Raw genomic sequence first — 72,089 nt, forward strand, 5'->3', positions numbered from 1 at the left:
ACTGTAGGCTCCTGAGCCAGCCAGCCCAGGTCTACTTAACCAAAATCTCTGGGAAGTTCCCAGGAAGTCACAGAAGACACATATTCTAAATCTGTCCACCCACTAGCACTTAGTACTCACTGGGAACCTTGGAAACATTCTGAAGTCATTTTTATCCTTGGAAGCTAGAAACAGACAACATTGTCTCAAACATTATTATTAATGTCCCTTGTTTTGAGATTGTATAGGATCCTTTAGGATGCATATGACAAAAACCTTACCAATAAAGAAAAAATACTGGCTCAAATAACGCAAAAATTGAAATGAGGAGCTGAATTCAAGCATGATTCCAAGAGCATGACGTGTTCAATGTCCTGTTTCTTATTCCTTTCTTGTGTGCTTGTTTCACTCTGCTTGGCTCCTTTTTCCAATTGGCTCTCTTCATGTAGCCATAAGATGGCCACATTCGTGGCTACCAGCATCCTTACAGCTCTAACACATGGATAAATAGTGCAGATGTTTGAGTAAGAGCTCAGAGAAATCCTGGGGAGGATTCTGATTGACCTGACTTGGATCACATGCCCACTCCTGGAGACACTGGGCTTGGGGTAGCAGTCCCATTGTGACCATATGGGCTAGCAGAATTATTATAGAAGGATGGCTAGGCAACTATATGCTCACTAAAAAGGATAATAAACCGAGCTAAAAAATGGAAGGAAACCACAATAGTTTTCTATTTTATTCTGCAACAAAGTGGTCTTTTTCATGATAACACTTAATAGCAACTGACCCCAGCTATGGGGTTATACTATAAATTTATAATCTCTGCCAGAAACCATCACAATGCATTAGAAAAAACTCATAACTCTGTGAATATAATCCAGTTGGCTCCTATGGATTTGTATTATAAATATGTGACTGTACATTATATATAGCTCATCTGTATATTATACTACCTATTACCCTAGCTTGGAAAGTTCCTGATAGGAATGTCTCTTCATCTTGCACTATTCTGGGCTCTCCTCCAAGTGGCTCATTAATATAGTTGAGTTGCTGATCTAGATTAAAATGTTCTTTCCCTAAAATACAACAATAAAAGTCTACAGACAATACAAATATCAAGGTATAAATCACACATAATTGAGGTGAAAAGGACTTTTTCTAACCCCTAAGGTTTGGAATTTGGCTTGCTGGTTTAAAGCCAACAGCAGCTGAGCACATAATTCTTTATTATAAAATCCTCAAAAACTAAGGTCAAGATTTAATTCAAATGAAATTATCACTTCTTAGAAGTTCAGTAGATTTTAGTTAACTCACTTTCTTGATTTTCACATAACTGATTAATTCCCTTTTCAGTTGCTTTTCTAGTTCCCCCATGCCTGCCACCTTTTTATAAATTCCTTTGATAGGTTCATTAAGTTAACTGCTAGTTCTTGCCCTGAACATCCGGCTCTTAGGAGAACCCTGGTTAGCTTCTCCCCCAACAACTTAATTGGAGACAAGGGAATTCTGAGCCGCTCTCATTTCAGGGACCTTTAAAAACCCCAAAGAAAAGAGATTTTAATAGGCTTAACTACCTGCTATCAAAGAGAAGTTAGGTAACTCTGTCCTCCATAAGAGAAATATCACAAATATGTTTCAACTTCTACACATCCACTCCAAAACTGTGTAGTCATTAACAAACTAGACAGTAGAAAGATATATATTTTCTGCAGAGGAAACCAGAAGTGAAGAGAAAAAGACAGATGGAAGGAAATTTTCAAAGTGGAGTAATGAATATTTTCAAGATAAATGCTCAAAAATGGAATATTTGGCAATATGATTATCATCAGCAGAAATAATTAGCTGGAGAATTTATACTCTTATATGCTGTATAATCAGAAAATCTTCCATTGGATTTTTATGGAATACCTTACCATTATCACTTAAATAGAAAGTAAAAACTGATCTCACCATATAACTTAATAAATGCTATTCATCCTTTTGATATCACTTAATGTATTTGCCAGACAATTACTCTTCCTAGGTAATTGGTGTTGCAAAATCTTGGGGTTGCCAAGGGAAATGGTTTCCTGTGTATGTGGAATGAAATACTAATATATTTTCCCTGCTGCCACCTGCAATTCCCAAGGGATCAGGCTTCCAAAGAGAATTCCTTTATGCAGGTGGTCAATATTTTTTTCTTTAATTTATTAGGAAAGGGTCAAAGTCAAGGAGGGGGACTTTTTTTCATTGATCCATTTTCTGTATTTAATTATTTGACTCATGGCTGTGTAATTATCTTTTGGAGTGTTTAACATTAATGTCAAATGGTACTGTATTTCTAAGCCAAATGGAATTTTTATGGGGCCATACAACCCTTCTTGGCTTTACTTTTTGTTTAATGGTCATGCTGTAGCAAACAGCAATGTGCAATATGAACAGTTAAACTATTCTCTTAATTATTGCATCTGGTTTACCATATCCTGCCCAGTTAGTATGTTTTAATTGAAGGGCAGAAAAGATCTCTAGTTGATCATTGATGGTTTTAAATTGGCACATAATGATAATACTGAGTTCTGGAGGGAGTTCTTCCTAAATCTCAGCATATGTCTTTATGTTAAACAATTAAACCACATCTGGAAAGAGAAAGCAGATCAGTACATTCCTCAGCGGAATCTATGAGAAAACTGATTCAGTGGACTGAATACTTGTTACCAGACAGAGAGAGAGAAAGAGAGAGAGAGGAGGAAAGATAACCTTGAACTAAAGAGAATTTGCAGATTCTTTTAAAAGGAACAGGTGTTTGAAGGAAAATTCCCACAATGAAATAAATAGTTTTATATCGGCAAGGGCATTTAAGCAATAATGAGGAGATTTCATGCATTTTATGCAAAAGCACCAGGGGGAATTTGTAACAGAAGAATATAAAGAACTTATTTCAAGAAAGTATATTATTATTAGGATTTGCCAAGTCCCATGTATAAGTTAGCTGAATGAGAACCCACTTAGCATTTAAAAGAGAATCTAGATTATGTTTAGAAAGGGTTAATGTGCTCTTCACATTGCCTGAGGCAAATCAAACTAAAAGTTACACTTCGGTACAAATTTCTAGGCAGAATTAAGGTGAACTTTTATAGGCACAACGTTGGTTCAGACCCCAATCTCTTCCTCGGTAGACTACCACCAACTCTGCCCATCACCCGCCTCCAGTATTTCACCTGAAGTCTTCTAACACAAGCCACTGGATGCCAAGAGAAGTCTCCCTAAAATAGGCTTTTATCACATCACTTGCCTGCGAAAAATCATCAATGGCTTCCCCTGCCCTTTTTATTTTTATTTTTATTTTTTTTTTGCCTTTAAGAAAAAGTCCAAATTAATGCATCTGACAGTTAAACTCTCCATAATCTGCTTCAACACTATTTTCCCAGGCTTCTTTTTCCACTATTCCCCATAGGAATCCTCTATCGTTGTCTAATCTGTTTATTCAGTCTTATTCCCCAGACACCTTTTGTACTTTCCTCTTTTAGGGATATTTTCCTTCTCCAGAAGTCATTTATTTATTTATTTATTTATTTATTTATTTATTTATTTATCTATCTATCTTTTGAGACCGAGTCTCACCCTGTCACCCAGGCTGGAGTGCAGTGGCACAATCTCAGCTCACTGCAACTTCCTCCTCCCAGGCTCAAGCAATTCTCTCGCCTCAGCCTCCTGAGCAGCTAGGATTACAGGCACGTGCCACCACACCCAACTAATTTTTTTATTTTTAGTAGAAGCCGGGTTTCACCATGTTGGTCTGGCTGGTCTCAAACTCCTGACCTCAGTGATCCGCCCGCCTTGGCCTTCCAAAGTACTGGGATTACAGGTGTGAGTCACTGCGCCTGGCCTTCTCTTCACTCTTAACTGATATATTTTCCAATTTTAAGGCCCAACTGAGATGGCATCTTTCTAACAAAAAGGTTTCCAACAATTCCAGTTCAAAGTGACAACCCCTTCTTCCTGGGCATCCCCAGAACACCCATGTTTGTTACATTCATTTCATATTTCTTGATTTGTTTCCATCTTTTGTTTCATGTGCAGATGGCTTAATACTTAATACTAAATGGACTGCATACTTCATGAAGTCCAGAATTTTGTCTGGGATAGGGTTGTATCCACTTTTCCACAACCATTTTGTATTATTTCATATAATAGATACACTTTTTTAAGTAACTGACAGTTTCAAAAAGTTGCATTTACTCTTGAAATTAAAGCCCACTTCTGTGGTGAACAATAAATGCGAAATATATTCTGTATTAGTTTGCTAGGGCTGCCGTAACAAAATACCGTGGACTGGTGGCTTAAACTATAGCATTTTTTTTTTCCTCACCCTTCTGAAGGCCAGAAGTCCAAGACCAAGGTGTCCAAAGATTTGGTTTCTTCTGAGGTCTCTCTCTTAGCTTGCACATGGCCATCTCCTCGCTGAGTCCTTACATGGCCTTTCCTCTGTGAACATACATCTATAGTGTCTCTCTCATCTATTGGGGGAGACAGAGACTTTTTCTTAAAGGAAAAAAAAAAGGGCAGGGGAAGCCATTGATGATCTTCAGTAGACAAGTGATGTGATAAAAGCCTATTTTAGGGAAACTTCTCTTTTGGCATCTAGTCGCTTGTGTTAGAAGAATTCAAGTGAGATACTAATATCCTCTTTTTATAATGACACCAATCACTGGATTAGAGCCCACCCCAATGGCCTCATTTTAATTGTATTACCTATTTAAAAGCCCTATCACCAATTATAATCACATTCTGAGGTACTGAGGATTAGGGCTTCAATAGTGGGGGTTACATAATTCAGCTCTTAACATAAACTATACAACAGTCTTAATTGTTTATTCTATTGTACCTTCTGCTGCATTTCCAAATACTTGTACTTGTCAAAAGTTATGAGTAGAGAGACTAAATTTAATGGGCCCCAACACAAAATCAAAAGTTTTGGCCTTTGAATTATACATCTAAACCTCTAGAATTTTCATTCTCTCCCCTTTTCTCCTCATTGGACTTATTTTCATGTTTTCTCAGACAACCATTGCTTTCATGCTTCCACTTCAATTCCCCAGTATCAAATCTTATTTCTAGAAAATAAAACAATGAAAATGAGAATGTAAATAGTCAACGTGTCAACAGTCCTTTAGTTGCAACCAACAGTAACCCAAACTCCACTTTTTTAAATACAAAGGGAATGTTTTGACTCGCATAACGTAAAAATAAAAATGACAGTGGAATCTAGAAGTTCCTGTGATGGCACTAGGGCCTGGTTTCTGTCTTTCCTTCTCAAAGCCTTGCTTCCTTTCACGTGGTTGCATTCTCTGACATCACTCATCTTGTCATGAAAAAGATAAGTGGCTCTGATACCCTAGCATATGTCTCTCCATATTCAATACTAGTGAAAAAATGAGTCACTATTTCCTGGAAGCAATTCTCCACATCTGAAAAGTTTTTGTATTTTTGTTTGTTTATATGTTTGTATGTTTGTGTGTTTTACTACAACAGTTCAGGATATGTTCTCATTCCTAAACCAATCCCTGAGGCGAAGGTGACATGAAGTGTTAAGTGTCCAGATTTGGATCACACCTGCTGACCCCTCAATGTGGGTATGGAGCTCCCTCTAAGGCAGAAAGATTGAGAATGGAAAAAGAAATGATTCTCCAAAAGAAAATTAGCATTTTGTTAACAAAATGAGGGGGAACAGAGACATGGCAGTCAAAACTTAGCAAAATCCCACAGCAACGGCAATGTGTAAGCTTAAATCTACTTCCCCCCTTGATAATGGTGGTGAGGTAGCAGCAGGGCAGCAAGAACTCATTAACTATCATGGCAAAGAACACTCAACAAAGGTCTTGCCTCATATCCTGGAAATTATACCACATAGAAGTCAGCTGTGTTTAACTGCCCCTGATTTGCCCCACTTGTAAGAACAAATTCACTCAACTTTCTGGTGCCCCAATTTTCTCAATGTCTCTCTAAAAGCCAGAGTCAGGATTAGGGCTGGAATTCAAGTTATTGAGGATGCCTAGTAAAAGGAAAAAGCAATTTGAAAAATAGAAAGCCACATTCAAATTCTTATTAATAATTGTGTCTCTGCTGAGCACATGTAGAGACAGATAATTAGAATCCCATAAAGAGTGATCTCTAATTGGATCCAGATGTGAAGGAGTCGGCAGACATCCGCTGAAGGGAAACTGTACAAAATAACGAAGAAACAAATGGAACTGCAATGCGGAAGTTTATGAAGAATGATGGGCTGAATGAGTATAAAGTCTTTCAGGCAGCTTTTAGTGACACAGTTGAAGAAATTTATTGTTTCATTGAGCATTATTACAGATCAGCATTGTCAAGAACCAATGGTGTTCCCTGAAGAAAGAATACAACATGGGACACAGGACTCTCAGAAAGGTCATTTTAAAGATTTTAACTGGACTGGGCACAGTGGCTCATGCCTGTAATCCCAGCACTTTGAGAGGCTGAGGTGGGTGGATCACCTGAGGTCAGGAGTTCTCTACTAAAAATTCCAAATTAGCTGGGCATGGTGGTGTATACCTGTAGTCACAGCTACACAGGAGGCTGAGGCAGGAGAATCACCTGAACCTGGGAGGCGGAGGTCGCAGTGAGCTGAGATCATGCCATTGCACTCCAGCCTGGGGAACAAGAGTGAAACTCCATCTAAAAGATATATATATATATATGATATATATATATGATATATATGTGTGTGTATATATATATGATATGTATATATATACACACACACACATATATACACATGTATTTTTTAACTGTTCTGGAGATTCCCCCCTGTTATTTATCAGCTCTGTTTAATTTGAATTCCATAGCATTAAAAACTGAATCCCATCATTTTTGATCTCCAGTTTATGCCTGCACTAAGTGGGGAGATTCTATAAGCATGCTAAAAGCTTACCTTGTCACCATTTCATAGAGAAGATCTAACTCAATGTTTGTCTAACATAGTCCCAAACAAGTGTCCTCAATTCATATGTAACCATGGCCAGGTTTTACAAGGAGACAGCAGTCACATCAAAACTACCTACATATGGCATCAGAATCAATAAATGCAAATACATATACTACTTGAGGCAAAGGGGAATTATATAGATCCTGCGGAGAATTTTAAATCTAAAATCTATCTTTTTCATGGCCATTCAATAGTCATTTTGTGAGTAGGAGAAAGAATATCCTAAGTGAGAAAGAGTATATGCCAAGTTCCCTGTAAAGACTGTTTTGAGTTTGAGGAACTGGAAAAACCTAGGGTGACTGGATTGTAAAGAGAAAGAAGGGGAGTAATAGACTGGGAATCACACAAAAGCATAATTATGGAATTATGAATTACTTATAGATTTTTAGATTTCTGGCTTGAATAAGTGAACTATAGTATAGTTTTCTAAGGTAGAGATGAGTGGGAGAGAGAGAGATGGCACAGATTTTAGGAGAGAAAAGGGTTCTGTTTTAGGTATGTCAAGTTTGAGATGTCTGTGAACTACCCAGCTGAAAATGTCAAGTAGGGTATGGAGGTGTGGATATTAGGAAAAAAGTCTCAGCTAAAAACATACATTTAGAAGTTGTCAGTATAATGATGGCCTTAACATGCGGGGAAAGGAATGAAGTCATCCCTGAGAGAGTGCGTAGATAGAGAGAACAACAAGAGATGGGGGCAATTACAAAGGAGGCTGGAAAGAAGCAGCCTTTGGGGTGATCAGAAGGGCAGAAAAATGGTGACAGAAGCCAAAAGAGAGGAAGCAAAAAAGGAAGTTGAAAAAATGCTATCCACATGATGACAAAGATGAGGACAAAGAGTTGTCCTATGGATTTAGCAACATGTCAATCACTGACTAGAGCAATTATGATGAAACAATAAACCCTACTTCAGTAAGCCAATGAGTAAATTGGATGTAAAGAAAAGAGAATAGTGATACTCTAAAATGCAAGCTCCATAAGTGAGAGGGATTGCATGTCTGGTGCTTCTTGTGATTCTCCAGTGTCTAAAATATTTCCTGACTCATAAATAAAGTAGGTGCCAAATGAATCATTGTTAATTGGTTGAAAAAATGTTATAAATGTCAACTAAAGTATTCAGTTCAGTTGTGAGAATTTTCTGGCCAAATTAACCTTCTCATATGTTGGCATTGAGGCAGTTGATAGAAGAGTTCATCTTGTGTTGGGCTTTGCCAGGAGAATGACAGAGAAAGAGGATGGCAAGTCTATGTAAGATATTTTCAATGAGCAACCATAGCAATGCTCTATGGAAACTGGGCGGACTAAAAGGAGAAAAAAATGGTAGGGGACAATAGATTACAGGTCTCAATGCTGTTGAAGAATCCTGGAATTGAGGGAAGTTGTATAAGGGATATGGAAAATGAAAGGTTTTATCAGAGAGTAGAGTTTTTTTAAAGTTAACATTTCAAAAGTGGTATATTTTCTCAGGTGTGGTCCTGGGTGGCTGAGGTGAGATCACATGTGATCAGATCAGAGAATAGAGGGTATGAGGCAGTTTCTCTGTATGGATGTTCAAGTCGTCCAGAATAATCATAGGATCTGGGAAAGAGAAAATTCTTTGGAATCAAGAAATAAGGCCTTTGATAAACAAAATGAACAAGGGGTCAATAGATGAAAGCAGTGGGCTGAGGAACAGGATGGCATAACTAAATGCCATGCATCTCAATGGAGTAAAGTGTACGTGTGTGTGTGTGTGTGCGTGCGTGTGAAAGAGAGAGAGAAAGCAATGACAGTGGAGAGTACACAACTCACATATCTCAGAGATATGTGAGTAATAATGGATAAAATTAGACTAGCCCTGAGTAGGCTACAGAGCAGTGGCCTCCAGAGAAATCCAGGCTTCAGTTGGAACAAAGTGATACAGAAAGGATGGTTTCAAGAAAAGGCAGAGGATAGAGAAGAGTTGAGCAAAGAGCAGGGGTCCCAGAGGGCACCCTGCTCCTAGGAGGGTTCAGAAAAGAGGGACAAGCCAGGTGGCTGGGGCAGAATGAGATAGAAGTATGATTCTGCTGATGATGAGTGACCAGGGAGAACAGACACCTAGCAGGAACTGAGAGAATCAGGATGCATGGCGATATCAGAATCATCTCTGAAAGGAAGTGTGAGCTGTGGTCCCAATTATTTTTTTTCTAACTATGATATGGGTAAAATGCTGTGTGGGGGCTGGCAGGTTCTTCTGAGAAAGTTACATGCAGTGGCACGGTATTTCAGGACCACAAAATTTTTAAGTGTTTCTTTGGAGTAATGTTTTGACAACAGTTTCTGAAGTTTTGTTGCACCATTTCTGTAGGTAGAGAATCCAAGGTGGTTCTGTTCTGGATCAGGGCTTCTTCTGAGAATGTAATCAAGGCACAGGTCAGGGATGTAGTCTTCTGAAGACCAGACTGAAGGAGGACCACTTCTGAACTCATGCACTGGGTTATTGGCAGGTATCAGTTCCTTGCGGGCTGTTGGCCATCTGCTTCAGTTCCTCACCATGTGGGCCTCTCCATAGGCCACCTGACTGTCCCAATAATGGTAGATGATATCTCTCAGAGTGATCCAAGAGACAGAGATCAAGACAAAAGGCATCATCTTTTATAACCTAATCTTGAAAGTGACATGCCATTACTTCTATCATATTCTGTTGGTCATACAAATCAACTCCAGTACAATGTGGGAGGGGAACACACAAGGACATGTGTACCAGGATGCAGAAATTATTGGATACTTTTCTGGAGACCAGCTACCCTAGTATACCCTCTCTCTGGTCCTTAATGATTAACGTTTTTCCCTTGTGCAAAATATACTCACCAACTCTAAAACCCCCAAAATCTTATCTCATTATAATATCAGGTCAAAGTCTGGAATTTTTTCATCTAAGTCAGACATGGGAAATAATGAGGCTTGACAGATTCAGTTCCCCCAAGTATCTTTCCCCTTATCTATAGATTTGAAACGCCTATTCCATAACAGGAAGACAGGAACAAGGTAACTACAGTAGGCATTCCCATTCAAAAAGGGGAAAAATGAGAGACACACAGAAGTCACTAATCCATAGATGTTCTGAAATCAGACAAGAAAATATTAGAAGTTCCTTCATCAGGACTCAGTATTATCTGCCCAGGAATCATTCTCCATGGCTTTTGGTTCTGCTTTCAGAGCCCCTGGTATAGCCAGACAATTTCCTGCTGTTTCCCAGGTACAATGAAGCTCACAGCCTAGAACATTAGAGAATTAAAAAAAAAAAAAAAAAAAAAAAAAATCCTCCTGATGAGTTTTCCTCTACTCCTCAGCCACCTCTCTTTCTTTAGTTCCCTTCCCTTCTCCCCTACTGATATGTTACTATAGGTGCTTACCTTGTTTGGAGAAAAAAGTAAAACTGATGGAAGGAGATTTGGAGTATTGTTTTAATTTCTTAGCTCCTTAATTTTTGTGAAAACTTTTCTTGGATTAAGATTTAGCCTGAGACACTGCCTGACTCCCATGGTATAGAGAATGCCATAAAGACAAGAACATCTTCTAACAGTCTAACAACCAATGCTTTCCATCCTAACTTAGAATAACCCAAGAGCTGCCACTACACGGTGGGAGAATGGGTCCATTTGTCTGCTGTAAGAAGAAAAAAATCCTCATTGGACAGCCTGAGATGAAGCAATCAAATGACAATTCATGAATGCACCTCCACTGACTTGCATGGGCATTCTTTAGAGAGTGCTTACCCAACACTACAGTTTCACACTTCCAGGACACATCATAATCTATTGTAAAAATAAATAAAAGTAACAAACAAAAGCAATGTAACAAAAGAGAAAAGAAGGCAGAGATTATATTACATTACCCAAAAGTAGTTGCTACTATCAGGGCCTCAGGCAAAATCACAGAGTCAATCTTCATCAGACACATCAGAGATCTTTGATCCTCAAATAACTGTGATCCTTTCTCCTAAGTCTGGGCTCTTCTCCTCTGCTCATGAAAATAAGTTTTTCTTTCCTCGCTCTGGGTGTCCAAGCTTTCCCTCCCCTATGTCATTGCTTCAACGCATCCACTGATCTTTCTTAATTTGTCCCATATTTGTCACCTTCAATAGATTTCTTGTGTATATTTGTTTAATGTTGAATAAACTCATTTATCTAGTGAACACAATTTTGAATCACATCTTTCTCAAGCATTTAAACAACTATTACAAATTTAGTAAATAATTTACCTTGATTTTAACTGCTCTTATATATGCGGCATGGTTACTTTTCAATATTGCTAATGTTTGAAATAACAAAGCATATACAAATATAAAAGTTATAAACTCAATTAATTATTTTAAATGTCAACATCATAGGTCTAACTCATTTATTTATTATTTCTTTACTTTTATTATTATACCTTTCTAGCGTAACTACTAATTTTCATTTATTTCCAGGGTTGCAGACCCCAAAACAGAAAGATTATCATCTTTGACCAGTCAAGTTAAGGTCCTTTGATTATAGATGAATTCATTGTTGGCCAGGGCTGGATTTAGATTACTGTTCCCAAAGCAAATCAAACCCAGGCCACTGGTCACCCAATTTAGTTTGTTTTTATTAGTAAATCACATTTGCTACATACATCAATAAGAGTAGAAAGTTCACACACTTTGTATAGGCTTCAGTTTCTTGCAACTTTGATACTCTACCTAAAATGATACATTTATAAGTCTTGTTTGGTTAACATTACATAACCTATCTTTTTCTGTTTTAATGAAATATTTATTTAGACTTGTCATTATGAAGTAGTGACTTGATCTGTTAGAATAATAAAAAATTTATGTTTACCTTATAATATTTCTTGAAATTAGCAGGGCCACATTGAAATTTTATCTCCAAGAAATGAGGGATTGAATCTTTAAGATCAGATCTTTTCTTAAAAATATTTGGTTAACGTATTATCCAGTAACATACTGTTGATCTTCTTCCTCTTCTTTCTCCCTCTATATATGCTTTTTTTCTTTTCAAATCAATTTTTTAAATTTATGAGAGTAAGATTTACTCTTTTCCATTTTTAGACTTCTATTACCCAAAAATTACTTCATATTGCCCCTTTGTAGCCAACCTCTTCTCTGACTCCCAAGTCCCAGGAAATTGCTGCTCTGTTTTCTTACCCAGTATGCCACATAAATGGACTAACACAGTATTTAGCTTTTGAATTCTGGCTTTTTCTCACACAATACAATGCACTAGAGCTCCATCCATGGCATTGCATCTATCAGTAATGTGTTCCTTTATATCACTCAGCAGCATCCAATCTATGGAGGTACCATAGCTTGTTTATCCATTTACCAATTGAAAGACATTTGAATAGTTTCCAGTTTTGGTGATTTTGAATAAAACCACTATAATTGTTTTCATATGCTTTGTGCAAATTTGAGTGTTCATTTTTCTTGGGTAAATACCTGACATTGGTCTAGATGTATCACATGTCAATTGTATGTTTAACTTTAGAAGAAACTGCTAAGCTATTTTCCAAATGCTATGCTATCTGCATTCTCTCCAGCAATTTATGAGAGCTCCAGTTGCCTCAGAACTTTAGATAAGGAATAGTATACCTTTCCCATGTAATTTTCTTTTCCTAATGACTAATTACATTTAGTATCTCTTCACATGAACCTTCTTTTGATTTTAAGCTCCATTAATACAAGGCTTCCATGTTAATACTAAACACTGAATCTTCAACACTTAGTGATTTTCAATAAATACTTGTTGAATGCAGGAATGACAGAAACATTATATTCAAGAAGAAGTTACTGAACCGGTCTTTAATTCAGGTCTTTCTAGTGAAGACTTCACAAAAATTGCAGAAATAAAAAAACAGGAAATGAAAAGAATGCCTAAACTACAAAGGTTCCTTGCTTCAAGGTAGATAGAGTAAGGGGAAAAAAGCAGAACCTTGAAGCCAGGACATGGTCACTGCAACCACACCAGAAGACTGGGATGGAGATGAGCAATCACACTCAGCAATGTGAAGCTGCCAAAACAAGGAGGTGCACAGTGGCAACCAATCTTGCTTCAGCAATATAAATCTAAACTCCTCAAAGGCCAGTCCAGTGCAAGTCTTCCCTCTCCTCCTCCTCTTTCATTTCCTCCTTCTTGTCTTTTTCACTATCATCCCAAACACTTATTGAACAATGATGATATGCCAGCACTGCCCTATCAGTACTTTGCATAGAGTAAGTGACAGAGTCTTCACAACTCTAAAAGGTATGTACTATTATTTTCATTGTGCAAATAAATAATTAAGGCTTACATCATGCTGAATGTCATAGCTGGCATTCACAACTGATTTCAAAACTAAATCTCAAAGTCTGCTCTGTCAAACACTGAAGGCCATGCTACTCTACTTTATACAGCCATCTGCTCAGTGAGATCTCTTTGCTAGTCTCCTAATCATCTTTCACTCTGTAGTAATTCACTTCTGGTTTTCCCATTTCCTTCCACACAAGGATCCAAGGCCAGCCTACTGCACAGATCAATTAGGTAATGTGATTTCAAGGAGACTGGGAAGACACAGATGTCCTAAATTCTCCCTGACCCAATGGTTGATACATACTTCATTCTTTTCACTCAAGATTTGGATCTATGTTTAACTGCAAGTTTGCCAGAAAAAGGTAATAACTTAGGTGCTTATAAAGTTATTATAGGTGAAAAAGTCTGAGAGGAGGTTTTGATTACAGTGAAAGAAACATGAGAGCAGTGAGTACTTGAGAGAAAAAAGATGTAGGAGAAAAGATGCCAAATAGGAAGACTAGTTTCACCAACAACACAGAATTTGATATGCATTTAGTAAATAAATGAATACGTAAAAGATAACCTTGATGCACCTCTCGAATTTAGCCCCCTGGGAACTCTAGCTCTTCTTGTGCTCACACTCTTTCTGGCAAAGTGACAGGCTAAGGAGCCTCCCTGCCATCAGTACTCCCCTGCATCTTAACCAATTAGGAAACACTGACAAATGATGATTCTTATCCAGTATGAAAGCTGAAAAAGTAATTGCCCGGTGATCCACTATTTGCATCATCTTTGATTCCCCTGAATTGAATATAGTGCTGTTCAAAGAGATCATCAAATGATTTTGAGTAGTTGAGATTCAATGAAGTCCAACATATTTTTCCTCCAGCACTTTCCTCTTAGTTTATGTGATCAAATATGCCAAAGTAAAACAAATTAGTGGAATTTGTTTAAACAGAGGGTTGAAAATACAGAGCAACTAGCTGGATCAAGTCCTTTACCCATCCCAACCCCAAGGGTTTAAGGATCAAGCCAGCTCACAGGAGGGGCAGACATACAGTCCATACTGATGTGGAGACTGTGATGTTAGTGGGTCATGGCTGTGGGACCAGAAACCAAAACTGGAAAGCTTGGGCGTGAACTGGAGCCAAACTAGGCACATCCACATCTTTTACAACATCTAACTGCTTGTACACTAGAATTCAGAAGTCACTCATCCAGACCCTTTTCACAATATTATCCTTTCTGTATAATATTGACAGGGACAAATAGAATAACCAGGGAATAGTAATGTAATCAACCAAAAGCAGGCACTAGAGAGTGAAGTTTGAAGAAGAAAATGAGTTTTGTACATGTTTAATAGGAAATTTTGGTTGAGTAGTCACACGAAGATGTCTAGTAGAGAAATTAGTGCAGAGATGTTTTTAAAAAGTGATTGGACCTGGACGTTTAGGAGTTATCAGCATATACGTTGTAATTAAAACCACTCTAGACCAGTTCTGTCTTACCCAGGGACTAATTACCCTTGCTGAATTCATCAAACAGTAGACTCGTTTATTCTCCAGTCCTTGCATTGGATCCCTGATCCGTTTATGATACCTCAGCTCCTCTATTGGTCCCTTATTGCCTTCATTATTCTAAGACTGGGTTACCTTCTTTTGCTCTTTCTGGTCCCTTCCTAACTTCGGCTAACTCTGCCCTATGTGGGATGAAGACTAGTCTTTATACTTGTTCCTTGTATATTTGATCATCAGTATGATGTGGCCATTGTTTGACCCTTGCTGCTACAAAGAATTTTATTGATTGCCACGCCTCATGTAAGGGTCACACTGATCATCTGGGCATCCTTGCTAGAGCTTCTTTTGAAGCCCTCTCTAGGGCCTATAGCTGTCTGATCTCTGATTCTATGTTCACCAAGCTGCCACACCAGAAATATATTGGTTATCATATAAAGACCTAACTGATAATATCTCACCCAGCTATGATCATCATATACAAAATACTAAGGTATTTTGTTTACACAGGCTCAGCCTCCCTCTGTTTATCCAGGATGGGTTTTTTGTTTGTTTGTTTGTTTGTTTCTGCCTCTCTGTGATACTCAATGCTTACTCCAATTCCCCTTCTCATTTCTTTTTATCTGACTCTGTCTCCCACTTCTCCTATAACAATAAAGCTGATTCTCCTCCTTGTAGCATCTGATAAGTCCCCTTAGCTCTGTGATAGCCATCTACAACTTTAGGTTGGGATTACCAGGAAAAAACCTCCCAGATGGAGACCTTCATGCTGGAGGTTTATTGGGAGCACTCTGTGGAACAACACTCGTAAGGAAGTAAACGAAGTAAGACTGGCTGCGCTACCCCAGAGGGAGAAATTGAACTGTGAAGCTCTTATAACAGGGATCTCAGCCAATCATGCAGGAGCCCTGAAGTTGGAATGGCACTTCTGAGTTATCCAAACTGGGACAGGGCAGGGCCTGTGAGACGCGTATCAACCAGTCATTGGATGTAGGCTACTTCCAGGAAGAGGAAAACACCTTGGGCAAAGGAGGCCCTTTCAGCTAACAGCCATTGCAGGGAGAAGAACTCACCCATGAGTACGGGCAGCTGGGGGAATGAGTGCTCACTATTGGAAAGAAATTTGGTGCAACACTGCCTTCACCACATCTGCACTAATGTGATGAATGCAGCCTAAGTTCTCCTTTGTTTCAAATAAATACAGATTCACTTCATATAAAAGCCTTCCTTGACTCTCCTTCTTCCTCAAGTATTGCCCTACTCAAATATATATGTGTATACATGGCAGCCATAATGATCATTGTGTGCAGGAATAGGACCTACCAAGTGAAGTCCATGGATACAGAAATCAATAAGCTGTTTAATCGCTATGGCTGTTTCATTCTAAGCCTTTCTAGTCTACTGGGAAAACCCAGCTGCTATTAACAGACTATAACAGATACATCAAATCTATTACAGATAATTTTAGTAAAAGTTAATATACTTCAATTTAAAAAAGAAACCTTCAAGGACCCCAAAAGTCCATCTAGTAAACATGGTCATCCTTATACATTAAAAATTTTTTTTTTTTTTTTTGAGACGGAGTCTCGCTGTGCTCCCAGGCTGGAGTGCAGTGGCGTGATCTCGGCTCACTGCAAGCTCCGCCTCCCGGGTTCACGCCATTCTCCCGCCTCAGCTTCCCAAGTAGCTGGGACTACAGGCGCCCACCACCACGCCCGGCTAGTTTTTTGTATTTTTAGTAGAGACGGGGTTTCACCATGTTAGCCAGGATAGTCTCGATCTCCTGACCTCGTGATCCACCCGCCTCGGCCTCCCAAAGTGCTGGGATTACAGGCTTGAGCCACCGCGCCCGGCCACATTAAAATTTTTAACTAACTTTTTCAATATAAAAATGTTTATGTTCTCTATAAAATGTCCACTTATCCCACTTTTTGAGTAAGAAACAATCTTCCTCAAATTGACATTCTGGTTACCATAAGAAAAAAGTACTAAGAAAAAAAAGAAAAAAGAAAAAAAGTACTAGGATGACTGTCAGGAAACCTAGGTTTGAGACCAAGCTAAACATAGTTATTAACTGTGTGATCTCACACAAGTTAAAATCCATTTTGAACCTAAATTTTTCTCATATGTAAAATGGTAATAATAATGAAATCTACTTCATAAAATTAACCAGAAAATTGAGCATCATTAATAATACCAAAAAGTAATATTGATTAATTATAGCTTTCTAGTTATTCTATGAATTGCATTACAAATATTTTGTCATTTTAAGCCGTACAAGGACCTAAATAAGTATGTATTATTATTATCTCTACTTTGAAGAAAAAGCAAGATGAAACTTGCGACGATTAAGTAGCTTCCCCAAGGCCACAGAGCTAATAATCATCACTTCTGTGAAATGCCAAAGACCGTGATTTAATTCTCTTGCATTCCTTTTGTAAAAATATACCTGAAAGTGTTGTAAAACCACAAAGCTCCATTTTAAATGTTACTTCATTTTGTCATTTGTTGTTGTTGAACTTTTTATCGCTGGGCCTGTCTCTGAAGTGAGAAGGTTATTTGTGCAGAGTGCATCTGGTCAATCAAACTATTTGTATAACTCATCCCTGGAGCTGTGCCCTGGTAAGTGAGAGGAGGTGGAGACAGAATTCTCTGGTACCTGAAAAGAATATGTAAGTCTAATTACGTTTGCTGGCACTCTATGACGGCAAAGTCATTCCCAAAGTCCAATAAATCAACTGCAAACAGAAGTTTTAGCATCTTAGTAATTCTTCTAAGATTGAGGGCATATCATGTGTTTTAACTACTTCTCAGTGATGTATTTGTAGATTAGTGAACGTCCAATGATATTAAAGTCTTAGTGCTTTTTGTAAATTCAGACAGGCTCCACTCTCTAAAGATATGTTGTTATTCCAGTGATGTAACAGGGTAAGCTCAGCCTAGTTCCTTTCTTAATTACTCTATTTCACTGTGCCAAAAGAAAAAAAAAAAATCTGTTTCAAAATATATCAGAACTCAGTCCAAAATATAAGCTATTCACCTGTAAAAATAGGGTTGAAAGGATTTTGGAGAAATGTAATTGCATTTTTTTAAGACACACAAAAAACTTTAATTGCTGACTTTATTTTTCCAAGGTCTCTGAGAACTCAAAAGAGGGGCTAAACAGATTCTGTACTTTATAAAAGAAATTAACTTCCCAGATTAATATATTGTTTGCCAAGTTTCAGTTTAGAGTGAATTTTTACAACCAAGTTATAAAACTCCTGAAAATACCATGGGGACTTAGAGTGGAAAAGCTCAGAGAACTCCAATATATCTGATGATAACCTAAGAGCCAAAAACACATGGTGAGATTGCTATCCCAAATGGTGGAAAAGGGACAGAGTCAGTTCATATGGTAAAATAAATGATATATTTTACGGTGTTCATATATTTTGAAAGGCATGCCATAGGGTATTGTGTAAAACTTTATTTGGATCTGTGGGAGACTGAATGACTCATTGCTGGTAATGGGATACAGAGCTCTCTGCTTCAGGGCCACCAGTACAAATCTTCCCTGGGAAGAAAGCGATATAAAATTGTTACAATGGATCAACTTTTGTTTAATCCCCCTTGCCATTTACCCCTGCACTCCACACTCTCCATGCCTTCCACAGGCCTCCGGTCTTGGGGATAAAAGATGCATTGATAATTGAACATAGAGATATTTTTAATGAAGTAAAAATTAATGCTTCTCATTTATTTCCTCTCTAAATCAGTTAATAAATAAGTTGGAAACTTTAACAAAGACCTTAGGAAACCAATGTCATATATCGCAACCAATTAGCAAATGTTCAGTGGATCTCCTTAGTGCTTTAAAAAATCAGCATAAAATACAAGGACGGTGTCCATCTAATGAAACCTTGTATAAAGAATGAGATGGAATGTTTTTCCGTTTGTTTGTGTCCTCTCTGATTTCCTTGGGCAGTGGTTTGTAGTTCTCTTTGAAGAGGTCCTTCACTTTCCTTGTTAGTTGTATTCCTAGGTATTTTACTCTTTTTGTAGCAATTGTGAAGGGGAATTCATTCATGATTTGGCTCTCTGCTTGCCTGTTGTTGGTGTATAGGAATGCTAGTGATTTTTGCACATTGATTTTCTAGCCTGAGACTTAGCTGAAGTTGCTTATCAGCTTAAGAAGCTTTTGGCTGAGACATTGGGGTTTTCTAGATATAGGATCGTGTCATCTACAAACAAAGATAATTTGACTTCCTCCTCCCTATTTGAACGTGCTTTCTTTCTGTTGCCTGATTGCTCTGGTCAGAACTTCCAATACTATGTTGAGTAAGAGTGATGAGAGAAGGCATCCTTGTCCTGTGCCAGTTTTCAGGGGGAATGCTTCCAGCTTTTGCCCATTCCGTATGATATTGGCTATGAGTTTTTCATATGTGGCTCTTACTAGTTTGAGGTATGTTCCTTCGATACCTAGTTTATTGAGAGTTTTTAACATGAAGGGATGTTGAATTTTATCTAAGGCCTTTTCTGCATCTATTGAAATAATCATGCAGTTTTTGTCTTTAGTTCTGTTTATGTGATGAATTATATTCATTGATTTGTGTATGTTGAACCAACCTTGCATCCCAGGGATGATGCTAACTTGATCATGGCAGATAAGCTTTTTGATGTGTTGCTGAATTTGGTTTGCCAGTATGTTATGGAGGATTTTTGCATCGATGTTCATCAGGGATATTGGCCTGAAGATTTTTTTGTTGTTACTGTATCTCTGGCAGGTTTTGGTATCGGTATGATACTGGCCTCATAAAACGAGTTAGGGAGGAGTCCCTCTTATTCGGTTTTTGGAATAGTTTCAGTAGAAATAGTACCAGCTCTTCCACAACCTACAGAATAAGAGAAAAAATTTGCAATCTATCCATCTGACAAAGGTCTAATGTCCTCAGTCTGCAAGGAACTTAAACAAATTTACAAGAAAAAACAAACAAGCCCATTAAAAAGTGTGCAAAGGACATGAACAGACACTTTTCAAAAGAAGACATTCATGTGGCCAATAAACATATTTTAAAAAGCTCAACATCATTGATCATTAGAGAAATGCAAATCAAAGCCAGATGAGATGCCATCTCAGGCCAATCAGTATGGTGATTATTAAAAAGTCCAGAAACAACAGATGCTGGCGAGATTGCAGAGATAAAGGAATGCTTTTACACTGTTGGTGGGAGTGTAAATTAGTTCAACCATTGGAGACAGTGTGGCCATTCTCAAAGACCTAGAAGCAGAAATATCATTTGACTCAGTAATCCCATTGCTGGGTATATCCCCAGAGGAATCTAAATCATCCTATTATAAAGATACATACATACACATGTTCACGGCAGCACTATTCACAATAGCAAAGACATGGAATCACACCAAATGCCCATTAATGATAGACTGGATAAAAAAATGTGATGCGTATACACCATGAAATACTCCGCAGCCATAAAAAGGAACAAGATCATGCCCTTTGCAGGGACAAGGATGGAGCTGGAAGTCATTTTCCTCAGCAAAATAACACAAGAATAGAAAACCAAGCACTGCATGTCCTCACTTATAACTGGGAGCTGAACAATGAGACCACATGGACACAGGGAGGGGACTACGCACACTGGGCCTGTCAGGGGTAAGGGTGAGCATCAGGAAGAACAGTGAATGGATGCTGGGCTTAACACCCGGGTGATGGGTTGATCTGTTCAGCAACCATCATTGCACACATTTACCTATATAACAAACCTGTACATCCTGCACATGTACCCTAGAACTTAAAAGTTGAAGAAAAGAAAAAGAACGAGGTAATAACTAAACTGAGTTTGTAAAAGCAATAGGAACAAAGAAAATACATTCACTGGGCGGATTCTATGGATTGAGTATTCCTACTTACATAACATTGAAATCTCACCACAACCCTCTGAGATACAGGTATTTTTCTTACATGTTGGCAGATGGAGAAACTGGAGCTTAAAGAGGTTGAGTTGCTCAGGCTTCACAGATAATAAGAGATAGGGCTGAGAATCAAACACAGATCTGTATTATTCTAAATCTTGTCTCTGTTTTCACCTTCAGCCGTTGAGGGTGTGCTGAAGACATAAAATAACAGCAATATGTTCCCAGCAAATTAAAAGAATTATGCTGCCAATGAATGTCCATGCTCGTTTTTCAAATACAGGTATTCTACCCTTACGGGTCATCTCTCTACCAAAAATTTGAAGTGCTTTAAGAATCTGATTCTGGATGTTCCATGGGAGCATACCCCCATAATGATGAAACCATGCATCCTATTCTAGTAATGGGAAAGCGTTAGCAGCAAATCTAGCATAGGTGACACCTGAAGAAGATCATTTTTAATACTCCCTGCTCCATATGATCAAATTTTCTTATTGAAAATCATAAATGTATACAACCAGTAACTAATAAGTAAAGTTTAGGGAAACTGAAACATCGGCAAAAGGTAAAATTTAGGTAACTATTAATTTTTACCACTGATGCACATTTTATGTTTTGATTTGTTCTTTGGTTTTAAAACAACTGATAATTTATAATTAAATTTTACAGATGTTTTATCTCAATAAAATATTTCATATATGAACTAAAACTTGTACTTGCCAACCAAAAACTTTGTATTTAATGTTTCAAATTTTAAACACAGATTTAAAACTCAAATTGGTCACATAAGATGATAGAATTGAAATAACTCAGATTCCAATCCTCCATTATTACATTTTCTCACTGTTTATTTCAAATCTACTGTTTAAAACACAGGAATATGTAGTACCATAGGGATTGGAGACACAAATAATGCCTAAAGAAAATTCAACATTCTAATCTCTAACAAACTTCATCTCAAAACATGTATAGTTAAGACCATATGTGTTATGGAACTAGTTGAATAACTGGGAGTTCTCCAAATTAACTTCCATGTAAAAAACAATGCTCATTAGAGGATAATAAAAATGTGCTAATTTGAAGCTTACATACATATTATTAAAATTTACAATTATGATTGCTTAGAACTTAGACAAACAAAAAGTTTTTGAGGAAGAATTATTTTGTTACCAGCTTTGTTTAGAATTGCCAGCACATGGTTATAATGAAAACCACTCTACTTTTAGCAAGCTTTATTATTCTTTCCAAGTTCTCTCCAGGCGCTGCACCCAGGACAGATGGTGCTCATTGCCCCCACCTTTAGTGTGCCACTAGCTCAGTCACTTTTTCAATATTGACGTACCAAAAATATCTGGAATGGAATGACATCTCCTCTGAGGCAGGGGATAATTAACTCGTCCCCACAAAGTATAAATAATCTCTTTCTTCACAAAATAAATATGTTTTTCTGACACTATCTGACATTTCCATCCAGTGTGCTTTTGAAACTGTATGCTCTTGTTTTTGTTTTTTGTTTTTTTTTTGTTGTTGTTGAGACAGTCTCACTCTGTCACTCGGGCAGGAGTGCAGTGGTGCAATCTCAGCTCACTGCAACCTCCACCTCCTGGGTTCGAGCAATTCTCATGCCTCAGCCTCCCGAGCAGCTGGGACTATGGATGTGTACCACCAAGTCAAGCTAATTTTTTTTTTTTTTTTTTGGATTTTTTGGTAGAGATGGGGTTTCACCATGTTGGCCAGGCGGGTCTCAAACTCCTGACCTTGAGTGATCTGCCCTCCTTGGGCCTCCCAGAGTTCTGGGATGACAGGTGTGAGCCACTGTGCCCAGCCAGAAACTACATGCTCTTAATCACCACTCCCAAGAACAAATGATGGAAACAAGTGGCTGCTTGTTGGTTGTTTGTTTGCTTGTTTGCTTGTTTTTGTCATCTTAGTGACATACCCGAATTGCAACAGAGACAACATGCCTACATAACAGCAAGAGTAGGATAATAAAGAGCAGATCACATGCCAGCCATGGGATATAAGGACATCTCAAGCAATTGCCCATCCAGGAAGGGTTGAGGAAAGTCCAAGCCTTAGGGTCATATTAACATTTCACTTTAAGTAAAATTTGTACCTCAATGTGAACATATTTGCTAGCTATTTTGCTGGAAATCATGCCCAGCACAATAAAAAAATAAGGGGTAACATGCAAGGTATGTTATATAACCAACAAATGAACAAAGATTCTATTATCTATAAAACACAGCCATGTATCTATCACCAGGGTCAATACTGACCATGTCTGAAAGGTACCAAAAGGCAAGAAAGATGGCATAGAAAACTATCATACCAAATGAAAACCTATTATTAGAAACAGGAAACTAACAATAGTTATTCAGAAAGGAAGCCCACCGACATTTGTCCAACACTGACATTCTCGCAGTCAGCTTTTACGCCCCACACATGAATTGACTCCTGTTCTACAGCACATGAAAAACACACCTTTGTATCCAACCTTGTCTAAAAAAATTATCTTACATAACATACTACCTGCAATACACACACACACAAGCAGCAACTAAAACAACAGGACTTTAAAAGTAGCTAGAGTCCGTCTAAAAACTTCTTCTCTGTAGTAAATATTGTCTCTGTAGGTGATATTGTAACAATAACTTTTAAATTAAGCTAATTAGTCAGGACTTTCTAACTGCCCTCAGCTCAATGCCTTAAAAGTTCTTTATTCTGGACATGGATTTTTATTTGGTTTCCATATCTCACTATGTTATCTGAAAAGATTCCACTTAATCATTTCTTTGAATGTTGCCTTCATCTTCACCATCTTGCATTAACTGAAATCAGCCACCACTTGAGGATATTATTACCTCTGCAGGGCATCCAAGGGGTATTTATTTTTTATACTTCACCCCACTTACCATTAAGCCTGTTTAAAAGAACCATATATACTTCTTGCTCTTAATTGCTTTTTCCAATGAACTATATTATTTTAACTTTTATTTTAAGTTCTGGGTTACATGTGCAGGTTTGTTACATAGGTAAACTTGTGTCATGGGAGTTTGTTGTACAGATTATTTCATCAGCCAGGTATTAAGCCTAGTACCTACTAGTTATTCTTCCTGATCCTCTCCCTCCTCCCACCCTCCAACAGGCCCCAGTGTGTGTTGTTCCCCTCTATGTGTCCATGTGTTCTCATCATTTAGCTTCCAGTTATAAGTGAGAACATGTAGTATTTGGTTTTCCATTCCTGTGTTAGTTTGCTAAGAATAATGGCTTCCAGTTTCATCCATGTCCCTGCAAAAAAAAAATATATATATATATATATATATATATCATTATTTTTTATGGCTGCATAGTATTCCATGGTGTATATATACCATATTTTCTTTATCCAGTCTATCACTGATGGGAATTTAGGTTGATTCCATGTCTTTACTATTGTGAGTGTTGGATGTGGTTTTAAAATAGAATGGTTTCTATTTCTGTGGGTCCAATAAAGTATTTTTTATTGCTTTTTCCATTGCTTTTCATTGTTTTCAATGAGTGTTTTGTCCATTGCATTTTCTTTTGTTCTTCTACATCCCTAAAAATGTCCTGTTCCATTGAAACATTTGCCACTGGACTCTACTCCTGTGCCATGTTGCAGTCATCTACCATCCTTCTGGAGCCAGTCTTGTCATGATCTTCTGCTGATTTTCTTGTCACTCTTTCTCCTTCCCTGAATACTGGAGCATCTGGCCTACTGTACTTCTCGCTGCTGCCTCCCTTGTCATCTTTGTCCAATAACCACAAATCAATGGAAATTCAATTCCTAGAAATTCCTTTACCTCCTCATCTCCAGTGACCTTGTCTTCTTCCTATACCAAGCCCACCACTCCGTGTTTATACCAGTAATAACTACCTCTCCTCAAAAATGTCAATACTATGTTTATGAAATTTTTTGACTCCACCAGAACCTTAAAAATATTGACCAAATCACCATGTCTCTGTTTATTATCCTGTCATATTTTCACTTACTTCTTTACCCACTTGTATTCTACTCAATGGACCATCATTATATCTATTCTCTTATATATACCTGAGCTCCTCCAACTGTCTTTTATTCTGTTGTAATTACTTACCAAATTTCTATTACTGGTTAAATAGGACTCTCCATCAAATCTCTGCTTTCATCCAGGTATCTGAAGAGGCAGAATAATATCACCATATGTTTATGTTCACAAACTCAAAGCTTCAGCACTGCTTAGCAATCCAACTGTATTGCTCTAATTAATTTACTTTCCTACTTCTGAGACAACTCATCCATACCTTCACTTTCATTCTCAAAATGCTAACATCCTGTATCCCCCTTATCACTCTCAGCTGTTGATCTTCCTTCTCAGTTCAAGCAGCAACCAGAAAAATGAACCAGTGCCTTAAAAAACACAATCTGCCAAAACTCAAGAAGAAATAGGTAATCTGAATAGGTCTATATCTATTTTAAAAATCAAATCAATATTTAATAATCTTTTAGAACAGAAAGTACTATTCACTGGTGAATTCTACCAAAAACCTAAGGAAGAATGTTTTTTGGTTTTGTTTGTTTGTTTGTTTTTGTTTGTTTGTTTTAGATGGAGTCTCGCTCTGTCAGGCTGCAGTGCAGTGACACGATCTTGTCTCACTGCAACCTCCACTTCCTGGGTTGAAGCAATTCTCCTGTCTCAGCCTCCCAAGTAGCTGTGACTATAGGTGCACACCACCACGCCCAGCTAATTTTTGTATTTTTAGTTGAGACAGGGTTACACCATGTTGGTCAGGCTGGTCTTGAACTCCTGACCTCAGATGATCCACCCGCCTCGGCCTCCCAAGTGCTGGGATTATAGGTATGAGCCACCACACCCAGCCTAAGGAAGAAATTATACAGTTCTCTGCAATCTCTTTCAGAAGGTAGACGAAATACTCCCTAACTCATTCTGTGAGGCTAACAATACCCTAATTCCAAAACAATGCAAAAGCATTACAAGAAAACTACAGACCAGTATCTCTTATGAACAGAAATGCAAAATTCTCAGTAAAATACTAGCAAATCGAATACAACAATATATAAAAGTAATTATACAGCATGAACAAATGGGATGTAGCCCACGTCTGCAAGGCTGGTTCAACATTTGAAAATCAATTAATTTAATCCATCATATCAAGAGGCTAAAGGAAAAATAACAAGATTGTATTAATAGATGCAGAAGATAATTTGACAAAATCCAATGCCCACTCTTGATAACTCACTGAACTAGGAATAGAAGGGAAATTTTTTAACTGAATAAAAAAATCTACAAAACAAATCTTACTGCTAATATCATATGTAATAATGAGAAACTCAAAGCTTTCCCATCAAGACAGAGAGCAAGACAAAGGTGTACCCTCTCATCAGTGCTTTTCAACATTGAACTGTAAGTCCTAGCTAATAAGACAAGAAAAGGAAACAAAATGCATATAGATTAAGAAAGAAGTAAGCAGTAATAAAAATTTCTTTGTTCACAGGTGACATACTCATTTATGTAGAAATTCCAGAAAAAGTAACAAAAAAACTGGAACTAATAAGTGATTGTAGCAAGATGTCAGGATACAAGATTAATACACAAGAGTAAATTGCTTTTTTACAAACCAGCAATAAACAAGTAGAATTTGAATTTAAAATCACAATACCATTTAAATTATCACTCAAAAATGAAATAAGTAGAAATCTAACAAAATACATATAAGATTTATAAGATGAAAACTACAAAACTGTGATGAAAGAGATCAAAGAAAAACCAAATAAATGGAAAAAAGTTATATTTATGGATAGGAAGACTAAATATTGTCAAGATGCCAGTTCTTTTCAATTTGATCTATACATTCAATGCAATGCCAATTAAAGTCTCGGCAAGCTTTTTTGGGGAGTATCAACAAACTGATTCTAAATTGTATATAGAGAGGCAAAAGACCCAAAATAGCCAACATAACATTGAAGAATAAAGTTGGAGGATTGACCCTATTTGACTTCAAGACTTAATATAAACCTACAATAATCGAGACAGTGTGGTATTGGCAAAAGAATAAACAAATAGACCTATGGAATGGAATTGAGATCCCAGAAATAGACCAACAAAACTATAGTCAATTGATCATTGACAAAGGAACAAAGGCAATAAAAAGAAGAAAAGATAGTCTTTTAACAAATGGTGCTAGAACAACTGAACATCTACATACAAAATACAGAAAGAATCTAGACACTGCCCTTCACACAATATAGCTTAAAAATAAAAAGAATCTAGACACTGCTCTTCCCAAAAACTAACTGAAAATGGATCACAAACCTATGTGTAAAATGTAGGACTACAAAACTCCTAGAAGATAAGATAGAAAAAAAAATTCTAGATCACCTTAGCTTCGGTGATGACTTTTTAGAGACAGCACCAAATGCATAATCCATGAAAGAAAGAATTGATAAGCTGGACCTCATTAAAATTAAAAATTCCTGCTCTGTGAAAGACACTATCAAGAGAATGATAACCCATAGTCTGGGAGAAACTATTTGTAAGGGACATATCTAATTATGGATTCTTACGCAAAATACACCAAGAACACTTAAAATTCAACAATAAGAAAACAATCCAATTTTTAAAAGGGGCCTTAACAGACCTTAATAGACACATTACCAAAGAAGATATGCAGATGACAAATAAGCATATGAAAAGTCGCTCCACATCACAGGCACCAGAAACATGCAAATTAAAACAATGAGATACCAGCATGATTTATAATCCTTTGGGTATATACCCAGTAATGGGATGACTGGGTCGAATGGTATTTCTAGTTCTAGATCCTTGAGGAATCGCCATACTGTTTTCCACAATGGCTGAACTAGTTTACAGACCCAACAGTGTAAAAGTGTTCCTATTTCTCCACATCCTCTTCAGCACCTGTTGTTTCATGACTTTTTAATGATTGCCATTCTAACTGGTGTGAGATGGTATCTCATTGTGGTTTTGATTTGCATTTCTCTGATGGTGAGTGATGATGAGCATTTTTTCATGTGTCTGTTGGCTGCATAAATGTCTTCTTTTGAGAAGTGTCTGTTCATATCCTTTGCCACAATAGCAAAGACTTAGAATCAACCCAAATGTCCATCAGTGACAGACTGGATTAAGAAAATTTGGCACACATACACCATGGAATACTATGTAGCCATAAAAAAGGATGAGTTCGTGTCCTTTGTAGGGACATGGATGCAGCTGGAAACCATCATTCTCAACAAACTATCACAAGAACAGAAAACCAAACACCGCATGTTCTCACTCATAGGTGGGAATTGAACAGTGAGAACACTTAGACACAGGAAGGGGAACATCACACACTGGGGCCTATTGTGGGGAGGCGGGAGGGAGGAGGGATAGCATTAGGAGATATACCTAATGTAAATGATGAGTTAATGGGTGCAGCACACCAACATGGCACATGTATGCATATGTAACAAACCTGCATATTGTGCACATGTACCCTAGAACTTAAACTATAATTAAAAAAAAAAAAAATGGGATACCGCTGCCACCTATTAGAGTGGCTAAAACCCAAAACACTAACACCACCAAATGCCAAGAAGGATGTGGAACAATAGGAGCCCTCATTCATTGCTTGTGGGAATGCAAAATGGTACAATGACTTTGGAAGACAATTGGCAGTTTCTCACAAAACTACTCTTATTTATTTATTTATTATGTTTATTTTATTTTAGTTTTTTTTTTTTTTTTTTTTTGACACGGAGTCTCGCTCTGTCACCCAGGCTAGAGTGCAGTGGTGCGATCTCGGCTCCTGGGTTCACATCATTCTCCTGCCTCAGCCTCCCAAGTAACTGGGACTACAGGTGCCCGCCACCACCGCTGGCTAATTTTTTTTGTACTTTTTTAGTAGAGATGGGGTTTCACCATGTTAGCCAGGATGGTCTCAATCTCCTGACCTCGTGATCCACCCGCCTCAGCTTCCCAAAGTGCTGGGATTACAGGCGTGAGCCACTACACCCTGTCACAAGACTACTCTTACCATACGAGTCAGCAATTTATTTCCGTACTAGTCACCCAAATGAGTTGAAAACTTGTGTCCTTACAAAACCCTCCACATGGATATTTATTACAGCTTTATTCATTATTGTCAAAACTTGAAAGCAATCAAGATGTCCTTAAGTAGGTAAATAGAAAAATAAACATCCAGACAATGTAGCCACTATTGTGATACTGGAAACCTTGTGATTAGATAAGATTATCTATGACATAAGTGTAGACACAGAAGAAAAGAGGACAGAAGACTGAGTCCCAGGACACTCTAATATTTAGAAGTCATGAAGAGGAAGAGGACTCTCGATCTCTAGTCTAAATGCTCCCCTGAACATTCCATTTGCATATTCAATTCAATGATAAAAAGAAATGAGCTGGCCAGGCGCAGTGGTTCATGCCTGTAATGCCAGCACTTTGGGAGGCCAAGAAGGCAGATCACTTGAGGTCAAGATTTCGAGACCATCCTGGCCAACATGGTGAAACCCCATCTCTACTAACAATACAAAAATTATCCAGGCATGGTGGCACACGCCTGTAATCCCAGCTACTCAGGAGGCTGAGGCATGAGAATCACTTGAGCCCAGGAGGCAGAGGTTGCAGTGAGCCAAGATCGTGCCACTGCACTCCAACCTGGGCGACAGAGCGAGACTCCATCTCAAAAAAAAAAAAGTTATAATGATACCTATCCTTATACATTTATCCAAACCCATAGAATGTACAACACCAAGAGTGATTCCTAATGTAAACTATGGACTCTGGGTGATAATGATGTGTCAATGTAGGTTTATCAGCTGTAACAAATGTACCACTCTGGTGGGGGATGTTGCTAATGAGGAAGTCTGTGCAGGTTTGGGGGGCGGGGATATATAGGAAATCTCTATACCTTCTGCTCAACATTGTTGTGAACCTAAAACTGCTTTTTTAAAATAGTCCATTTTAAAACAAAGAAGCAACCAGAAAAAAACTTCTGTCTCCCACCACTAAATTTATTGACCTACTTGTGTCTTCATTCCTGCACTTTTCTTTCCATCGTGGATGAAAGGCAAACCCCTACATGATAATATTACATTTTATCCCCACCTACCTATTCAAGGACTTTGTTCCTAGAGTCTTTATTCATTTCTTCTCCATCATTAATTTCCCCTTTTCCAAATCATTTTCATATTGATAAAATTATGTGTATCTGCCAACAGAAAATATAAGAAATTCTCTTAATCGAGCATCTTATTCAACTATTGCTCCATTCACCTGATTCTCTTTAAAGAAGGCCCTTTAAAAATTTAACGATACCTAACGTAGATGACGGGTTGATGGGTGCAGCAACCCATCATGGCACGTGTATACCTATGTAACAAACCTGCACGTTCTGAGCATGTATCCCAGAACTTAAAGTATAATAATAAAAATAAATAAATAAAAAAAATTTAACTATACTAAGTGTTTCTCAACCTCGTGTTTTCTCAAAGAAGTACCAGTCAGGCTTTTATCTCCACTCATATATTGCCTTATATTGGTTGCCGATGACTCCATATTGCTAAATCAATGGTCAGTGCACTACCACAAATTTTCTTGACCCCTCAGAAGAATGTGGCACAGGCGACCACTTTCTTTTTCTTGAAACTATGTCTTTACTAGGCCTTTCCATACCCCACTCTTAGATTTTTCTCCTACCTCATTTGACCCTCCTTTCATTCTCCATTGCCTCTTCCTTTTCATTACTTCTAAATGTTAGAGTACCCTGGGACACGGTCTCCTGTCCTCTTTTCTTCTGTATCTACACTCATCTCATAGCTAATCTTATCTAATCACAAGACTTCCAGTATCACAATAGTGGCTACATTTGTATCTCTAGCCTAATTCTCCCCTGAACGTTCAGCTTGCTGCATATATGACCTCAATGAAATTTATTGTTCCTCTATACAACCTATGGGTGGGGAGGAAGCTAGAGTTATGTGTCTCTGCTTTGCTTTCTCAACAGATTTCTTCATTTCAGTAATTGGCACATCTTTGAAGCAGCAGTCCAGTGGTTCTTGGAACTGAGCTCACCGCTAAAGAATCAATAAAGTCAGTCAGCAACTTCTCAACATTGGCATCACAACCACCTTATTGCAAACCATCCTTTTTCTTCAGTATGTCCACTACAATAACATTCTCCTTGGTCTTGGCTCCTGCCACCAACCATCTATTCTCCACACAAAAGTCAGTTATCCTTTAAAAATTTAAATCAGAGCACATTACTTCCTTGTTTAACAATCTCCAATGGCTTTCCACACACTGGTAAGTAAATCCAAAATTCTTACCATGATCTGCAACGTGACCTATCTCTGACTATCTTGTTAATATAGTCTCCCACCATTTACCCCTCATTCACTCTACTTCCTCTCCATAGCATCCATGCACTTTCTCAAAATAGGCCAAGACCATGTCCACATTTGGCCTTTGCATTTGCTATTCCATCTGCCTGGAATGCTCTTCCACTTCATCTTTCCAACAGCTTGGTTTGTGCCTCATTTGGGTCTCTGCTCAAATGTCATCTCATCAGTTAGATCTTTAGTAAACATTCTATTTGAAATAACATCCCTGTTGTTCTCCACACCCTTATTCTGCTTTGCTTTTCAAAACAGCAGTTGTCGCCAACTAGTATTTTAGTGTGCATTAGGCAACATATGATAGTGGGCTATTTCATGAAGATAGACATTTGAATCCAGAGTGCATCAGAGAGCTTATCTAATTATCTTTATCCAAATTATCTATGACCAAATAAGACAATTAGGGGCCAAGAACTAGCATTAAACTCAAAACCCTGGAATTGTAAGGGGAATAACAAGGGGTATGGGCCTGGTTGCTAATGCTAAAGAATGTAGTATTGCAGCAATAATGGTGCATTAAGGAAGAGAAATAGTATTCGGGTAGCCAAAGAAGTTACCAAGCATTCCAAAAACACCCAAACACCAAGACATAACAAAAGTTGCTGGGCACCTCCAACAATAGTCTAGGTTCTTGCCCTAAGTTTCTTTAATTGTGTCAGGTCCACTTAACATTTGTTTCATTTTCTACTTACAGTACGATTCCTGCTTTCTCAGAAGGACTTATATTAATCTGTACTTACCCAAAGGCAGAAGTGGACCTAAGTTAATGGATGAAGTTTCTGTGAATCAGCAAATACAACTAAGTTAAGGAATGATGAGTTTTTCATTATCTATCTAGTTGTCTCTATCATCAGGCTGACATGTCCTTAAAAATACCTTTCATAGGCTCATTTCTTGAGTGATTTTATGGTCAGTTGTTTATATTTTCATCTGCTCCATTAACTTATAAACTCATCAATGGTAATCTCCCAAAGTCTACCACAATGCCTGGCTTGGTCATACCATATTTTAAAAAATTATTATTGTATGTGACTTTAGATATTCTGAATATGTGTTTCTCAGTGCTTACAGGGGATCCAGGCAGGTCTTTAGGATAAAAAAAAATGCACATGTGATTAATGTTAGAGTTTGGCCAACTATATCTACTAAATTTCAGTCAGATTTCACCATATCAATTATTTTAATAGAGAGAATTTAATATAAAGATTCTTAATTGGGTATTGAGGAAGTGAAACGCAAATAGGAACAGTAAGGTATCACAGAGATAGGAATTGCAGGAACCAACTCTCACTCCAAGGAAACAAAAGGAAGAGATTTGAATTATTAAAACATAGAAGCTTAGAGGAGAAAGTAAACAGGGTAAGGACTCAGTCTTCTGGGGAGAGGCACTGGTACCAGGAGGAGATGAGACTTGTTCTGTGAGTATTGGAAAAACTGCGAATAGATGTCATCTGTGGCTACTGGAACGAACTGCTGCTGCCACTGTCAAGGAGCTGGATTCATAGTGATAGGACCAGGAATCAGCAGAAAGAAGTGAATCTCTCCAGTCTTCATCTAGAAATTTATTATAATCATACAATTATTTGTTTACTATGTGTCCTCTTCATAAGTCTTTGAGCTCCATTACTGGTTGGGCTACCATTAAATGCCTAAAGTCTGTCAAAAGCAAGGATGAATTCCAAATAAATGAATGATACCTATTGAATTAAGCAACCTACTTGAAAGTTGAAACTGTCAGAAGGCATGAAAAGGCTTCACCCTGAGAAGGTAAGAGATGTAGGATAAATCATCATTTGTCTGTTGGTCCATGGATAATTAATAATTGTGTGCAGTAAATTTAGTAATAATTTTGTTATAGTAGGTTTACAGATTTCTCTTTTGTTTTTTCGGTTTTGCTTTTGTTTTTTCGAGACGAAATTTCGTTCTTAATTGCGCAGGCTGGAGTGCAATGGGGCTATCTCAGCTCCCTGCAAACTCCACCTCCGAGGTTTAAGCGATTATCCTGCCTCAGCCTCCCAAGTAGCCGGGATTATAGGCTTGTGCCACCGCACCCGGCTAATTCTGTGTTTTTACTAGAGATGGGGTTTCACCATGTTGATCAGACTGGTCTGGAACTCCTGACCTCAGGTGATCCACCAGCCTCGGCCTCCCAAAGTGCTGGGATTACAGGCATGAGCCACCGTGTCCAGCCCAGATTTCTTTTCAACCTAGCAGCAAGTGTGTTTCCATAGTTTCTCAATTTTGTTTGATGTCTTCCTGTGAGCAGACAACCCTATTTTTTAAACAGGAAAATCCTATGAGATCCAAAGCATACTGTTGTGTGCACAATATATTTTGAGTACTTTCTTTCTAAGATTTATACATTTCATGAATGAGTTTGTTTTTAGAGGAATCCTTCCCTGTTGTGATAGCCCAAGGGAATGCAAGTTAGACATCCTGGCTTATTTCTAACACCCCCATCTTAAAATTTCATTAAAGCTTTCTAACTGCCTCTCACAAAAATGTTTTATTTTTAGCCTCTTTATCTGACCTTCACATCTGCATCTTAATCACAACATTCTGAAATCAGATGGAATCCAAAGAGAACAACATTTTCTCCCCTATTTCACTGAACATTATTTCATGCAGAAGGATATGTTGGCGTGGATGTGAATATAGCACCAAGGGCAGATGCCAATTAATGAATCACTTCTACAGGAAAAATGGGCCAACATATACACACATTGCGTCTTATTCTATATCACCTTCTCCTTTTGAGCCTAATTACACAAAAGGAACAGGAAATGTTTGAGGCCAAGTAACACAATACAATTGGAAAAAGTTGTCTTATTCAAAGACTCTCTAAATATATAATACAGGAAGGCACTGGTGAGGTTTATAATAATGAAAGGAAAGATGATTTAAAAGTAAATGACGCACATTTTTCAGCATATTTGGTCATATTTCCAAATGACCCATTCTCCTGTTTTGTTCCATATGCTAGTTTCCTTGAATAAATCAATTCCATGTGATAAGCTTTAAAAAAGAGACCTGTGATATGTACAAAAGCATTAAACATAATTTGAAATTTAAATTGTGTTCCAAAGAAATTGTAGTGCATTAGATTATGTTCAACATTTACTGCTGTTATTTAGTCCATTTACATAGAGCAATAAAAGACAGCTAAACCATTAAATTACATGACTTCCTCAAAATTGCTCTTCAATTATGATAAAATTAAGCTTTTGTGTCCTATTTATAAACATAGATAAATAACCAATACATTGCAGATACCATTGTACTACAACCCAGTTTAATTTTCAATAGTTTCCACAGGGCTTTGATCATTTGCTGATATTAGCTGATAAATTTGTTTGTGTGTGTGTGTGTGTGTGTGTGTGCGCGTACAGGCACACAATGTGTCTGTAAGCTTTGTTAAATTATCTCTAAGGAAGAAGGCAACCATATAATTCTTTGAAAATGAAGGGCATAGAATAGGACTTAACAACTGTCTTAAAGACAAATTGGCTTTGAGAAAACGAAAGTAAAATTAACTGCAAGGAAAATATAGGATAAAGGAATTATCAGGAAAGAATACTGATTTTCCCAACTTGAAGGGTAGTTTTTGGAGTATTAATGAATTTGTGATTTATTAAAATCTCAATTCTCATTGATTTTCACAGAATTTTTCAGCCACCTTTAAATCTTGAAAAGCCTAGAGTCCTTGTTCCAGGTGATGTTGTGTGATGAGAAAAGAGAGTTTTATGAATTGCCTCCAGACGACTCCTTGGCTGGTAATCCTGTATCTTTATGCTATATGAATCCACTAGATAAACAATGAGGTCTCCACTCCACTTAAGCTACAATCACATTTGGATTAATCCCTCTTAACTAACTTTCTTTCCTGACTAACTTAAAAATTAAGAAAGTAAGAATTGGTAAAAAATAAAATTGAATTATAATCTGTAAAATTTACCAAGATGAGTCCAAGTCCAACAGAAAATCAATAATGCTAGTCATGAAAATTTTGTAAATTACTTCTTTCCTTCTCTTGATTTAGCTATTTTCCTTCTACATCTACACAGCACGCATCAGAGCAGAGTGTTGGCAACGTTCTGGTGAAATTGCAAAGAGTATATAGCCAAGTGGGAGGAACTAAGCCAAAAAGATTGTCTTGCTTTTAGCGAGGAATCCTGAGGTAATCCTGGCTAAAGCAAGTTTATGGCTTAGTGTAAACAAATAAATGATGTAATGGGGTCTGTGATCATTACTAGTGAGACAAAAGTGCATTTTAATGTATGATTCTCATCTCTGTGATAATTCTCTGCAAGCTTGTGATTTAAATCAAGAGCTCTGACCCGTGAGGAGATGTGCAATCTGCTACATCCAACACGGACTTGTTCATTACTCCATGCAAAGGCTGGCAAAGGGAAGAGAAGAACCTCAGTTGAAGATTTGGACACCATCATCAACACCTGTTTCCAGTTGAAACCTGCTGAACCAATTTCTGTTTTCAAAACTAATTGAGAAAGTTAAGAAGTTTTGCAGCAGATGAAAAAACACAAAGGGCCTCTCCTGCCAGAGGAGAAGTTGGGTAATATACCTCACAAAAAAAAAAAAAAAAATTTCATTTAAAGAGAAAAATAGTCATCTGCCAATACGGCAGCCAGAGATTGCAGCCAGAATTCCAACAGTGCTCCAACTTCCAGTCTGCTCCTTGACCAGAAGGGGGATACTACCCTTGCTAACAAGATTGGCGTCCCTGGAGAAGCTATCCATTATGGCACAAGGAAGCAAGGATATGGCAAAATGAGGAAATACAGGTTCTCAGGCACAGTGCCAACCGTAAAGGGGGAGCAGAGCTGCTTTCGACTAAGGCTGAAGACATGTAAAGCACACAGACTTAACAACAGTGGTGACAAGATGTCCAGACAGGCAGTTTGATCACAGATCTCATCTGGCAGCTCTCCATTCTCTTCTGGCTTAGATACCAGATAAAGATCTTTGTTTCTCCTTCCTTCTTGTCTGATTTTGGGAAAGGTTTCCCTACTGCTACCCCTCCATTATTTTGACTGACAATCCAAATTGTGTCTACAGGCACAATCAATGTTACTGTAGTCTTTGGATTAACTAACGACTGCCCTTTTAACCAGCCCATGACAGTTTCTGTACTAACTAAGACAAAACCACCGACTTAGAGTCAGAGGTAATTTGCATTGTATTTTTACACAAATCGAGTTCTAATTCTTGCTATTACATGCAATAAATCACCAAATGTATTTTGTAGTTTGAGAGGTAGTACATTGAATGCAGTGGTTCTCAAACTTTGCTGTACACTTTACAAAGTACCGATGTCTCACTGCAAACTCAAACATGCTGATTTAATTGATTTAGGGTGTCATCTGGACATTGAGATTTGTAAAAACTCAGCAAGTGATTTTATTGTGCAGGTAGGTGTGGGAACCACTGTCATAGTGACTAAACAAATGAGTTCTGTAGCCTCCTTAGTTCAAAACTCAGCTTCACCGTTTTCTAAGTGTATGACTTTGGAAAGGTTAATTCACCAGCTGATAGTAATGATCTCAAACAGTTACTTTGAGGATTTAATACAAGAGCATAGAAAAGTGCCTAGGACAAGCAAGTGCTCAATCAATGTGAGTTTTAAAATGAATCATTTATTAAAAGCATGTATAAGTACCAATCCAAACAGAAGAAGACGTTTACATGATTTTCTTATTGATTTCTTAAATGAATTCCATTCATTTGATATGTATTTACTAAATAACATGCATTAGTTTTCTATATGCATTAGTGTTCTATGGTGGCCATACAAATGACCAAACACTTAGTGGTTTAAAACAAGATAAGATGTGTTATGTTAGTTTTATAGGTCAGAAGTCTAATGCAGTCTCACTTAGCTAAAGTCAAGGTGTTGCCAGCAAGTGTTCCTTTCTGGAGGCTTCAGGGTAGAATCTGTTTCTGTGCCTTTTTCAGCCTCCCACATTCCTTGGCTTGTGATCTCCTTCTCCCTGGCTTTCGTCCATCTTCAAACCCAGCAGCATTGCATCTCTCTGACACTTTTCCATGGCCATATCTCTTGCTGACTAACCCCAGCTGGAAAAGATTCTTCAATTCTAAAGACCCATGTGATTACACTGGGCCCATCTGGATAAGAAAGGCTAATCTCCCCATCTCAAGGCCAGTAGGGTCAATCACAGCTGTTAAGTGCCTTGTGCCCTGTACACTAACATTCATAGGTTCCAGGGATGCAGCGTGTGGACATCTTCAGGGAGCCACATTCTTTCTATCACAGAATTACTGTGGCCTTGTATCAGATTTTAAAATTTTTTCTCTTGGACGAATAAAACTCTTCCACCCCTTAAAACTTAATATAAACTCCTCATTTTGCAAAATAACTTCAAGTATTATGGAAATCATAAAATTTGAACAAATTATGTCTATTCCTGGCACCCAATAATTGATCATGTAGTTAGCAATTAACCAAATCATTCCCAGGTAGAGAAAATAGCAATTCTGTTTTTGTTTTTTATTGATTGATTTTTTTTTTTTTTTTTGAGACAGAGTCTCACTCTGTCGCCCAGGCTGATATGCAGTGGCGCGATCTCAGGCTCACTGCAACCTCTGCTTCCCGGGTTCAAGCGATTCTCCTGCCTCAGCCTCCTGAGTAGCTGGGATTACAGGCGCATGCCACCATACCCGGTTAATTTTTGTATTTTTAGTAGAGATGGGGTTTCACCATGTTGGCCAGGCTGGTCTTGAACTCCTGACCTCATGATTCACCTGCCTTGGCCTCCCAAAGTGCTGGGATTACAGGCGTGAGCCACGGTGCCTGGCCCCTGTGTTAAATTTTTTAACTTTTCTATTATTTCCTAGGATTTAGCTACAAACTTTCTTATCCAACTTTCCTTAGAACTTTAGTAGGTTTTTAAAGTTGCCAGATTCCCTTCCCATTGCAATGGCATATTATTCCTCAAGATTACAAACACCAATCCAAACCCCCACCATAAAGCTACTTTAACAAAAATAAGTAATGAGATCCCACCCAGCTTGATCTTGTTTCCTGACACTATTCATACCTCTCTGGATAATCCATCATTTCTCTGCAGTACCAATTGACCCTGAAAAGTCTGGGCAAGTTCCCAGAAACCTGTGAGTTGGCCCACACACTGTGTAAGAGGGTGTGGGTATTACACCCTGGAAAGGCTTGCTGAGCAAATATCCTCCTTCCAGCCAATGTCTCATCTTGAAAATGCGTAGTTGGACCTTTCTCCTGGGCATCAACATCTGCCCACCATGCTCACTCAGACGGGCTCGCTTGACCACACCATTGAGTTCAGGTTAGCCACACAACTACATCCTCAGCCCTTCTTTATCAAACATAGTTGTGGTTCATTATAGTGGCTCACATTCTCCTTTCTCTTCCCTGAGTTTCTATCCTCTTCTGTCTGCAAAGCAATTTATAACAGCCCATCTTCCCCCACTTGTGGAATGGAAGAGGTGGGGAGTCGGGGCCCATGTCTTATTGTGGTGGAGGGATAATGGGAAGATAAGACTAGATAAGGCAGCAGGGCCAGATGATGGAAGGCTCTGGATTTTGGGCTGAGGGATTTGGGTATGATTCATTAAATGATAGGACACCAGCATAGGCTCCTGGGTAGAGGAGAGACAAGAAGATAGTGGTATTTTCAAAAGGACTATCTCACAATGCCATGTGTGATGACTTGGAAGCAGGGAGAAAACAGAAGAGAAGCCAGTTAGGAGACTATCACAAGAACCCAAGTCTAAGGTGATAAGAACCTGTAAGGATGTGACAATGTACTTGAAGCAGGAGCAAGGATAAATTCAAGAGACTTCAGGAAGGGAAAATCTATAGGACTTAATGACTAATTTTATATGGGTGATAAATTTAAGAGAGACCTCAAAGATGACTCTAAAATGTAAGCCTAAGACAGCAGGAAGATGGTGGTGCCTCTGACACAGTAAGGAGCCTGGAAAGGTAATTGGATTTGAAAGTTTGGATCAGATGAACAGTAATTACAGTGCTTGTGTTACTCCCTGATCAAAATCCATCAATAGCTTCTCATTGCAAGTAGTATAAATTCCAAGTGCTTAACATCACCCATAAGATTCTGTCTTAAATAACCCTAACGTCTCTATAATCTTATCTCTCATAATTCTTCTAATAGTAAATATCTTTTTTTTTTTTTTTTTTTTTTTTTGAGACGGAGTCTTGCTCTGTCGCCCAGGCTGGAGTGCAGTGGCCAGATCTCAGCTCACTGCAAGCTCCGCCTCCCGGGTTCACGCCATTCTCCTGCCTCAGCCTCCCGAGTAGCTGGGACTACAGGCGCCCGCCACCTCGCCCGGCTAGTTTTTTTGTATTTTTTTAGTAGAGACGGGGTTTCACTGTGTTAGCCAGGATGGTCTCGATCTTCTGACCTCGTGATCCGCCCGTCTCGGCCTCCCAAAGTGCTGGGATTACAGGCTTGAGCCACCGCGCCCGGCCGTAAATATCTTTCAGTACATTGCATGAGCCAAATTATTGTCTGTCTTTATGGTTGGACCCATGTCTGGCCAAATGCAGAGCTCCATACTGTAATCATCCCAAGGAATGTGAGATGTCATACATGCATGCTGATTTTAAAAGAAATGGTGGGAAAGCCTCTCTCTTTTTCTCTGGGACAGAAGCTATAAGAATGATGTAGCCTTGTGATTGCTAGTGGCCAACCTGCCACCAAATAGAGGAAGTCTCTGAGAATGAGGCCAAGCAAAGGCAAATAGAACCAAGAGATGGATAGAGAGACAGAAATCTGAGGCCTCATATAAATCCTTGGATCCAGTCAAGCCTTACTGTCTCCACCTTTTAAATGTCCCACTTATATGGACTAAACAGTTCTCTTTTTTCACCTTAGGCTTGGAGTCTGTCACTTTCAGTCCAGAGTCCTGATTCTTCTATTATCTCAAGGCTCCTCGTCTGCAGGGAAGGTTTTTCTCTATGATCTTTGCCTGACTGAGTCTCACTTATCTTTAGGGCTTAGCTTAAATAATACTTTCTCAAAAAGCCATGTCACAAAAACCAAAGAGGACCAAATTAGGTCCCTCTTTGCTGTTCTCTCAAATTACCCTACTATTTTCCTTTACAGGTTATTCCTGTAATTTGGAGTGGTATGCTCATATGCATTTATTTATTTAAGATCTGTCTTCCTTAATGTTATAATACACATTACCCTCTGTACCCTCCTGAAGTCCCACTAGAATGATAATAATGACGCTTTTTGAAGATATAAATCCAAATTAAAGAAAGCATGACAAAACATTAAAAGTTAGAAAGCAGGTGGATGAGTAGCAACTGACCTGGTGCACCCAAGGCAACTGAATCCTGAGCCGGAAGGAGGCAAAAATGAGAAGCAGCTTGATCTACATCATGGAAGTCCCCAGAGACTCAGGAATCCTTGGCACCAATTGCCTCCGAATGTGGAAGGTAGAGCTAAAACCAAGTCAGAGTAAGAATAGCTAGTACACGGAAAGCTATACAAATAAAAATAAAAATCATGACTATGATTGTTATTGTTAATCCCAGGAAAAATTAAATGTTGCACAGGGAAAGATAATAATAATAAAAGCAAAAATTTCTAACACTTATTTAGTGCTTACTAGAAGGCATGCATTGTTCTAATTCTTTATATTAATTTTATATTCATTCAGTTATTAAATATTAATTACCACAACTCATTGTTGCAGATATTATGAGTACCTCATTCTACAGTTGAAGAAACTGAAACAAAGCTAGCTCCTAATATAAGTACTGTCTTTGGGATTTGAATCCAGGTAGTTGGACTCCAGAATCTGTTCTCCTAACTATTACTCCATGTTACCTCTTAAAATAATCATAGTACGTTATCTATCTTTCACTGTAAGTAATATTTTTATAGTCAAACATAAACACTGATTATTCATTTAATTCAAACTTTAAAATGATTCTTTAAAAAGAATAGGGAGAAAATATGTATAGGTATAATGTGGTATATGTGAAAGGAAGTTAAATCTTCTTCATTTACCTTGGAAGCCAATAGCTAAGAACATACAAAAATAGGAAGAAAGAAAGAGGAATGTAAGTATTATTTCTAGAGATTTTTAAATAATGCCCAAAAATACCAGTTAAAAGAATTGAATGTGGTTCCACAAATAGGATATGACAGGATATGAGGTTTCCTTCAGGGAATGAATTTTACCAAGGCTTTTAGAAATATTTGCCTGTGTAAAGTGTGTGCTTGGATAATTTTAATGTTTTAAGTCACTGCTGAAAGTTTCGGTTAGTATCACTAAGGTGGCATTTAAATGCATAGGTATGGGTTAACTCTCAGAGTGAGTAGAGAGGAAAGGTCCCTAGGACAGAGTTCTTTGGAGCCCTACATGGCCCACAGATTGGAAGCCAAAGGAACAAGAGGAAGCAAAGAAGAAACACGAAAAAACCAAAGAGAAAAATCAAAGGCCTCAAAGAAGTTCAATGACCTAGAAAGCAGAGATCAGGAGAGAGCATTGGGAAGGAGGGACCCGTCAATGGGAACCAAAAGAAGGGAACGACAATGAGCAACTGAGCCAAGACTGCGCAAAGCTGCAAGTGGAAGACCAGAGCATTTCAGCAGTGGGTGGGGAGCAAAGGCCACGGCGTGGGGAATTACGGAAGGAGCTGTTGGTAAGACATCAGATGGAGTGAGGACAAGTCACAGTTGTCAGTGTAGCAATGAATCCTAAAGAGGTCGTTACTCTGGCATAGAACTCTCTACCTCAACAGCTGCCCAGCTGATGCGATTATTTCCCGAAGTATGCTGCCAAGGGAGAAGCTGCCCCTTTTAAAATAGGGAAGGAATGACAGGAAATCATTGGTAAGAACTTGTTGACAGGAGGAAAATGACATGGTTAGTTTCTGGTGGTGGCAGGGTGCCATTATCAGCCATGCCAAAGCAAAGAAAATATTATATCTAGAAAATAATATTTCCATGCCTACCACATAAATTCTAGCCAGATGGTGCCCTGAGGAACGTGATCTCCTTTGGCTTTGATGACAAGTACAGAGGAGCAAAGACCTGCTTTTCACTATTGATGAGCCCCGGTTGTTGGTTGCATGAATCAGGAGACAAGCTTTGGGTAGGATCACAGCCAGCCTGGTGTTAGACCTGAAGGTAAGTAAGAGGTCACTGTTTAATTTCAAGAAGAGCACCAAGCACATGCTGAAAAAGAGAGAAGCTACCTGGCAGCATTAAAGTAGAGCCTCTGGAATGCAATTGTGTTCTGGGGGCTGACTGATGAGACAGTGCTCAGTGCTCCAACCAACAAAGTATGTATGTGATGTGGGGAGCAGAAGATCAAAGTACCCCCACCCCAGCAGTCAGTTACCTGTAGGGGGTATCTGCAGATTATGTCCCTTTGAAATGTTATAGACACGTGTCAGAGTGCTGACTTCTTGAAGTAGAGGAAGTCAGAAGACTGTACGTTGGCTTCCAGTTGTACATTGGTATGTAAGTTTCAATTATTCATTGAAGCTGCTGTTTTCTTCCTTTCACTGAGGTATAGTTTGAGAGAATGGTTGTTCTTTAAACATATTTATTCTACATGTGGATAAGAGACTATCAAGATTTACATAAAATTAGCATAATTCCTGAGAGCTGCACAGCAAGTGAAAGAGAGTATTTGGGATGGGTCATGTTTCCCCTCTTCCTATATTTTCATAGCACTCAGAGACAAAGCCAAAATATGCAAGCACACACATGCACACACACACACACACAACATTTACATGAGATTGAAACTAGAATTAAATTCACAAATTTAGTTGTAGTCTCTCCCCACTATGCTCTCACTACCTCAAGAGAGGTAGTAGATAAGTGGAAGGGTGGAGGGGGTGGTCTGAGGAAAGATTTGAACTCCCCAAGATATCCTGGAGGAAAGATCAAGGAGCACTTGCGCGCTCACCTCTCACACCCTTGTTCTCCTTCCATGCTGCACCAGAAGCAAAGAAAATCAAGGCATATCTATCCATTCTGATGCATCCTAGACTGTAGATGACTTCAAGGGAACAACACCGCAGCAACGCAAAAAGAGATGCCAGTCTATGGGGTGGTTGCTCTGGGGCCTGTCTCCATCAATGTCTCACTCATCTGTACTGACAAATAAAAGCTAAGAGTAGACAAGAAAATATCTATGATTTGGGAAGTGATGTCTGAGTGATACCAATTCTGGGCTTGAGTTCACTCTAGATGAGGCAGAAAGACTCTATGCTTTTAGCATTAAAAGAAGCACAGCACAGGAATGAAGCACTTTGGCAGTGGAGCCAGGGCGCTTGGATTAAATTGCAAGTGCGCTTTTACTAGCTGTGTGACTTTAGGCAAGTTATTTAACCTCTCTGTGCCTCTGTTTCCTCAACTTGGAAATGACGTGAATGATCGTATTTACCTCATAGGGTGCTTTCGTCAAAATTAAATGATTTAATTAATTTAACACAAACCCTATAAATGTTAGCTATTGTTAAGTATGCTAATGAAGTTTCTGAACTTTATTATGCTCCTTTGGGGCAGCGTTGTTTACAACATGGTCAGAAGAACACTGAAGCAAAATCATTCAGGAACTCTTAAAAATCCAGGGCAAATACATTTCAGACAAGTATCTATCAGGGATGATTCTTCCATTCGTTCTGTTGTGAGAACCAGGATCCCCTTTGGAGTCACAGATAAGGCTTCAGGCAGAGGAACTGGGAAAATCAGAGGAAGTGATAAAAGCAATAGATGTGCAACAATACATTCTTAAAATTTCAAATTTGAAACTTATTTTAAGTAAATTAGAATGCTAACCAACTACTAAAAATGTCATAGAGTACATTTTTAATTAGATGTGTTTATGCAAGAAAAAATGCATATTTACATTGTAAAAGTATATAGATACATACATACGTACAACACACACACTATCTCATTTTGTAAAAAAGTAAGCTTTTGTATATATGTACAGAGAAAATTCCTTGAAGAATAAACCTCATAATGTTAGCGGTAGTTATCACTAGGCAGTGGGAATTTGTGTAATTTGAGGGGCCGGGGTTCTGACTTTCCTAAATGAATACATATTTTATGTGTAATTTTTAAAAAGCACCACAACTTCCTTTTCTTTAAGACAAATAGCCAAAATCGAACTAGAATTCTAATTCAGTGACCTGAAGCCCTGAGAACAGAAGGGTCTGACCTCAGGGTGGGAGGTGATGACACAGCCTGGAGCTCTTTGCAGGGTGCCAGACCTTGGTCTGGGTGAACACCTCACAGTCAGGCCACCAGGGGAGAGCAGAAACTGAGGCTGTCTTCCCTAACCCAAAGCAGCATTCGGTTAGGAAATCACACACCCAGCTATGAGAAACTGAAAGCACAGAGAAGAGGAAATGAAGCTGAAGCAGGCGGCTCTCACAAGAGATCTGGCCAGGGCCAGATCCAGAGGGTGCTCTGTTGCTGTCAGAGTCCTGGTCAGATGCTGCTCTCCTCTCCTCAGGGCTTGGAAGGTTCTAGAAAGCAAAGGTTAGATCAGGGCCCCCACAATTCAAGTGGAGACTCAGGATCTCGTGTTATAGCAAAGATTCCTAAAGCATGTATTAACTACCCTAAGGAGAGCCCAAACTGTGTCCAAACCTGAGATCTTTCCATTTTTCATATTCTATTTGTGAAATCATGATATGCTGTCTCGTAACTGTGAAATTTTATTTTCCTACTTTGTGCTTCTAAAGCTGATATAATTGAAGGAGTTGTCTCAGACACAGTGTTTGGAATGTGTGTTCCATATTCTGTCCCCCAGACTATACTATCATCCTGTGCCATGCAGTTGCTTGGTAAATGTCATTATGAATAAATAATGACATACGGGATGCTACTCTTTTACATAAAATTGTATGTATAATGCAGCTGATACTGGGGATGGAAAAACTTTTCACTGGTCCTATATCATAGTCTGTAAACCATGAGCATTGAATTAACCCAATAAAAGTGACAATTCTGACCCTGGGCTATACCCATTACTCTAAGGTTACAGCTTGCAAGCCAACTCAAATTGTTCTCAATGTAGTACTTTACTGAAATACTTATCATCTGGAAACCGTATGTAGTTCATATTCTTAATAAATAATAACACATTTTATTTTGGTTTACTGAAAATTAACAGGGCATTTGGGAAACTGCTGTTATTGTGGGAGCCTGTTTCACATTTGCCTTGGCAGTATAATAGCTATCTAAGTGGAAAACAGGAGAGCCAATGGCTGTTGAGTGTGGGGTTTTGTTTTTTTTTTCCTCTGCTGTTGGTACTCAGAGAAAGTCATGCAGCTGGTAACATTAATGACATCCCATATACTCAAAGAGACAAAAGAGGTAAAGCAAAGTTGTAATGGGCATAACCATATGAAATTGTCATTCTGAGTTGATTAGTTTTGCATTTGGACACAGTAAATCTACTTCTTTGCACCTATATTCCAATCTGTAGTCCAAATAGTCTGCAAAGTTTCAAGGCTTTTTAATAATTGCCTTAGACAGCTTTGTGAACATGCTGATCTAGAAGGCAAAAAGCAGAGAGCTTTGAGGGACCATTCCTATGGCAAGAGCCACTCTTGAGTTATGATTGTGTACTTTTCTCTGATAATCCCGATTTCTCACCACTCCATGTTTTAGAAGCATCCCCTATAAAGTTCTCCCACCTCCTAATGTAACAGGAGATCAACCTCAAATAGACTGGTTTTTATTGGAGAAAAATACAGTAGTACAATTGGAGAGAAAAGGATAACGATGGATTTCAGGGAGGAAGAGAGGGCTGAGAAAGAAGACAAATGCAGATTTTTTAAATAGTTTCTTTTAGTGCTTTTTCTTCTCTTCCATGCAGGTCCTGCAGTGTAATCAGTGGGAGGTAACAAGGGCTATATTCCAAGCAAGCAATACTTTCACTGGCTCTCAGGCCTGCTTCAGCTCTGCCAACCCTCTCGTCCCTTGCCCACCTTCTTTGCCAGCCCCCCTTTCTATGCCGAAACGGTACAGATGGTTTCATTTTCACAGTGAGAGAAAAATATTCCAAACAAGTTTCCCTGTGTTTTTGTTGACCTTTGTTTTTCATTTTAGTTTTAAATATATATTCTCATTCATTCCTTCCTATCAACTCTGTGGGTGTTACAAGGTTTAAACTGATATACTGAGAAGCCATAGAATTATTCTGATCTAATGATGCATTTCATATTTCCATGGCTGATTCCTAAACATTAATGGTTCTACTCAAGAACACAACTTGGAAACCAAAGTGGCCCTTACTTTCTCTCATCTCCCTTGCCTCCCTACCACCCCACTGTCATGCCTTCAAACTGACCCTCACATTTGTCACCCACAGTGATTGCCCTGGTCCTTGTTCTTTTCCTCCTGGGCCATTATTCCCTCCTAACCAATCTGTCTGCCTTTAGTCTCCCTGCTCCAATGCACCCAACTATGTCACCAAAGTGATCTTTCTAAAGTTCAAAAGAAAATCATATCCCAAGCCAACCTATGCTCAATGAGTATATTTCCATTTTCAGCAGGGTTAGGTTCATGCTTGTAAAGCAGACCAGCAAAAGCAAGGGCTCCAGGGCCAACCTGGCTGAGTTCAAAGACCAGCTGGGCCAATTATAAGCAGAGTGACTTGGAGCTGCACCTTAGTTTCCTCAGCTGTAAAATGGGTTACTTACATTGTAGGCTTATTATGAGGATTGAGTTAATACTGGTAAATGGCATAGAACAGTGACTTATACATAGTGAGCATTATGTGCCTTTCCTATATAAATAATATAACTCCTCCATGTGTGGTATTAAGTCCCCTCTCTGCCTACTCTTCTACTTTTCTGCCTCAACTTCCATCACTTCTGACCACACTTCTCACTCCCTTCACCACATTCAGCCATCCACCACATATTTTTGTATATTCTGTTCCTTCCACTCCAAATATCCTTATTATTTCTCCACCTTGGAATATTCTACTCAACGGGTTGTTTATCACACATATGTTTACAGTAATGTATATCCCATTATTATATAATTTATTGCCCGCACTAAGCTTAAGAACTTTGAGTTTCAAGAACTCCCTTGTGCTCACATCTGCTAACTATATCTAGACTAGTGCGCAAGCATTTGTTAAGTATTCAAGGAATGATTGATGTTGGAAAGAAAGAAGGAAGGGAGGGAGGCACAGAAATAAAATAAGAGTTGCTAACAATTTTCTCTGTGCCAGACAAGGTACTAAATAATTTACATGGCTTAATTCAGTTCTAACTACAGCCCTAAGAGGTTGATAGTATTCTTATCCCCATTTTACAGATAAGAAAAAAAATGCACAGAGTTATATTGGTGACTCTTCAAATATCAACCTGACCCTAGCATCTGTGTATATAGACATCTCACAAAGCTGTCTCCCACTGGTCCCAAATATAGCACTCCATCCCCTTCTCCCCAGCCAGCAGCCAACACAGACTCCAGGAGAGCCAGGGAGGCACACTGGGAAGAGTGCAGGCTGCCATGCCTGGGTTTGAATCCCAACTCTAAGCCCCTCTAACAGACTTCCCTTAAGCAAGTTACTTAATATCTCTGATGCTGTTTCCTTAACTGTAAAATATGCATAATGGTGCTCACCTCCCACTTTCTAGAATTATCATGAGGACACAGGTAAATAAAGGATGTAGAGCTACAGTTGCAGGACCAGAGAAAATTAGACAGTTATGATTTAGAGTAGCTTGGGAAAGAAAGTTAATTCGTTATAATTTCCATTCTTGGTGGTTTTAAAGCACAGCCTTAATACTCTTTTGTAATACACCAGTTTGGTTTGGCTAAGTAAGACACTTCAAAGAATATGTTTTACACATGTTTGAAACAAAGGCATTAAGGAATGTGGCAGGGAGATAGGAATCTCCTGAAAGCGTAAGGAGCAAAGAAAATCTAAATCACCATTAAAGAAAGCACAGAACACTTCCATTCATATTGCACAAATAAAATAAAACTCCTTCGAGAATCAAGGCACCAATGACATAGTGGTCCGGAATTTCAACTTAGGATTTGAGAAAAGGGGACTTGAACAAGCTGAACAATTCTTTGACATACTTAGGTGTAGAAAACCTAAAGGAAACCTTGAAATTCAGAGGAAAAGTTGGAAGAGGTTTATGTCAATCTTAATTTAATTTAAGAAACCTAATCCCCTTTGTAACTGAAGAAGCCATGAACACGCAAAATATGAAATTTTCTAAAATGGAACTTTGTTTGACAGGATTTAACCTTGTCTATTTTTCTCATGGTCTTCTAACATTTTTGCAGTACATGATCAGAGACCAGCCCAAGACTTTTGCTCCCCAAATTTAGAAACAATTCTAGGAAGCAACTTAATTTATGGCTATAAAGACCAAGTACATTTTTCGTATGGCATAATTAAAATTAGGTCAATGGGAGAAAAGAATGAGAGGCAGACAAGTTGTCTAAATATTATACTGAAAAATGACAATCTACCTTGAAACAATTCTTCTACCATTTCTTTATTTAGCCATGTCCTCCATTTTTGCATTTAAAGAACATTCAGTTTCCAAGATACCAGGTTTTCCAGTCATCTCCTAGGTTAGTGTGCCAAATGCTACAGATGGAGCTAAATAGATCTGTGGTAATTTACTATTCTCTACGGTCAAAGGGCAAACGTATCTCCTGCCTTTACTGTAGCCCTCTGGAGCATGCTCTGCACTTATTCTCTGGGCAGAGTTCCCACTGATAACCAGGGAGGGCTCACTGGTAGGATGCATATGCAGAAAACTCCAGGCTACAGATCAGAGAGGAGAATTCAGTCCAGGCCCAGCTGGGCATTCCAAATTGAGGTGGGAGCGGGGAAGCAAAAATAATATCAACAATTGGGAGAAATGCCCTGATTCTGCAAGTTGAGGGTTTTCAAATCTTCCAGGAATTACATATGTATCTCTGATGTGCTCTGTGGTGGATGAGGCAAGGCAAAGTAGCAACTGAGGGAATAGGGGCCACAAGAAAAATAACTGAAGGAAATCATAGAAACGTCTGATTCTGTTCCAGAAAGTCACTCTAGTGAAGCTCACAGGGCATTAAGAAGAATGGTTTGTGTGCTTAGCTTGAGTTGGCTCAGCTGCATGGGGGAAAGAGGAACTAATTGTATAAACTCTACCAAGTGTCTGGTAGCCTGACATGTTTTCCCCCTTGTCCTTCCCACACTCACCCCTTCCTACAGCCACAGTTTCAAACCCCACGTCCTCTAATCTCCTTTTAGCTCCTTTCTCCAGGAGAGTGACATTCATGCTGAGTGTGTGACTACTTGGCAATAACATCCAAGCTTCACCATAATTGATCGTCTTCCACTCAACACTTTGGGCCTTGGGCAAAGCTTGCCTGAGATGTAGCCCTGAACCCTGTCAGAGCAGTGTCACTGCTAACACCTAGGACAGACACACCTCCAGCAGACCGAATTCTCCAGCAGGCCATTTATCAGTTCCAACCATTTCTATAGCCGACAAGCAAAGAAAGACATTTCTAAGTGACTGATTCGGTTATGCATGTCTTTCAACACTTTCTGTTTTGAGTGGTCTGTTTTGGTAGGGTTTGTGGCACTTGATGGCCTTAAAACCACAAACGCCTGAAGTAATTTTTTTTGAAATAATTTAGGCATTTTCTTCCTAGCAAGCTGCAGAAAGTGCAATTACAAAACATGCCTAAGGGATAGATCTTTCTAGGCATATAAAAATAACAATTTCTCCACAAAAAAAATCATCTTTCCCACACACTCCATCCAGCCTTGGGAAACAGTGCTTCAGGCTGTTGTGATCAGGAGGGTCTGAGGGGCCTTATTCTTCCCGACATGCTTACCCACCCCGAGAGCCCCTCATAATACCTCAATTGGCTTCCTTTCCCCCACTTAGAAGTCTTCCTGAGCTCTTAGGACCAAGTCCACATTTCTGGATGCAGCCTCGGGAATCCGTGTGATGTGGACTAGGCCTGTCTCTCTCCATTGCCAGTAAGTTCTCCACATGGCATTATTCCAGGGTCTTCAACTAACCAAGCCTCTCCTGCCATGGAGCCTTCTCACAGGTTGTCACCATGCCTGGGCTGAACTTCCCTCCTCCCAACCCCTACCATCTTTGACCCTACCTTAGAGATCAAATAATCACTTTTAGCAGGCCTTTCCTGACTCCTAAAATAAAGCAGACTCCTCCCTGAATCCTCTACCGGTAACTCTCTTTCTGCTCCAGTAGCTTTCGTCGCACTTTACCTTCTTCCTCCAGAAAGAAACCCCTGAGTACAGCAACTGTGTCTGTTGCATTCAGTGCTGTACTTAGCACTTAGCTCAGTGCATGGCACCGAATAGGTCCTGTATCAGTCTCCTATGGCTACCATAACAAAATACCGTAGTCTGGGTGGCTTCAACAACAAGAACATATTTTCTCACAGTTATGGAGGCCAGAAGTCCAAGGTCAAGGTGCCATCAGGGTTGGTTTCTGGCGAGACCGCTCTTCCTGCCTTGTGAATAGCCTTCTCCCTGAGTCCTCCTATGACCTTACCTCTGAGTATGCACGCAGGGGGAAGCGAGACAGAGAGCCCTCTGCTGTCTCCTTCTCTTCTTAAGAAGCCACCAACCCTATCAGATTAGGACCCCACTCTTTTTATTTATTTATTTATTTATTTATTTTTTTGAGACGGAGTCTCGCTCTATCGCCCAGGCTGGAGTGCAGTGGTATGATCTCAGCTCACTGCAACTCCACCTCCCAGGTTCCAGCCATTCTCCTGCCTCAGCCGCCCGAGTAGCTGGGACTACAGGCACCTGCCACCACGACTGGCTAATTTTTTGTGTTTTTAGTAGAGACAGGGTTTCACCTTGTTAGCCAGGATGGTCTCGATCTTCTGACCTCATGATCCGCCTGCCTTGGCCTCCCAAAGTGCTGGGATTACCAAAGGACCCCACTCTTATGACCTCTTTAACCTTAATTACCTCCCAAAAGGCTCTACCTCCAAGTGTTGTCACATTGGGGTTAGAGCTTTAACACATGAATTTGGGCAGGGAGTGGGGAAAGACACAATTCAGTCCATAACAGGCCCGGGATACATATCAGTTGAGTAGATGGCTAAATGAATAAATGGTTTCTCATTCCGAGTTTTTTTCTTACTAAGGAGATTGTTGGCTCATAAAGGCAGAAAGCCTGTCTTTCTTCCCCCTACCACCCTCACAGAACCTGTCACATAGTGCATATTTAGTGCATATTTGCTGGATTGAGTTTGGATTCAACCTTCAAGGCAAAGGTGCCCTGTGAGAATACAAGTATGTGCAAGTCTGTGTGTATATTTGTATTTGTGGGTATTTTCATTACAAATAAAATGTAACTTAATGACTTCCTTACGATCATACAAGAAACTAATTCTAAACTCCTAGGCAGAGAGCAAGTAAGCTCCAGCTTAAAGATAAGTTAAACAACAGAAGCAAATGAGCTGCTTGCAAATTCTGTGCTGCTTAATTCCTTTCCCCCTTATAGTGACAGTGCTTTCTCTGTGAAGTAATTTTCTTTTGATAAAAGGAGATCAGGTTCCCTGACCCCAGAAAGAAATGAATTAGTGATTTCTCTGCCTGAGAGTTGACAAACAGCCCTTACATCTCTCTTCCCTGGTCTCCAGCAGTGAAACAAATAGACTCTGAAAATAATCTTCTTTTTCTTTTCTTTCTTTCTTTTTTTTTTTTTTTTATTTTATTTATTTATTTATTTATTTTTTTTGTTAAGAGGTTGGGGAACAAGAGAATTCCTGTAGAATCAGACTTCTGGAAAAGTCTTCATTTTGTTTTTCTTCATGAGGACATCAGTGTCCTGTTGTCCACACAAACCTCACATGCAGAACCTCAAATGTCATTTCCCGAGCCAGCAGTGCCAGACTGGCAGCAAAGTGAGTGCCTCATCTCCAGAGACCCACTCGCTGGGCACCTCTTCTCTGTCACCTGTGGTTGTCATCCACACTCAGTGCTCTCCAGGCCTCTGAGAGCTCTGCTCAAATGTGCTGCTTCCAACTCTAATCTAGCAGGTAACCAGGCATCGTGAGAGGATATATCCCTTTACCTAATCTGAATGTGCTTCTTTCTACCTTTACAGAAGAAGAGAGGAAGTGAAGGGTGAAACCACGTGCTTCTATCAAATCTACTGAATCCAAAGATGTTGTTAGGTTCTACCTTCTCCCTACCTCATCCCCTTCTTCATTGGGTCCTTTGGTTTCATGATGGCATTAAGCAAGACTTCTAATGTGGTTGCTGCCAGCCTCAGAACTTTTAGATTCTTTCTGATGAGTGCCTGTGTAGACTGACCCTTGCTTAGCTTGCTACCGATTTTTCTCAAGAAAATGTGCATCAAAGAATAGGAATTAGCATACATTTGTAGAATATCTAGCTGAATAAATTGATACTATAAATCATAATAATAACAATAAGAAATAAATAAAAGGTCACGTAATGTGATCATATTAATACAATAGTTTCTAAGACTGTTTATGAAAAGTGCTGGGATCTACACAAATTTACAAAAGCTTCATTCCACACACCACAAACTCCTGAAATATTACCCTTGACAAAAAACCTGGAGCACAGATCAGAAGCTTATTATGTCACACTTCATATCTCCGGGTCTTACCTCCAATTCCCAATGTAGCTGCAGCAGTTTGTGAGAATTCCTGTGATAAAGTGTCATCTTAAGTGCCTGCTGAGTGCCTGTAGCTTTATGCCATGGAATTTTCCATCTCTAAGAACATTCCAGTGTCACTATATAGAACACTGGTATTGTCCAGGTGTCTACTTGCCGCATACCCATGTGCCACCCAAAAGAATAAGGCACTTAACAGCCCCATCAGGTGGCCTTCAATGGGGAATGGAAACCAGTGAGGAAATGATTTCCCCTATCAATGCTTAGGTGGATAATTCTAAGAGACATTCTATTTGCTCCTCCAAAGACTCTAGCAAAATCAAACCCTTGGTGCCCATGGACATAACCAACTGATACTATTCCCTCATATTGGCTTCCTCCTTCCCTTTTTCCCTCTCCCCTGCACCTCACTCCTGCTCCTGGTCCAAGTTCTACTACTTACTAGGCAGGCATGTGACTCTGGTCAAGCTACTTAACTTCTGTATTCCTCAGTTGCATGATGGGTAAAATAAGGATAATATCAGCACCTACTCCATGGGATTTAATGAGTTGACACTTGCAAAGCCTTTACAAGTGTCAAGTACAATAATAAGAGCTCAACAAATATTAGCTAAAAGGAGAGGACATCCAAGTGAAAGCAAGGAACTATGAGGAACCACAGCAGGTAGGAACCTGTCAGTTACTTCTTGTGGATATAACCTAGGGTCTTGGTGGAAAACGGGGGACATGTGACTGACAATGCAGCCAGGAGTTCATCAGGAACAGATCACAGAGGCTCTTGTAGGCTCCTGTGCTAAGAAACTCACCCTTTCTCCTGAAGGCAATATAAAAGTGTTGACAATTTTGAGCAGGAAAATGGTGTGATCAGATTTCTGGTTTCAAAAGATCATTCTGGAGGGTGTAAGGAGATGACTAGGAAGAAGTGAAATATGATGAATAAAATAGAGCCAAATTATATCCACGCACTAGGCGATGCAGCAGGGCTGTAAGGTTTAGTCCATTTTCACCAGTTCTGCTCCTCCCGGTTGGTAGATTACCCTAAAGGAAAAAGCTAATGAAGTTTTGGGGTTTTTTTTTTCACTCCAGTGCCATTTTTAAAAGATGAAATCATGACCTTGAGATATGTATTAGTATCCCCTTGGTACTGTGACAAATTACTACAAAGTCAGTGGCTTAAAACCACACCTATTTATTATTGTCTTGCAGTTTTGGAAGTCAGAGGTCTGAAATGGGTCTTGCGGGGCTAAAATCAAGGTGTTGGCAAGGCTTACTTCTCCTGGAGACTCCACAGGAGATTCCACTCTTTGCCTTTTCCGTCTTCTGTAGGCCACTCCCACTCCATGGCTTGTGGCTCCTTCCTGCACCTACCAAGCCAGTAGCCTGACATCTTCAGACCTCTCTTTGACTCTTATTCTGACACCCACTCTCCTGCCTCCCTCTTCACTTCTAAGGACCCTTGTGAGCACACTTGAATAACCCGGGATGATCTCCCCATCTCAAGAATCTTGACTTACTCACATCTGCAATGTCCCTTTAGCCATGTAAGGTAACTGTATTTACAGATTCCAGGAATTAAGATGTATTCATTTGGGGAGGGTGACATTGTTCTGCCTATCACAGGATGTGAACAATAGGTAAATGTTTCTACTGTTTTTTTTCAGGTGCCCCTGACGTCCACATTTGCCATCAGCTAATTCCACCCAAGCAGGCCCCGCTATGCATAAGGCTTGTAAAAGGGAGAGCAGGAGCCCCAGAATCAGTTCAAGGGAGTTTATGAATACAGACAGCTGGTCAGGATGGGAGATACAGTGTGGAGAGAGACATAAACTCGCTTCATTGCTCCCAAAGCCCTCTCTTCTAAGATTTTTACTGTTTAGGCATTTCCCATAAGATACCTGCAACAACCCTTTCCATTTTGCAGATGGAAAAACTGATGCTGAGGCAACTCAAAGAACTCACCCAAGGTCCCAGCAATTCCTTGGCTAAGCAGGGCCATCAATGGCCCCATTGGTAACATCCCCAAAGCACATTTGCTCTTATCAGGGCTTAGCTCTTAAGTGTTTAAATTTATCCAGACCCTATAGTGATGCATTTAGAATACAGTCCTATATCAAAAAATATATACAATTTTCACTTTCATTTAAAATGAACTTAAAGTAACCATTATAATTATCTCCCTGGTATTTATGAGCCATTTAATAAAAAGCTTGTCAGACTCTCAATGATCCTATCCCTCGCTCTGGGCCCCTGGCTCCCCCAGTCCATCATTTCATGGCTGGCAAAGATCTCAAAACAGATCAGATCATTGGAGCTAAAATATCTGGGGGGTTTAAAAAACACTTTAGCATATTCGTATTGTTGCCAGAATATATTAACATACAAAATATGTGAGTTTTCTGAGACCTTAAATGGAGGCAGCTGATCTCCTCACTCTTTTATTTCCTTTAGTTGTTTTTCTTCATCTTGCTCTCATCTCTAGCATAGAACATAAAGTTTTCCCAGTTATTATAAGCTAAGAGAACTACTGAATCTACATTCCCCTTATTGTGACATCCACAAATGCATTTTAATGAACCTGGACACACCCCTGCCCCTGTTGCTGCTTCTTTGCTATCTGAGTAGAAGTTTTGCTGTGGAGCAAAGCGTCTCAGTGTGAATCACCCCTGAGGTGAAGCCAGTATTCAGAAGAATGACAGGGCCCGTGGCAGATGCCGCTCTGTACATGTTGGGAGAAATCATGTCAATGCTACATCAATTAGGCTCTTGTTTCCACCATGCGGAGAACCAGGAGGTAGAGCAAATCAGCTAGCTTTCCAGAGTACGTTGTTCTTCCGAGAAGCTGTTCAAGGTTTTATTTGTTTGCTTTTTAGTTTGTTATAATATTTGTCCAATTGGAAGGTGAGCTATAAGAACTCAGCTGAGTTGGAACAAATAAAATGTCCTTTATGGTCCTCTCCTGGTTCTCTGCGGGGAGCTGGGACAGTGACAAGGTGATCAAATGTACTCGGTGCCAGAGAAAGGACATGCTTAAGAGTGAAAGGAATCTGTTGACAAAAGAGAAAAACACGTCAACCAATTTTTCTTCATAAAAAGAAGAGATAATTGATCTTTTTCCCACATCCCTTAGGGACCATAGAGAAATAGGACAACAATTGTCATATTGGGAGTGGAAAAAAAGACTACTCGAGTTTGCCAGAGGTCAGGGTCTGAGCATTATTCTTCCAGGAACCCCGAGTGCCTCAACGGTTGCCAATGAGCCGTAAATGTTAGTTTAATGGGATTGAATTAAATTGTATTGAATTATAGATATTGAAAAAAGAGGCAGTTCCACATGGCGATGGCATTATTGAGATATAATCTGCTTGAGGATAATCTTATATGGCTGTTCCATATTGCATTCAAATGTTCAATTCTCCCAGTATTGAACTCTTAAGAGATTATGGATTCTGAGAACCACAAATTCCACCCCGAGAAGAAGAAAGCAACCACTTACTCAAAAAAAAAAAAAAAAACCTAACCAGGGGCACCACCACCACCACAATATGCCTGATACCTCTCCTGCTTACCCCATGAGGCTTTATCTCCCACCAGCCTTCGTGGGACTTTCAACCAAATATTTTTTAAATGCTTAAAGCCTGTGAAAAAATCAGAGAGATAGAGGACAATACAAACACACACATATACACACCAGCACCACCATATCATGCAAAGGTCGAAGAGCCAAAATTAAATTTTGTTTTTCTACCAGGATCCAAGTTTTATGATGTGCCAGTTTCACTGCACGACATTTTTCAGGCAGAACTCATCCTTGGGCAAAATACACTTGGGCCAATAAAATCAAATGGACCAACCACTTTTGATGTCTCCTACTTTTTAAGTCAGAACATCAGGCAATAGCAAATTCATCAGGAAGATGACCTAAGTCTACTGAATGCTTACTGTGTAGAAGTGTTATTCTCTGCACTGTTGAAAAGTTTTCAAAGAACTAGAGGAGAAATTATCTTCCACGTAGTATCACAGGGTAGATGGGGCGCTGGAATTGGGGCAAGAACATATCAGTCACCCTCCCTTATCAGATAGATCATCCAAGTCCATTTTATTTAACATTAATTCCACCTCACTAAAATCACACTTAAAATTGTGATAAAGATGAAGTTACATGAGATATAATGTTTGAAAGCACATTGCAAACTGTAAAGTACATATGAATGGCAGTGTTTCAGTATTTTTAAAACGCAAGTAGGGAGACAACCCAAAGGCATCACATTGTGAACATTTGGAGGGCTGGAATTGTGTCATATTCCCTGATGTGTCTCCAGTGTATAACAGTTTCTGGAACTTATAACTATTTGTTTAAAAACTTGATGAATATTTAATTGATAAGTGGTATGACAATAGTTACAAATAAAGTATTACAAGTACAATAGCTTTAATAGTACAAATAAGTCACGAGGGCATGATCCCGAAGATAGCTCCTGAAGGGGACAAAAAATGGAAAGGAATAATGTGATGGGGGGAAGGAAGCAAGGGAAGTGCAGATGGAAAAATGGAGCAGAGAGATTTTAGAACAAACACAGCGTGTGCTGGAGGTGGAACAGGGACAGACTTGCCTGGAGCATAAAGTCTGACTTAAGAGTAATGAGAGATGAACTTTTCAAAATCATAGAAATAGAAAAGAGGATAATGTAGGGTTAGGAGATGGAGAGCCATAAATGCCCAAGTGAAGCATCCTCTGTTGTTAGTTGGACTGGACACATAGAGAAATAAACAGCATATAATAAATATTTCATGAACCTCATAATCTAGCAGATGCAATTGTTCATATAACTTACTAGTGATGAGGAGCTGGATACAATCCCTAAGGAGACAATTGAAACTAACTTAGTGTCATCCAGGTGGCCTTTCATGAAGGAGGTGGCTCCTGAGCAGTGTTTGAGCCATAATGCCACAGACTGAAGTTGGCACAGGGAGTGTGGATAGTGTGGAGTCAGGGAAGTCATGATGAGTTTGGTTTTAAAAAGAAATATGGCTCTTGAGTAGGACAATTATCCAATTTCTCCTTCATTCATCAAGCTTCTACAAATTCAGTCCACTTTAAATTCTTCCTCTGGGCTCCTACATCATATGGTAATACACTCACTTAGATGTTCCTTCCCTCTTTCAGTGCTTGCTTAAATATATTTTAGTCTTATCTCCTGAAAGCAGAAAATAAATGTTTAAGAGCCCTTTCCTTGTACTCTAAAGTCATGTCTGCCAAAAGCCTCTGCATTTAAGTCAGCAAGAAGAACCCACACATAATTCTCCAGTATACCAGACAGTAGGCCTCTCACTCCCATCTGTTTGCAGCAATGTCCCTGGACCCTCTGGCTATCATTCTGAACCTGCTGCCACTTGGAGCCATCCCCGTCTGGCCCTATCTCTTAGCTCTGATACATCTCCCTGTCCTTTTCTCATCCTTTGGAGATCACACTTACATGTGGACTCTTAGCTCCTGACTTTTGGCTTCTGGCCCAGGACCCTTGTTATAATCCTCCTCCCCTGACTCTGGCTGTCCTGGCTGATTATCCACTCCCACCCACAGCCTCACATGGCCCATCTTCTAGCCCCAATCTGCCAATGATCTAATATGCTAAAAGCATATTAGCCAGGACTTAACATAGCACCAGGACACACAGCAGATTCTTAATAAGTATTTTACATAATTTAATGAATTAATTTAAAAAGATGTTTGGCGGTATTTTTTTTTCTTCTGGCAGCTGTATAGATTTCTATATATTGAGGATATAATGCATGTCCACCAGCATTCTTGGGCATTGACAACACCCCATTCTTTAGTGAGACCCACCCTCCAAATTCAAAGAACATTTTGTTTGACCTCTGCAGAGACAGCTTACTTTGAGGGGCCCATGTACCAAAGGCAGAACTATAGACACATGAACTGCATCTTAAGCACAGCACATGGTGAGAACTCTGTGTAACTTCCCCGTAAGTTAGACAAGTACTTATAATGAAAGGTTTGTGAGTTCAGAAAGCCCCGGGGTATTCGAAAAGACAGTTCGGCTTCCTGTCTGGGAAGAAAATGACAGCTCTCCTCACTGGGATTAAGCTTCAGATATTCAAGTGCAAAAAGAGAAAACTTTGAGTAATGTATTGGACCCACTGCAGGAAATTTGGTGCCTCGTGAGCATTACCCTGTGGAATCAGATGCCTAATGTATTGACAGTGCACAGAGCTGTTGGGCATCATTTCAGGAAAGGACGATGCCTTTCTCGCTCCAGGCATCACCACAGAGGCTGTACCTACACCCGCTCATAGAGAGATGACAGCACAGCCAATCCACTCACCTTCCACAGACAAGTGTTGTTCCTAAAGATTTTCCAGGCTGCTCCCTTTCTTTCCAGTTCTACCTCCACCTGAGTCTCAGCCACCGTTACACTTCCACTGGACAGCTGCAGCCACTTTCAGACTGGTTTCCCTACCCCAGAATTCACTCCCTTCAAATGTATTCTCCTTGCACCCCAGAAAGTGATCTAAAACTCAAATTTACTTGGTAGTCCACTAAAAATCTTTCAGTGGTTCCCTATTGCCTGTAGAATAAAAACCAGTCTCCTTACCACGGCATGAAGAGTGTTCTCTGAGCTGGCTTCTGCATACTTCCAGGGACTTGTCTCCCCACCCACTCCCTGCCCCAATTTCTGCCTTCTTCTTTCCATTCTAATGGTATTGAACTATGTGTAATTCCAACCACACCGTGATATTTGGAACCACCAAACTTGTGCTTATGCTATTTCCTGTGCCTGCAGCACTTTTCCACTCCTTTTTCACTTGGATAACTCCACTTTTTCCTTCAAGATTTAGCTCAGATCCTGCAGAAAAGACCCACTGACCTTGATCAGCCTTGGCTAGATGTCCTATTTCTCTGTGCCCCCTTCCACCCTGTAGTCCCTAGTATCTGAGCACTCTCCTGTTTCCATGCTTGTTTTCCCCCATTTCACAGGTAATTTCTATGCCATACTCTGCTTTGAATCCCAGCAAGAACACTTAAATCAGAGCAGAGCCTTATGAGTATAGGCAACCCCAAATAAGATCCTCCAAGTTACATGATTTCCAAGCTATTTGGCACCATAGTGACCCCTCAATAAACATTTCTTGAATAAATGAATGTAAGTACATTTCCCAAGCATTTTCAGGCAACAAATAAAAGGACACAAAGCCTGAACAGATGTTGGATTTAGGTAGTGGAGTTAATAGCTAATACAAAGAGGGAAATAAGGACAGTTAGGATTCTAAAATAAAATGAGCCATAAGAAAAACCAGGTCAATACTTTGTAAGGAAGGATTTAGTGTTTTTAAATGACAAAGAACTACAAATTAAAACTCTTGAAAATGATAGTATAATCTTTAGGTTTCTGAAGAATAACTTCAGTGTCTTCCACAAACCTCCAGAATATTGATTTATTGTATTATTGACTGCTAAAGGGAGAACTGACCTTGGGGAATGATTTAATGATAGTCTCCAATGAGTCACAGAAGTGTTATCTGTTCATGAAAGTGGGAATTTGAAAAAGAAGAAACTGTAGATATAAATTATGTAGTATTTTGGTGATTTTAATACTATGCTTCACAAAAGGCTAAGGGAATAAGAAGAGAATAGAGAAACGTTTGATTAAATAACAAAGCTGGATCAGTATTTAAGGGACTGTGTATTTTTGAGTGTGGGCACCTAAAAGGGAGAGGGAGGACCAGAAAAATTTAAGGCTCAGCATTAACAAGGATTTAGTTCATTTTGTTCTGTAAAGGTCAGTGATAAGAAAGACATGCAAGATAAGCCTCTCCCCCGATACAGAAGTCACTCCTGAGTTCTAAATTGTCACTTCTGAAATCTGCATTATTATCACAAGAGATCCCCTGCCTCAGTCTATTAGTTTTGTTATAAGAAAATACATAAGATTGGGTAATTTATAAAGCATATAAATTTATTTCTCACAGTTCTAAAGTCTGGGAGTCTAAGATCAAGGCATCAGCGGGTTTGGTGCCTGATGAAAGCCCCTGGCTTCCAAGGTGGTACCTTGTTGCTGCTCTTCCACAGTGGGGGCGTGATGTGTCTTCACATGGCAGAAGGGACAGAGGGCAAAAGGAATGAACTCCCTCTGTTAAGCCTTTTTAGAAGGGCACCTAATCCCATTCATGAGAGTGGAGCTCTCATAACTCAATCACCTCGTATAGGCCACACCTCTTAATACTGTTGCATTGGGGATTAAGTTTAAACATGAATTTTGGTGAGGACAAAAACATTCAAACCATAATAACAACTTTCTTCAAATCACCCTTTACTAGGATGAATTGCACCACCAGGCACTGAAAGGAATTTGAATAAATATGTAATTTAAAGATTGGAAGATGCTTTGTCTCCAGAAGCCCATTTAGTGAGACAGATATAATATTCCAGGGACATTCAGGACTGTGTAAGGCACAGCAGGAGGAATCCAAGCTGGTGGCACTCACTCTTTGTCTACACTGCACAACTCCTGATAGTCCCAGCAAAGCACAGGCAACAGTGGAAACCATTTTGAGTAAAAAGTCCCTTGCCAGTATCCATTTTTACTTCAAATCCATACCTGATCTGATAGAAGAAATCTCCCAGATATTGGCCACTTTTCCAGCTCAGAAGCATTCGTGAAACTTTAAGATACAAACAGACTGAGCATACCATCGGTGTAGAGTCAAATAGTAAGCAGTAAATAAAATCTGGATGTTGTTTTATGGATTTCACACTGGGCCCTCTGCGATCTCTCACTGGGCCACTTTTTGTCAATTTGAAAATTCTGAAAGTTATATCGGAACTGGGAGTCCCAAACTTGAATGTCCTCAGCAGAAAAACGTGTAGCTTAAATGAATGAAGCATAGATACCAGACAATATGGAGAAACAGGAGCTTTGCAGGACTGGAGAGCAAATGACTTATCTAATATTAATTTTCAACTTTAATTTTAAAGGAAAATACTGACTTTGCAAAACCAAATACGTCTGGAATCTGAATTATCTTGCAAAACACTAGTATGTGACGACTTCTGTAGCAGATAATTCCTAAAGTCCCTTCCAGCATCGTGTCTCTCTTCACAGATTTATGAGAATATCATAAACCAGTAGCCTTTAAAATGCTTCAAGGGTCTGGGACCTACACTGACTGCAGATATTGCTTATATCTGCTTGATCAATCCCACTAGAGGCAAAAAAAAAAAAAGAGAGAGAGAGGTGACATTTTGGGCTCAACAATAAATGCAAGACAAATTCAACAACAAAAACAATCCTAAAGTGGAAAATCTGGTAACAGTATTCAATACTTGCTATGGTGACACTCAACTTAGTCAATCAAGAGAAATGCTTTGGGTACACATCCTAGTCTTCACTGGGAACTGCCAGAAAAAAAGAAAGGTTTCAGAGACGGAACACCTTCTTGAAAAAAATGCATCAGGCAAACTTCAAAGCCAAAGCAACATGACTGAAAATATAAACTCATATATTCATTTAATGAGCACATATCAATCACCTATTTGGTGCTGTATGTATATAAGGTGTTCTGAGATCATAGACAAAGAACAAATAATTATTTGTGAGGGAGTCTAGGAAAGCTTCACAGTGAAAATGATCTTCAAAATGAGGCTTGAAGGATGGATGAATGTTTGATGGTAAGACAAGCAATGCAAGACATCCCAAGTAGAGTGAACAATATCACACTAATGCAAAGAAGTAAGGAAACGCAAGATATGTTTGGGAAACATAGCCATGACTGGATAGAGAGAACAGTATAACTTTGAGAAAAGAACATATAATGTGAATTGAATATGAGCTGTGTGACCTTGGGCAACTCATTTCTCTTCTCTGAAAAATATGTTTCAAGAAAAAATACAATGTGATATCTATTTTACAATATTGCTGTGAGGATGTTTTATTTTTGAAATATTTTATCATTTTATTAGTAATAAAATAATTCCAAATGGGTTATGAAGAAAATGTATTCATTGAATTTGATGAGATTTCTAGAAACTCTAAATGAAGATATGTTCACCCAATAAACAATAAAACATCAGCAGAACTATCATATACTGAGCAAAAAATCAGGCTAATACGAAAAGCAACATGCAACATTAAAAAGACACAATATAAAGGAAGACAATCTGCTGAGTATTAAAGACCATCTGAATATGAACTCTGTGCAATCAGCACAGAACTATCAAATCCAAACCTCCCCAAGGTAAGTTTGGCTGATGTAGGCCAGAAGTCAATATGGAGGAAAAAGTAAGTTCCTGAGTACAAGAGAGCTGAATAGTGTTTTGGAGCATTTCCCTGGCTGGTATAAGCAGTATTAGAAAATCTTTTTGGCAAGGGAAAGAAATAAATACAAATGAAATGTAACATTTTTAAGTTAGCCAACTGTCTCAAAAATGATAACAGTATCAGTAAAGTAACAAGGGAATAACTTTAAAACATTATTTGTTGTGGGTTCAAAAGACATTCAAAATGGATTCATTTAAAGGTTTCACAATAGCTATGTCCAGGCATTTAGGCTTATGGGAAGAAAGCATAAAAGAGGACACTTTTCTCCCCAGGAGAATTTCTTTAAAACCAAGCACATTGCTAAATAGCAACATTATACTTGATAAACAATAATTAGCATCAAAATAAGTTTAATGTTCTGACCAAATCAGTCCCAGATGCTGTTTAATAACTAAGATACAAACTAATTTTGTTATAACAAGCCTAGACCAATTCTATCGAACATATTCTTAGTTAGGTATCTAGTTTCATTTAATATTTTGAAAGTTTGAAAGCTCATTTGACAGCCAGTCAAGCCCCACTGTGAGGATTTTTTTTAAAAACCTATAGTGTATGATAGTGGACAGTGCAGTTTACAAATTAAGTTAATAAGTGTTGATAAATTTATTTTTGATATTATTGGTATAAATAGTCGATGAATTTCAAAACAAAACAAAACTTTACAGTTGTCACTGTAAGCTATATCCTAATCTTGTCCTACATTATTAATCATGTAGAGTAGTGGTATCCAACCTTTCTGGTACCCAGAGGCCAATTTCATGGAAGACAATTTTTCCACGGGATGGTAGGAGTTTTTGGGGATGAAACTGTTCCACCTCAGATCATAAGGCATCAGATTCTCATAAGGAGCATGCAACTTAAATCCCTCTCATGGGCAGTTCAACTATAGGGTTCGCACTCCAGTGAGAATCTAATGACCGACTGATCTGACAGGAGGTGGATCTCAGGCAATAATGCCCCCTTGCCAGTCACTCACTTCCTGCTGTGCAGCCTGTTTCCTAACAGGCCACAGACCAGTACCAGTTCATGGCCTGGGGGTTGAGCACCCTGATGCAGTGGATGTGGTGGTATGTGAGTCAGATCTCCCCTTCAGGACTGAGGCACTTATTCCCTCAGCTGCCAAGTATACCACCTGTTGATGGCTGTCTTCTGCACCCTAGTCCAAGAGTTGCCCTCTGCCAAAGGAAGCCATCTTCTATAAGGTTAGACTCTCTTTCCAAAGACAACCTTCATCCAATGACTGGTTGATGGGAAGGTACAAAGCCCTAAACCTCTTGCCTCAATTTGGAACAACTCTGTAGAACATCCCAGATCCAGAGCTTTCTGTGGGATGGGCTGAGTTCTTTGTTGCAACCGTACCAGAGTTCAACTACTCTCTCCACCCATTTCTGCTTCCTCACTTCCCTACTGGTGCAGTTCCTGAGAGTGCTCCCCAATAAAGTTCTTGTATGCAAATCTCCATCTCAGAGTCTGGTTCTAAGTAAAAATGTATGCCCTGGCCCACAGACAAAATGGAGTCCCCATGGTTAATTGAGATCTCAGGCTACCATGGCTGGATGGGGAAGCTGTGGCAAACTCTGTTCTCAGAAAGATGTTGTAAAAGCACCACTGGACCTCCTTTCCTACAATCAAGCCACATCAGTTCCTGTTGTTGGTGCCAAGATAGACTACAGCTAGAAATTTCCCAAATGACCAACAGAACACCTGGTGCCCACTGACTGACCACCAGGAAGAGAGACTAGCGACCTTGGGCTTAAAAGTCATCTAATCCACACTGCTTCTCACTCCCCTGACTACGCTCCTCTGACCTGAGATTTTTTTTTGCCTTTATAATCTCCTGATCACTGACCTCACATGGGAGCATGATTTCTTTTTACACCAGGGGCTGCATCTCCACAGTACGCAAATTGTTTCTTATAGAAAATGAAGCTTTCTCTTTTCCTTCCACAGATCTCATGGTCTTTTGTTACAAGGAATTTGTCTCAAGACAGTCATACTCTGTTAATTCACTACAATACTAAGAACGTCAATGGAGTTTAGGTCTATGAGAATGATTCATTCATAACATCTATCACCTTAAAACTTATTGACTAGGGCCTAAGGCACAACTGCCTTGCCCTGGGCTGAATTCTTAGAGCAGAGTTTTCAGTGGCCTCGGTGTAGTCTTAGTAGTATTTCTACTAAAAAGCCAACATAGAGGGCATAAACTGCAAGCCTTAGAGACACAAACAAGAAACAACATTTGACCATTCCATGCCCTCCAAATCTATTAGATGCCACCAAACAAAGGCAAAAAAAAAAAAAAAAAAAAAAAAAAAAAAGGCAGGTTTCAAAAACCAATACATTCTCTGTCTTTCAGCATTGTGAGGGAAAGTGTCTGGTCTGAAATCATTTCTCAGTATAATGCACACCCCAAAACAGCTTAACACAGTGGTAAGCCTAGATGAAAGCACTCATGTCAATTACATGGAAATGTTCTTTCGCCAGGATTGAGAAGCCACATTTGGGACATGTATTCGAAATGCACAACTAGACCAAATGTATTTGAAATGGAAACTGAGAAAGCAAAGGGAAGCATTTGTTCCCTTCCAGGTGAGAGGCAAGAGAAAGTCTTGAGCAAGATGGCTGCTAGAAATCCAGGCTGGTCTCTTCAAAACTCTTGTTCTCAGATTTGCTAGGGTCTTTCCTTTGGTGGAAAGAGCTGATTGCACTTCTAAAGGCAGCTTGACCTTTGCCCCATCCCACTAGCTGAATGAAACCAAGAAAGACTGCTTGAATGCTTACACCCTCAAAGCGGATTTGTATTTACAAAGTAGCCAAAGCTGTACTTGGCAGTGTTTCTTGGTTTCACAAACAGAGAGAGACAAATTCACAGGAGTGAGAATAACTCTCTCACATACTTTACCATACTTTACACTTTGTTGGGAAGTCAGCAGAGAACTTCGCACTTCATTGAAAATCCATTAAAACAATTACCAGGTCATTAGCACAGACTTATAAGTACTAGCTTTCAAACTCCCTTACTAAAGAAAGCTCTTTGCTAGACCTTCAGCTGCCTTTGCAAGCGTAGTCACAAGGAGCTTTAACAGATAACCAAAACAGACAAAGAAACATTAAAAAAAAAAAAAAGGGTACTCACTGAAAAATAAAACAAAGCATCACGCATGAATCATTTAATGAATCAATTATATAACAGTATATATTACATAATACTGTCATATGTATTACTGTCTCTTAATTGTATCTGGATAAGTGAAGTAGATAATCAGTGAATGTTGGTTGATTCAGGAATATGTTTCCCTAGGCAATCACAAGCAACCACTGAGTGACTACCAAGGCTTTACTGCTTTTGTGTCAATGACTCTCACTTGTATCTCTAGCCCAGATCTCTTCCTTGAACACCAAACTAGCATTTTCTGCTATTCACTTGGTATCTCATTTGGATGTCTACTAAATCTCTGAAACACAATATGCTCAAAACTGGACTCTTGATCTTTACCCAAACCTGCTCTCCACCTCAGTTACGGGCAATTCCATTCTGAATAGCTGGAATAGCTGAAATCAATGTTATTTTTTTCTTTTTGTCTTTACTGAAGTATAAAAGACAGATGATAAACTGAACAAATCTAAAGTATACAATTTGATAAGTTTTGATATATGTATACATGTGAAACTATTATCACAGTCAAGACAGTAAACACATCCATCTTCTGCAAACATGAAACGTGTCCTTCAGTCCCGTTGTAATCTCTCCTTCCTCTCCCTCAATACTTTCTCCCATTTCTCTTACCAGGCAACCACTGATCTGCTTTTCCTCACTATAGATTAGTTTGCATTTTCTTGAGTTTTATATAAATACAATCATACAGTAGGTACTTTTTCTTCTCTGGCTTCTTTCGATCAGTATTAATTTGAGATTTGTTCATGTATTTGCATTTATCACTAGTTCATAATTTTTCATAGCTGGGTAATATTCCATTGTATGGATGTGCACAAATTTGCCTATCCTTTCACTATTAATGGACATTTAAGCTGTTTCCTCGTTTTAGCCATAAAATAGCTTCTATAAGTTTCTAAGAGGCTACTAAACAGGTATATGTTTAAATTTCCAAGAGACTGCCAAACTGCTTACCAAATGGATTGTGCCTTTTGATAACACCACTAAGAATATTTAAGAGCTCCAGTTTCTCCACATCCTCCTAAACACTTGATGTTGTCATTTTTTTTTTAATTTTGGCTATTATAATAAGTGTATTGCAACCGTACCAGAGTTCAACTACTCTCTCCACCCATTTCTGCTTCCTCACTTCCCTACTGGTGCAGTTCCTAAGAGTCCTCCCCAGTAAAGTTCTTGTATGTAAATCTCTATCTCACGGTCTGGTTCTAAGTATTCATTGTGGATTTAATTTGCATTTCCCTAATGAACAAGGTGTTGAGCATCTTTCCATGTGCTTATTTGTAATTTTTATATCCTTTGTGGAATTGTGCACTTTTTTCTTTTTTTGAGACAGAGTCTTGCTCTTGTTGCCCAGGCTGGAGTGCAGTGGCATGATCTGAGCTCACTGCAACCCCTGCTTCCCGGGTTCAAGCAATTCTCCTGCCTGAGCCTCCTGAGTAGCTGGGATTACAGGTGCCCGCCACCATGCCCGGCTAATTTTTGTAGTTTTGGTAGAGACTGGTTTTCACCATGTTGGCCAGGCTGGTCTCGAACTCCTGACCTCAAGTGATCCGCCTGCATTGGCCTCCCAAAGTGCTGGGATTACAAGCATGAGCCACTGTGCCTGGCCAATTTTTTAATTTTGTTGTTTGAGTTTTTTATTATTGAATTTTGAGACTTTTTATATATATTAGGGATACAAGTCTTTCAGCAGATATGTGAGTTAGAAATACTTTCTTCCAGTATATGGCTTGCTTTCTTCTTTTCTTTATATTGTTTTTTAAGAGCAGAATTTTTTAATGTTAATGAAGTCCAATGCATCAATTTGTTCTTTCACAAATCAAGCCATTGGTGCTATATCTAAGAACTCTGCCCAACCCAAGGTCACGGAGACTTCACAGATTTTCTCCCAATTTGAAGTTTTACATTTAGGTCCAGAATCTGTTTTGAGTTAATATCTGTATATGGTGCAAAGTATGCAAGGTATGAATGAAAGTCATTTTTTTTTCTTTTTCATTCTTTTTTGTTGGCATATGGCTAGCCAATTTTTCCACACATTATTTGTTCAAAAGACTTCTCTCCACTGAATTGCTCTTGTGCCTTCATCAAAAATCACTTGTTCATATATTTGTGAGTCTATGTTTGAGCTCTCTATTCTGATCTGTTTCTCTATATTTATGCAATATAATACTGTCTTGATTACTATCGCTTTATAATAATTTGAAATCAAGGAGTGTTAGTTCACCATCTTCATTCTTGTTTTCAACTTTGGTTTTGTTTTGGCTATTCTAGGCCCTTTGCATTTCCACATGAATTTTAAAGTCTGGTTGTAAATTTTTACAAAATAACCTGCTGAAATTTTTATTTGAATTCCATTGAATTTTGGACAACTGACATATTAGAAATATTGAGTCTTCCAACACATGAATAAGGCATGTATCTCTACTTAGTTAAGTCTTTTTAAATTTCTCTCAGGAATAGTTTGTAGGGTGGGGGAAAAGAAACAGCTTTTCCTCACCCACCATTAGGTTCATGGCTAAGGTCCTTAAAACAAAAGACACATTAAGAAGGTAAAAGCATACAAATTTATTTAATGTAAGTTTTATATAACATAGGATCTTTCAGAAATAAAGAATCAAAGAAATAGGATTTTATGCTAAGTTTGATGAAGAAATGGATAGCAGAGGAGAAATATTATTGGACAAAGAGGGTATGATCTAGTAGTAATAAACTTGGGGGAACTTAGAAAGGCCTGTTTTTTCAGTCTTCTCTGTGTTTCCATGTCTTCACAGTAAGGATGTTTCTTTCCTCTTGAATGAAGACCTTATGACTTGCTTCAGGGGAGAAGAGCTGGAGAAGGTCAGAGAGTGATCCTCCTAGGTTTTATTACTTTCCGAAGTGACAAGATGCCATATTTGGGGGTAGCATTTCCTGGACCCCATTAGTAGTTTTCAATGTACAGGTTTTGCATAATTTTGTCAGATTTATTCCTAAAGGTTTCATATTTTTATCCTATGATAAACTGCACCTTTTGTTTTAGTCTCTGATTGTTTCTACTACACAGAAGCAAAATTAATTTTGTATACTGAGATTGTATCTTGTATACTGGCCAATAGGTTCTTAGTTATAGTAGTGTTTTTACTAGATCAAATCTCATCTGATTTTCTAGATAATCATGTCGCCTTTGAAGTAAGTCAGTGTTACTTCTTCTCTTTCAATATAGCTGCCTTTTATTTCTCTTTCTTACCTTAAATCACTGGCCAGACCTCTAGTACAGTGTGGAATGGAAGCAGTAATTGCAGTCATCCTTGCCTTCTTCCTGATTTTAAGGGAAACATTCAGTCTTTCACTTATGTATGATGTAACTGTAAGTTTTCGGTAAATGTCCTTTAATCAGGTTGTGGAATTTCCCTCCTATTCCTAGTTTGCTGAGAGTTTTTAAATATCAGCAATTGATATTGGAACTTGTCGATGCTTTTTCTACATCTACTGAGATGATTATGTTTTCCTTTTTAGTTTGTTAGTATAGGAAATTGCATTGATTAATCTTCTAATGTTAAATCAATGCTGCATGCCTCAAAATAAACTCCACTTAGTAATGATGTGTTAGCTTTTATGTATTGTTGGACTCAATTTGATAAAATCTGTTCAGAATTTTTGTAGTTATATTCATCAAGAATATTGGTTTGTAGTTTTTCTTTCTGAAATGTCTTTTTCTGGTTTTGGTATCAAGATAATGCTGGCCTCATAAAATAAATCGAAAAGCAGTCTCTCCTTTTCAATTTTCTGTAAGAGTTTGAGTAGAATTGATACTATTTCTTTTTTAAAATGGTTTGTAGTATTCACTAGTGAGGCTATATCTCCTTGGACTTCTCTTCGTGGAAATATTTTAAACTATGAAATCTGTTTTTAAATTAATATAGGAATATTCAAATCATCTCTTTTTTCTGAGCAAGATTTGATTGTTTGTGTCCTTCAGGAATTTTATCACTTTCATCTCAGTTGTGGTGTTTATTATCATATAATTAGTCATAACATTTCTTAATTATATTTTTAATATCTGTGTAATCTGTAGTGATGTCACTTCTGTCATTTGTACATTGCAATTTGAGACTTCTCTTTTCTCTCTTATTAATTTGGGTAGAGGTTTATTAAATTTGTGTGTGTGTGTGTGTCTATCACCCATGCTGGAGTGCAATAGTGCAATCTTGACTCACTGCAACCTTCCACTGCTGGGTTCAAGCGATTCTCCTGCCTCAGCCTCCTGAGCAGCTGGGACTACAGGTGTGCACCACCATGCCCAACTAATCGTTTTGTATTTTTAGTTGAGACGACGTTTTACCATGTTGGCCAGGCTGGTCTCAAACTCCTGACCTCAGGTGATCCACTGGCCTCCACCTCTCAAAGTGCTGGGATTACAGGTGTGAGCCACAGCACCCAGCTAGGTAGAGGTTTATTAATTTTATTGATTTCCTCTGGGTAACCACTTTTGGTTTCAGTGAATGCTTCTGTTTTCTATTTCTTTGTTTTCTGCTTTGATAATTATTTTATTTCATCTGCTTACTTTATTTTTTTTCTTTTCTAATCCTTAAAGTGGGAGGTGAGATCATTGATTTGATACCGTTCTTACTGTCTAGTATAGAGATTTAGTGCTATAATTTCTATCAAAGTACCTTTAGTGGTACCCCAGAAATTCTGATATGTTGTGCTTTCATTTCATTTAGTTCAAACATTTTCTAATTTCTCTTTTGATTTATTCTCTGTCCATAGGTTATTTAGAAGTGTGTTATTAGTTTCCAAATATTTGTGGATTTTTACAGATATTTGTGTTAATTTCTAATTTAATTCAATTTTTGTCAGGAAAAAAATACTTTCTGTGATTTGATTCATTTTAAATTTATGAAACCTTGTTTTATAGCATTACATATTATCTATCTTGGTAAAAATTCTGTGTGCAGTTAAAAAGGATGTTTGATCTGCTATTGTTGGAGAACGCGATCTGTCAATGTCAACAAGGTCAAGTTGGTTGAAGTGTTGCTCAAACCTTCCACATTCTTATTGATTTTCTGTCTAATTTATTTTATGATTTCTTAAGAGAACAGTGTTGAAATAATTGAGAATTTATCTATTTCTCCTTGAAGTTCTATCAACTGTTGTTTCATGTGTTTTGAATCATTGTTATTAGGGGCATAAATATTTAGGATGATTATATTGTATTGATAGAGTGACACCTTTATCATTATGAAATGAACTTCATAATGTCTGATAATATTCCATGCACTGAAATCTATATTTTCTGAAACTACTATAGCTCCTCCAACTTTCTTTCGATTAGTGTTATTAAGGTATACCTTTTTTCCATTCTTTTACTTTCAATTTACTTACATCTTTATCCTTAAATTTCATTTCTCGGAGGCAAAACATTGTGTCTCATATTTTTATGCAATATGAAATTCTCTTCCTTTTAATTGGGGGTTATAGACAATTTACATTTAATATAATTATTGATATGACTAGATTTACATCTATCATCTTGGAATTCTTTTGTCCCCGTTGTCTGCTTGATTTGCCTTCATCTGATTAATTACTTTTTATGATTTTATTATCTTCTTGTTTTTGGTTGTTTAACTATAATTGTTTGTCAACTTTAGTGGTTTCTTTAGCATTTTGAGTACATATATTAACTCATCACAGTCTACCTTCAAGTGATGTTATACAACTGTACATATAGTATAAAACTTTTAGTGAAAACAAAAATATAAATAAATAAATATATCTTATAGTAG

At 38.7% G+C, this 72,089-nt stretch overlaps 2 long non-coding RNA genes across 2 annotated transcripts; one reads left to right on the top strand and one right to left on the bottom strand.

The window, feature by feature from the left end:
• Window positions 1–16,579: 16,579 nt before the first annotated feature.
• On the bottom strand, window positions 16,580–54,268 carry LOC108584055. Its single transcript, XR_002519799.2, has 5 exons — window positions 52,801–54,268; window positions 40,464–40,596; window positions 29,828–29,926; window positions 24,793–24,852; window positions 16,580–18,317 (listed from the first exon to the last, which is right to left on the bottom strand). It is a non-coding gene; the product is annotated as an uncharacterized LOC108584055 (long non-coding RNA).
• On the top strand, window positions 53,417–59,422 carry LOC116268833. Its single transcript, XR_004176001.1, has 2 exons — window positions 53,417–53,473; window positions 54,261–59,422. It is a non-coding gene; the product is annotated as an uncharacterized LOC116268833 (long non-coding RNA).
• Window positions 59,423–72,089: the final 12,667 nt, after the last annotated feature.

Source organism: Papio anubis, chromosome 1 (assembly GCF_008728515.1).
Source record: "Papio anubis isolate 15944 chromosome 1, Panubis1.0, whole genome shotgun sequence".
Classification (NCBI taxonomy): domain Eukaryota; kingdom Metazoa; phylum Chordata; class Mammalia; order Primates; family Cercopithecidae; genus Papio; species Papio anubis.